This window comes from Phoca vitulina, unplaced genomic scaffold (genome assembly GCF_004348235.1).
Source record: "Phoca vitulina isolate PV1807 unplaced genomic scaffold, GSC_HSeal_1.0 scaffold19, whole genome shotgun sequence".
In the NCBI taxonomy this organism is placed as follows: Eukaryota; Metazoa; Chordata; class Mammalia; order Carnivora; family Phocidae; genus Phoca; species Phoca vitulina.
The window spans coordinates 6364570-6436658 of record NW_022589722.1 but is presented as its reverse complement, the minus strand read 5'-3'; the positions used below and the strand labels follow the sequence as shown (position 1 = coordinate 6436658).

At 36.6% G+C, this 72089-nt stretch overlaps 1 protein-coding gene across 2 annotated transcripts; it reads left to right on the top strand.

The window, feature by feature from the left end:
- The first annotated feature begins 16618 nt into the window (after positions 1-16618).
- Positions 16619-58650, top strand: DCN (decorin). 2 transcript variants are annotated; one of them, XM_032416700.1, is made up of 8 exons: positions 16619-17005; positions 21125-21371; positions 34950-35062; positions 42723-42936; positions 43743-43856; positions 48671-48764; positions 51897-52035; positions 57896-58650. In XM_032416700.1, exons 2-8 carry the CDS (start codon positions 21158-21160, stop codon positions 58088-58090), a joined length of 1083 nt encoding a protein of 360 aa, XP_032272591.1. In that variant the 5' UTR covers positions 16619-17005; positions 21125-21157; the 3' UTR covers positions 58091-58650. The 2 variants fall into 2 exon arrangements, with proteins under 2 accessions (XP_032272591.1, XP_032272593.1); XM_032416702.1 differs by lacking the exon at positions 16619-17005 and adding an exon at positions 19995-20337.
- Positions 58651-72089: the final 13439 nt, after the last annotated feature.

Sequence of the window (72089 nt, the reverse complement as noted above, 5' to 3'; positions counted from 1 at the left end):
TTTATTCATTCATTCAACAAACATTTATTTAGCATCTATAGAGTACCCACTGTACTAGGTACTAAAGATAATAGTGCACTATTCTTATCCTCAAGAAATATACTAGATACACTGCACTGAAGGGGGGGAAGACATATAATAAACAAGCACAATAAAATGTTATAGTTGATTTGAGAAAAGTCTGTCCTAAGTACATGAAGTTGTGAATGGCAAAAATTAATAACTACTTCTAAGAATCAGAACAATGACAAAGATCAAGTTAGACTTGAAAGAAAAGTTATATTTAAAATGAATATTGAAACTTAAGTAAATTTCACTAATTCAAAGCAAAAGCAATGAACACTGTGATGCGTTTGGGGACCTTCTAGGCTGTTCACTATGGATGGAGCTCAGATAGGGCATGGAAGGACACATTAAAAGATGAGTCTGGAGACCTAAGCAAGAACCCGCCATTAATCTTGTATTTCAGGTAGTGAGATTTGTTTCTGTATTGTCCAATAGGATAGCCACTTGTCACATGTGGCTATTTAAATTTTATTTCAAGTAATTAAAATTAAATATAATTAAAAATTAAATTCCACCATCACGTTAACTACATATCAAGTGCTCAATAGCCACTATGTCTAGGGGCTACTATTTTGGACAGTACAGATATAATCCTTTCTATCATTGCAGCAAGTTCTATTGGATAGCACTAGATCATTTAGACTAGGAATCCCAAATTTTAATGCCTATAGAGGCCAGACATATAATAAAAAATAAATGAAAATCTGGCACTATATATGTAAAATGCCTATGGGACATCCCAGAGGGAATGCTCAGTAGAAAGAAGAATAGAAAATTATAGAGCAGGGCGCCTGGGTGGCTCAGTTGGTTAAGCGACTGCCTTCGGCTCAGGTCATGATCCTGGAGTCCCTGGATCGAGTCCCACATCGGGCTCCCTGCCGAGCAGGGAGCCTGCTTCTCCCTCTGACCCTCCCCCCTCTCATGTGCTCTCTCTCTCTCTCTCTCTCTCAAATAAATAAATAAAATCTTTAAAAAAAAAAAAAGAAAATTATAGAGCAGAGAACAAATGTCAAGACTGTAGTGCAATGTTTTTGTAAATAAAGTTTTATTGGCACACAGTCATGCACATTCATTTACATAATGTCTATGGCTGCTTTTCCTCTACAATGACAGAACTGAATAGTTACAACAGAGATTTGTGGCCCAGGAATCAAAAATATTTAATACCTGGCTTTTTTTTTTTTTTAGATAAAGCTTGTTGACTCCTGCTCTAGGACAAGAGATTAGTTTACTATACAGTAAACACACATCCCTCAACCAAATGTATGGGTTAAGCCCATTCATTTATTTATTTAACCAATTAAAAAATAATATTTATTAAGAAGTATCTATGTGCCAGGATCAAACTAACAAATGATATATAGAAATTCTTCAGTAGAAGTAACAGCATTTTTTAAAAGTATGTAGATATAATTGTGATAAGGGAAAAGACTTAATATTAAAGACTTCTTTTTTTTCTCAAGGCATCACAAGGAAGAAAATCTTACCAAGGCAAATATGTGAGTCCTGCCAGTTTTAACGGTCTTCAAACAATTTTGTTTAGGTTCATGCAAAATTTTACTGGAACGTTAGGTGATATTGGCTTTTCTGTCATTTCTCCCAGAGTAAGTCAACGTAAATACACGATCCAGATATGTGAAAAGGCTTCCAGACTGACATCTGAAAACCAAAAGAACTTCAAGCCGAAGCAGGCCATTGGTGATGTGGCTTGAAGAGAAGACTCTTCTTGGCATACCTACAACTCCAATAAAGTAGGACACTGTTCACTTAGGCAATCATTCAGTCACCCATCCACTTATTTAGCAAATGTTTTTGAAGTACCTATTATTTGCCAAGTACTGTTTTGGCCTTGCAGATAAAAAAGAAAAATGCACAAAAAAAAAAAAAAAAAAAAAAAAAAGATTCTAGGCACCAGTATAGATATTGACCTAGTTGAGGAAATTATGTCTCATGGAGTTCTAAGGGAATATAATGGTAAAGTTTAAATAGCTGGTGGAAAATTGAAAAGTTCCATTAACTTCTGTTTCTTCACCAAATCCCATTAAGATGTGAATAAAAAGAGTCTTAAAAATATATATCAAAAAGGACAGTGAAAAGAAAAAAGACTATGGCAACAGAATTTTGGAAGCTAGAAAGAAGGACAAAGCTCACTGACTTAAAAGAAGTAAGACATTTCCAGTTTCAGCAACAAGGTGTAAAAAGCTTGGAAGCTACTCCCACTACAATAAGAAAAAGCTGAACAAAGTGAGTATCAGTGACCTTTCTCGGACCCATAAGAAAATGGAGGTTTCAGGGCAAAACACTATACTGAAATCTGGCTAAACAGGTGAATTCAGTCACAGATGGAATTTGCTTAAGTGGAGCAGAAGCCGCTTTAGCCATAAACTGGTAGAGACACTTAACTGGTACTTTTGAGCAATCACTGAAGGCTAAATGTAGAGTACCATGAAAATGAGAAACTGCTTGGTCTTCAGTCTTAGGGCTTTCACTTTCTGGGGTCTTACACTTTCAGGGATTTTACCTCTAGAAACTCCACCAGGTTCTGAAGCTGAAGATATGAGGAAGATCTTCTCAAGGCTCTGGAATGGGGAAAAGATGAGTAATCATTATGTAATATACCCAGAATGTTCCCTGTAACAAAGATCTACCATTCCAAGGAAAAGACTTTACCAGAGCCTTATCCCAGATGAGGGAAGGGGGGTTCCTGCCTCTCCAGATCCTCCAACCTTCCTGTCTTACCAAACTAGTTCAAGGATGGGAGTGAAGCTATACCAGTGGACAGATAGTGGTGAAGGTCACAGCCCAGACATACAGGCATACTAAAAGACTAAGATTTAATTGTAAGATTATAGAATGTTCTCCCTCTCCTATTCCTTTTCATCATAATAAGCTCCATTATAATAATAGTAGATTACAGCGAAAAGAGCTTCATGGTACCCACTCTGTCTGAGGAAGGGTACTTAGGAAACTCCAAAAGTAAGTGGAGAGATTAACCAAGGGCACTAGAAGATTTTGGAACTTTCGTCACTTAAAGCCACAACAAATATAAATACAGTCCAATTCCTAAATATATTAATGTAAATCCTCATGCCATCGGCCTATTTACCTCAGTTCCCCTCACCTGATACAACATGCCTAGCTTTCAACAAAAAATTACAAGGCATGCCAAAAGGCAAGGAAAAATAGTCTGAAGAGACAAAGTAAGCCTTTGAATCATACTCAGGTATAACATAGATGTTGGCATAATCACAGGGGATTTTTTAAATCTTTGATAATACGTTACCTGCTCTAATGGAAGAAATAGACAACATGCAAGAACAGTTGGGTAACATAGCAGAGAGATGGAAACCCAGAGGAAGAATACAAAAGAAATGCTAGAAATCCCAAATTCATAACAGACAAAAACAATGCCTGTGACAGGCTCATCAGTAAACTAGATACTAGGTATGTCTGAGGAAAGAATCAGTGAGCTTGAAGATAGATCGGTAGAAACTTCACAAACTGAAATTTGAAGTAGAAGAGAGAATGGAGGGGGGAGCCCCAGGACATCCCCAAACTGTAGAATAATGTTAAAATATGTAACATACACATAATTATAAGAAGTAATAATTGCTAAAAGTCTTCCAAAATTTATAATAGATACCAAATCACAGATCCAGGAGTGTCAGAGAACACTAGGTGGGATGAATACCAGAACACAATATCTAGGCATATTACATTTAGAACCCCCCCCCAAAAAAAAAGAAAGAAAAAAGAAAAAGAAGGAGAAAGAGACACACACACACAAAGTCTTGAAAAAATCCAGAGGGGAACAAATGCACCTTACCTATAGAGGGACAAGGATATAGTAGACTTCTTTTTTGTAAGAAATCTATAAGGAAAAATAGGTGGGATGAATTTAAAGTGTTGAAAGAAAAAAAAAAGTACCAGCCAGGAATTCTAAATCCAGAAAAATTATCCTTCAAAGGGGAAGAGAAATAATAACTCCCTTTGACAAAAACTGAAGAAATTCATTGCCAGAATAACTATATGCCAAAACAACAAAACAAAACAAAAAAAGTTAAAAGATTCTTTTAAACAGAAGGAAAGTGATATAAGCCACAAACTTGGATCTACTGAAAGAAAGGAAGAGTGTTAGGAGGAAAAAAACGAAGATAAAAATATCTTATTTTTCTTATTCTCATTTGATATAAAAGATAACATTATATAAACCCATAATAGCAACAATCTTCTGTGTGCCGACTGCATACGGGTAAGTGAAATGATGGGCAGCAATGTCATAAGGAAAGGAAGAAGGGGCTGAGAATGCTCTGTTATAAGATACCGGCACTACAAACGAAGCATTATAGTATTGCTTGAATGTAAATTAGATTAGTTAAAAATGTATACTGGAAAATCTAAGGCAACCATTAAATTTCTAAAAACTAATTTACATGCTAAGACAGGAGATAAAAGGGAATCATATAAGATGCTCACTTAAAAGCCAGACAAAGCAGAAAAGAGGAAAAAAGAATGAACAAGTTCAACAAATAGAATAAAGTTACAAAAATGTAAGATATTAACCCAACTTTATCAGGAATGGGTCTCAATGTGAATGGTCAAACACCAGTTAACATTCAGAGACTGTCAGGATGGATAAAAAAACAAGATCCAACTTCATGTTGCTCCATGAAACCAACTTTAGAAACCAACTTTAAAAACAAAATTTCAGTTTGGTTAAAAGGGATAGAGCAATATATATTATGCTAACATTAATCAAAATAAAACTAAAGAAGTTGTATTAATTTCAAACAAAGCATACTTCAGAACAAGGAAAATTATATTGGATGAACAGGCATTATATAACGATAAAGGAATCAATTTTAATTTCTCTTAAATGCATATGTACCTAACAATAGTGTGTCAAAAAACATTAGGTAAAATCTGATACAATCGAAGGTAGATATGAACAAATTCACTCCTATAGTTGATGCCTTCAACACCTCTCTTTCAGTAACTAACAGATCAAGCAGAAAATTGGAATATATTTAACCTGAATATCACTATCAATCAACTTGATCTAACTGATATTTATGGAATACTCCAACCAATGACAGCAGAAGACTCATCCTTCTCAAGCTTACACAGAACATTCACCAGGATTGATCACATTCAGGGACATAAAATATGCCTTAATAAATTTAATAGATAAAAAAATATACAAAGTATGTTCTCAGACTCAGTGGAATTAAGATATACATCAAACAGAGATAGCTGGAAAATTCCCAAATATTTGAAATTAGACAACATACTTTCAAATAACTTTTGGGTTAAAGAAGACAAATGTTTGGGTCAAAGAAGAGAAATTTTCATTTGAAGTAAATGGAAATGAGAAAACAAGTTATCAAAATTTGTGGAATACCATATAAAGCAGTGGTAAGAAGTAATTTATAGCAATAAGTGCACATATCACAAAAGAAGAAAGACCTAAAGCCAACTTCGTCTTAGGAAACTAGACAAAATTTTAAAAAATTAATCTTATGAACAACCAAAATTTTTTAAAAATTACATGATACATTTAATTTTTATATTCTTATAATTATCTTACTTTACAGCAATTTGTAAATATGAGAAATTGGAGTACAGTGTATTATAAATTCAATGTATTCCCCCCCCAATTCATATAATGAAATCTAATCCTCAAGGAGTGTATTTAGAGGTAGGGACTTTGAGAGGTCGTTAGGTCATGAAGGTCAAGCTTTCATGAGTGGGATTCATGCTCTCACAAAAGAGGCCCGAGAGAAGGTCCCTCGCACCTCTTGCCATGTGAGGTTATCGAAAAATAAATGTCTGTTATGTATAAGCCACCCAGTCTGTGATATTTTGTTGTAATAGCCTGAACAGACCAAGACACTGTGTTTTCTTCATAAATGTACTATGAAATGACTGTTGAAAACTCTTGGATTTTTATGGACCTTTTTCTTAGGGATAGGATGATGTGAACGGAAAATGTCATTGTTGTTCTGGTTGCAGAGGAAATTTGAGAAAGAATCAGCCACCTCTTTCCTCAACCCTCAAGTGCTAGCATGTTTGAAAACCCCTAGCCTAGACGGCAATTCATCACACTTTATAACAAAATTCTATAATATAGCCCACCTGGCATTTCTATCCTCTCAACAATATACAAAGAGTCATGTATAAGTCTGTTAGCCAATTTCGTGACTTTTATATACCATCGATCCATTGTAATTTGTTTATGGACTTGTGTCAAATGTCCAATGTTTTAGTTTCAATGATTTAACAGCAATTACTGAGCAACTGCATACCCATTCTGCCAGATGTCCAGGATGATGAAGTTGAAAAGACATGGCCCCTACATTCAACCAACCCATAGTTGAGTGAGATAAACAATTACAAAGGCCTTTTAAAAATAAGGGGAGATACTGTGAACTTTATTTATATGAAAACATGATAGGACTGGAGGCCCCTGAGGAAGCTGTTGTGGACCGTTGCCCAGATCTCTTCAGCACTGAGGCACTCGCTCCTCTGGCTGCCAGAATTCTTGACAAGTGACAGTTCCCAGCCTGGCCCCATTGCTGAAGGGAGCTTCACCTTGCATAAGGTTAAGCCCCTTCCGGGGGGCGACTCACACACTCTATCTGGCTGATGTGAGGGTACCGAACTGCCGAACTCGAGTTAAGTCTAAGTCCCCTGAGCTCTGGAAGTTCCCACTTGACCGGCTGTGGTTGCGACTGCGGCACCGCTCCACTTCTCCTTCTGTCTCATCCTGCTTTCCTCATACCTTCAGAAAGGAGTTGTTTCTGAGAGCTTTCTCCAATCAACCTCCTACAAGAAAGCTTTGTCTCAAGATCCACTTTCTGGTGAACCTGACCTGAGACATCTCTGACTATATGCACACGTAAGAGTCCCAAGTGTCAAGGAAAATCCTTGGAAATAGGATAAGGCATTAAATAAGGGAGTCTGTTAGGGAAGACCTAATGTGGGATTTATAGGGCATTAGAAGACCCATGAGACTTGGACTAGACACTTGCTTCAGGTAACTTCACCCAGTAAGAGCAGAGGGGCTGATCAGCCCAGTTAGAGTAGTTTTAACACATGGGAAATAAGATTAGTGTAGCCTCGCACTGCTGTTATGGGGAGTCTCTGTGACATTTCGGAAAGAGGTTTGAATGACCTCAGAAATGGGAAGAACTAGGGATATGCTTCCGACCCGCCAACAAACTAAAGTGGCCTTAGGTAGGAAGTCCCCAAATATGTGTATGTCTGACATTTTATGGATTAATCATTACTAAAAATACTGGATTAAGGATTATTAAATATTTTCCAAGAAGTAAAACCTCTGCCATTGATAATAGATGATGTGAATATAAGTGATACATCAATGGATAGTTTTATTAGAATAGTTATGTATTGATTTAAGCATGTAACAGAAAATTTACCATACAATGATGTGGTTTTGCAGACTTTGTTATTGTTTAGGACAATAACCATTAAGTAAATAATGAATAATGAATAAGTAAAATACATAATCATTGAGTAAAACAGAGATGATAAAAAATATGATGCTGGTAATCTGTCTGAATTTTGAAAGTCACTGACTTATATGGGAAATGACAGTGGTGATGGAAAGATGCAGTGTAGAAAAGCCTTGGGATGTGGAAATGGAAGTGGAGAGGCACATAAGAAAGTTGAGACAGCTGCAGTTTTGCAATGCTACGTGTGGGGACCTGGGGGTCATTTGTGGGGCTTTGGAGAACAAATAGGGGTTGGTGATGTATCAACTCTGCAATATGGCAGGGAAGCTGGAAAGGCTGAGATCTTCCAAATTACCACTCTGAAACGATACTTAGCATAGGTGGAACATTGGCTTGACAATCTGCCAATCTAAGGGGACTTGGTGGGGGAAGACAGGTTCTTCTAGCTGTTTAAGGGCGGGTAACATGGAGGAATGAATGTGCGTGCCTTGAGTTTGTGGAACCTTAGGTCCTAAGGGCTAATGTTCAATAACTATTTACCTTGCCCCACCACATGCCCTGACTGTTTTAAGCAGAAGAGATCAAGCAGGGAACAAAAGGGATGCATATTCCTGCTCTGATGGAGCTTTCATTCTGGTACCCACATTCAGGATGTCTTAATATAAATTCAGTTTGCAGTGAACTGAATTATGACTCTTAAATTATGAATGAAAGAAACTTCACTTCTCCCAAGGTAACTTTTGTCCAAACTGAATTTTTTCTTCCTAAAAATCTCTACGCGCGGCTTAAATTATTTCTATTGTTTGGAATTAAACATTTAAGTGGCTTATTTTTTAATTTCAACGTACTCAGTATTTTTTAAGAAATTTTAAAAGCACTTTACAGAAATAGATGCTATTCTATCAGGAAGATATTGTTTTTAGTACTTTCATAAAAATAGCTAGTTAGTGTAGAAAATATTTCTAGTAAGACCCAGGTTTATTTGACTATCCCAAGTTAGTTTAAATGTATTGTATAATCATAAAACATAGCCTTATGTTCCTTGTTTCACAGGACTGCTGTGACAAGACACAGATACCTTACTGAAGCTCAGTTATCAGGACTGAGCAAAGAACTGAAAATAAATGCCTACTGATAAGGAGTCAGTACCATCATTCCAAATGCATTAGCTGGTCTTCAGATTATATTCTCAATGTTTGTAAACAAACATTTGGTGATATTAAAGCTTCCTTGGTGAATTACTTTCTACAAAAAAATCTGTATGTTTTAATTGTTATGTTTTGTTTGGTAATGATTTTAATTAAAAAATGTTAGGTGTCTTTAAATTTCATCTTTGACATAAATATAGCAAACTTCCAGGCCCAATGACTAGGATTTATTGATTGAGGCTAGGGTTATTCTCCAAGAAGAAACACTTCCCTTGAAGCAATATGGTTCTGGCTTCTTCATTGCCTGTGATGATTTCCTCCTATTTCACTATCTTCCCATTTAAATATGTATTTTTTAAACTAGCAAAAAAAAAAAAAAGGCTTTTTTTTTCTAAATCAAAAATTTGTTACATGATTCTACTTAAATGAAGTATCTAGAATAGGCAAATTTATGGAGATGGTAGAATAGGGTTTACTGAAGACAAATGGAAGAAAGAAATGCGGAGTTATTGTTTGGTTGGGTACAGAGTTTCTGTTTGGGATGATGAAAATGTTCTGGAAATGGACATTAATGATGGTTGCATTATAAATATATTTAATGCCCTTAAATTGAACATTTAAAATAGAAAATGATAAAATTTACATTATGTATGCTCTTAACCACACACACACACACACACACACACACACACAAACACACATGGCCTTTGAAACCACCAAATTTGCAATGGCATCATTAAATATTTCTTAATGTAACATTGGTGTCACCATATTTTAATTGCCAGATGACAACCATCAGGATTTGCAACTACATGAAAGCAAAAATAATCTCAATATTTCCTGGAATCTCTCAGTAGCTTTTCTTAATGTGGTTTTACTCTCCTCAGACAGGCACATAATGTTCTTATCATTCAGAAGGTTAACAAATCACCTACTTAAAGAGCTGCTTTGATAGCACACACTTCTATGGTTCTTGGCCTATGGGAAGAATCACTCTGTTTCTAGTTGGATTGTGAATTGTTTCCGACCATGAGTAATGCTAGGGAAGCTACTGAAACTGGCCCCCAGGAATGAAGATGTTTCATGAGAAGCCAACCTTTTGATGAAGAAAGCTCCAAAGAGGTTTAAACCTGAAACACTAAATGTGATCATGCCTCAATTTTCTTTTTTATCCCTATAGACTCATAATTATAAAGTAAGTTTGCACATTGGTGATTTAATGCTTTTATAAATGATATGCTTAGACATCATTCTACAAAAAATGGGCACATAAATTATTTCTGAACAGTAATATTTCCTCAAGTATTTGAAGTGGATTTATTCAAAATACAGGATTGTTTCCAAATATAAGAGCTCTCATATGATTTACATGGGAAAGCATGTTTCGCTTTGTTGTCATGTTAATATATGTCCGCGTCAAAAAATTCATCTCATGAATTATTAAAGAATTAACCTCAACAAGGCAAATTACAAGGAATGAATTATTGCTATTAAAGGGACAACTTGAATCAAATCAGATAGTTCTCAAGGAGCTATATCTCAGAAAAAGTTCCTAAATGAAGTCATTATTTTACAGGACAGACATTAGAACAAAACTTTTCATTCGTTGGCCTACTTAAATTCTAGAGGGCTGTATTCTGTGGTGGAGCATTCACTTTTCCTAGGATACAGGGTGAACTGAAAGGAGAATATTTACAGAACAAATAGGTGCCATGCAGTAAATACACATTGCACAGACATGACCTGCATTTGAGTGTTCCAAACTAAACAGGACATAACTTTCAGGCTAGAGTATTAAGAAAAAACAACATGGAGAAGAAAACAATCTCTTAAAATCCTCAGTCCATTCTGACATTTTCATTCCTTGACATAGACTTACATAGCCTATCCTCTATGGCTCTGTGCTACACCCTTTACCGATACAGGCTCATTGTATCCTCCTGTGCTATACTTTTATCCTAAGGTGCTATCATGAATGGGGACACTGCCTAAGGTCACAAAGATAATCAGGGTCAGAATCAAGAGTCAAACCTGAGCATTCTGGCCCCAGGGTCTGTGTGCTCAACTATTATACTAGACTACCTCCCTGAAAAACTAATGAAATGAGCTTTGTTAAGGGAAATTACAAAGACAGGGGCTCCTTTGCTTCTACAGTTCAGGCATTGCATTATTACATTATTCCATCTCATCTTGTGCTTGAACTCAACTTTTGTCTTCACATAGGATGTCCTCCTTTGTTTGAAAAGAAAGTACAGCATTGCCCAAGGAGTTTACTTCAGTGGTGTATGGTAGCAGGCCTTCAGCAGCACTAGTCAGCTAGTAAGTCAACAGGCAGGAGCTGGACCAGGAGGTGGTCTTCTAGGAAATGTCTGGCTTTTATCTCTCTTTTGTCGTTTGCACTCACTTCCAGTATGTGCATCTCCTGAGCTGGTCTCATCTGTAAAATGACAACAACTCTGCCATTACTCAGTGGGAGAACAGCCTTCATTCAACATCGAGTTTACCCCATGTGAGAATTCAGAGGGAAAGATGCTACACTAATCCTTCCTTTTTTTTTTTAATCCCATAATTCAGATTGCATGATTTCTCCCTCATTACTTGCACTAGAGTCACCATCAAGGCTACAAATCATTTTAGTGCCCTAAAAGCTGAATTCACATAAAATGGTTAATTTCTTGGGATTTTTGCATCCATCAAGAGCTTTAGTTAGCTTAATGCTTTTTGTTTGTTGCTCTTTTGCATTTAAAGAATGTTCTCCCTTGAGATAAAGATGAAAGCAAAGAATTTTACTCTCCCTGCCTTTGCTCACGTGACAAAGCAGCTGGTCAGGATGGCAGAGAATGGTGAGTGGAGTACTTGGCTTCTTCAAGCCTCAGCTCTGTGCTTTTATGATCCACTATGAGGGGGGCACCTGACTGGCTCAGTGCGTAGAATGTGTGACTCTTGGTCTCCGGGTGGTGCATTCCAGCTCCAGGCTGGGTGAAGAGATCACTTAAAAATAAAATCTTAAAAAAGAATTGATTATGAGAATTGATTATGATAGTGCCTAAATGATAGGGTTATCATGAGTCTTAATTGAGATAAGGCCTTTGAAGAACACTGGCCCAGGATGGGTGCTCCAAACATTTATCTTTAATATATCACATCCCCTTCCTGAGCAGTCGGCCTATTTTCACCATGTTCATCTTCTTGTTACTAAGATATTAATACATCAAGACTAGAGTAATGCCTTCTTTTCTAGTTTCCTTGATCCTACTTTCACCACCCTGCATGAACTTGCTAGATTTTATTTGCTAAAATAAAACTTTTATCATGCTATTACCTCATTCAAATACCTTGATAACATCCAGCTACCAGCACATCAATTGGCAGCTATTAACCACCAAATGTGTTTGGTGAACAAATAAATAAACACACGAATGCCCTATGGGAAACTTTTCACAAACTCTGTCCTCCTTTCTTACCTTATCTCCTGCTAGTTATTACCACAAACAGGGAACATTCATTTATTGTGTGACTTCGACATGTCAGATACCATGGCAGTTGTTGAATATTCAAGGATCGTAAAAGGGCTCATGGCTTCTTTGAAAGAAAACATCCACTTAAGCCACATTGATTTATTTATTGTCTTTTGCCTTCCCATTGCCAAGATTTTGATAGCTCTGCTCCGCCAGACTAAAAAGCTGTCTCTCTTCTTTCACATTCTTTTTATCCCTCAGGATTCAGCCGCTCACATTGTAACTTGTTCTCCATAAACACTTACCTAACTTTCCATGTGTAAAATGATCTCTCCCCCATCCCTCCTCTGCCTTTCTAAGACAATTATTTTTAATTATACCATACTTTACTTTGGCTAGGAATTATAATTATATAATGCATTATAAATTTCCTGGTATGAAAACTCTAAAATGCTATTATATATATTATATAACATATATATATATATGTTATATGACACATATGACATAAATATATATAAACATATATAATATGTATATGTATGTGTGTGTGTGTATATATATATATGTGTGTATATATATATATATATGGTTTATGCCCTATCTCCTTACTGGTCTGAGTTCTTTAAGGTCATGCCTTTCACACTGTACTTTTTATTTCTTAGTATCTTATATTAGCCTAATATTAATATTTCTCACATAGTGGTTCCTCGGTCAGTATTTGCTGGTTGATTGATTGTTTGATAAGTTACTGGAAATTTCCTTGTATTTAACAGAGAGGTATGTTCTTTGCCCACACTACTAGATATTCAATACATGTTGCCTTGTTGTCCCAGTACAAACTGATCAATTCATGAAAAGAGTAAAAATCTCTTGACTGCCATTGATAAAAGAGATGCTCCTGAGCATTCAAGAAAAGGGTCAGAGAATTAAGGAATCAAATACGTCCCTGTGGTGAAAGAGAGGTTTCTTTTCCCTATCTTAATTCATAACTTACCCTGTCCTCAGATCTTACCCTTACCCCAGAGTAGAGATTCCTCACCTGGAGTCTGGCTACTTATAAAGTCCATGACTGCATCTGAGCAGGACTTGGAACCCAGTAAAATGTTATGCATAAGGAAAGGCAGAGAGTATAATTTAACAAGTACAAAGGAAAGGTTTAAACTCAAACTTATCCAACTGCAATGTCCTTGCTTTTCCAACTATATCATGGCTTATGTGAGTTCTTGCATCTTGGGCTAGGAAAAAGATACAGTCTGGTTACTGGACTGGAGTGTCCAAGGGAAGGTTTGCAACAACACCGCCGAAGGTGTGACCATAACAGAAGCAACAACCAACACTTACGTGTTACTTGATATGTGTCAGGCACAATTCTAAGTGCTGTACATTTTAACCTATTTGAAACCTCTCCACAAATCTATGAAGTAGGTAGTACTATGCTTATCCCTTTATAGATTAAAAACCTAAGGGACAGAGAGGTTAAGTTATTTATACAAGGCACAAGCCCATGGAACACAATGGTGATGGGTGAGGGGAGAGGAGCTTGTTGGAAAGAAAGATGGCCAAGGGAATAGTTTTCTATGACCAGATTGTGTTTCAAGCCACCCTGTGTTCAAGGCTGCCCTGAATTCCACCCGAACCTTCTTTCTTGGCTAAAAGAGAAAATCTGTCCAGGGTGGCAAAATAAAGAGCCAGACAACCCATTCCAGCCCCTGACCTGACTTTGAAGAGTCAGTCTAAGAATAAACCAGTCACATCAGGTTTGTGATGATAATCACTTGCTTCCAAACCTCTTAGAAAATAAAAGGGTGCCCGAAGGAGACCTTTCTAAACTCTGGCATTCCTCACATCTTTAATATACAGGTACAATTTAAATCACTTGTATTTGATGTTAGTGAGAAAGAGTGACTAGCCTTGAAATGAACTTTGACAACATGTAGAATATAGTTACCCTGCTAACTACTGGGTTGTCAGTAGAAATCATAGTTTAAATGGTTTTAACAGCAGATGTGGTATGTGTTCTGAATTTGAATATTTCAAATATCTATAAGGTAGCCAAGGTTTCGGTGAACCTACCCCCAAACATTCCAAGCCAGGATAAATTTCAGAAGCCTCTGCACAACCACTGCTTCTAACCTCAAAAGTGTTCCATTTCACACTAGATTGCAAGAGACCTGGATTCTGATGATAGCCCCAGGCATCTTTGTGACTTAATTGCAGATGACTTGGTTGTGTCTTAGTGTCTTCTACCTAAAAGTGGGAGTGACAATGTATACAACTTAACCATCCGATTAAAGGGATTTTAAGTAAGATGATGTTTGGTAAAATCCTTGGGGTTTTGGAAGCGAAGTTCTTACTAAAATTTTTAAAAAATGGAAATGTTTGTTCTTGGACAAATATGACATGTAAAAAGAATTGTAACTTGGTCACAGTTTTTAAACTAGTCTGCAAAGACATGTTATCCAAGAATTTGCTAGTTAATTTTCTTTATTAAGAATTCAGTCTTTCTTAAAATCTAGTACAATAATGGAAGACTAGATTATGTACAAGAAGATCTGGGTATTAGTTTCTGTTGTGCTCCTTACCAGCTCTGTGAACTTGGGCAGATCATCGGACTTCCATTTACTCATCTGTAAAATGGAAATAGTAAAAATGATTTCCCTTGCTCAACTCAAAGGACTGTTATGACATACATCAGAAAACAATAAAAGCTAACATTTATGGAGAGCTTAATTTATCGGGCCATGCTCTGAGTTATGCGCTTTATATATACTGCTTCATTTCATCTTCTCTCCAATATTTTAAACTAGGTAATAATTTTTACCTATCATACAGATATGGGAACTGAGACTCAGAGAGATTATGTTGTCTTACTATCAGAGGAAAAAAAACCCAGATGTGAACGGCAACCAAAATGGCTCTGCCTTATAAAAGTAAGATGATCTACCTATCAAGATAATGTGTCTTCTTTTCTTCTTCCATTTTCTCCTTCATACCCTTATCCCCCCACCCCTTTCTCTCTCTTCAATGACAATTATTGCCATTATTCATCATATACACTATGGTAGGGTTGGGTTTTGATAAAGAGCAAACCAGGGCTGGGCAAAACAATAATCATGGTGGAATTATAGCCAATGTTCTGACTGTCTTTATGTGGTCATTTACAAGCGTTTCTTGAGAATTTACTATATACCATGACTATGCTGGGTGCAGGGACTCTACAAATGAAAATGATGTGCTTCCTCCCTTGGGGTGACACACGTCCGTAAACAGCTATCACATGAAGAAGAGGCGATTGCATGTCGTGTGAAAGAAATGGATGCAAGAGGAATTCAAGAGAAAAACGTAATTAATTCCACATAAGGGAATCGTGGATTTTGCACCAACATCCAGGGAAAATAATACTTGGCTTTTCTTCTAAATGATCGGAATAACTGGGCATGTGGTTATTCAACGTCAAAGAGAGGAGGCGTGGGGTAAGATGTTATAAAATTAGGGAGGCGGGTCTTGGGAAATAAGGCAAATTATCATGTGACAGCACCCCTCCCCTCCTTTAGATACCCACTCAAGAATTTAATTCCTTCAAGTTTCATCAAGGCAGAAGTATATACTGTAGAATTGTGTACTTGGATGGCTAGGGGAGGGAAAGGGAAGGTGGAGGATGGGAGGGCTATCCTCTGTCCTCTCATGTTTCACAGATGTTGATTTCAAGTTTCCACCTGGTAACAGCCTAGGGGCCAGGGCATAAAGATACAAGTCAAAACATAGAGACACACAGGGAGAGAATTAAACAGCATCCAGCAAGGGAATTACAAAAACACAAAAATGCTTTCCAGTAGCTAAATAAATATTTTTCCTTGTGTTTACACTTTCTTTTTTCTATTTACTGAAATTTGAAAGGAGCCATAGACTCTGTTGCCTTTTCAAAGTTCTGGATTATATAAAAGAATAGACCATGAAAATCAAAATTTTCATATGCAGGCTAAATTAAAATGTGACCAATTTCTAGTATCTATGTGTTTTATTTAGAAAAATAAGAAGAAACCAATGGCTGGTAAACAACAAGAAAGATTATAAACAATGAGTAATGAAATAATAATAATAATAATAATAATAATAATAGCAACAGTGACATTCTTTTCATATAAAACCATGACTTTCTTCCAGGACACTTCAGAAATACATTCAAAATACTAGAAAAACTCCACAGCAGAGTACTTGAATTTGCACAAACAGCTCAGGGCAAGTAAGAATCTGAAAGAGTATTTTCATATAAATCTACTCATGTATTTCTGCAGACCACATTCAAAATAACCGCAAGATTAATTTCGTTCCATTTGCCAGATTTGCACATCATGAAAGCAAGAAAAACTGTCATTTCGGAAGTTACTTATAACCAAGCCTAGAAAGGGTGGATAGTGGAGTGAGGCTGGGGGTGGGGAAGCAAACCCTTTAGTTACAATGTTTTAGGGAAATGAATCGACACAATAAAACAAATTTCAAATCAAGTTGCCCCTCTATACCACATAAGCCCTTTAGAATCTTAAGTAGATGCAAAAGGAATAAAGCAAATGGGGAGAAAAAAGGCCGATAAACTTTCTGGCTGCAATACAAGAGACATATCATTACCATATGATCTAATGTGGGTGTCAGCCGGATTGTGTTCATTGAGGGAAACCTTATTTTTTAACTGTGCTATGGAGTAGAAGCAGGAGGTTTTCAACCTAGTGACAGTCACAGAGCAGCACCTACCCCCTCCTCCTTTCCACACCTGCAAACTCTTTTTGCTTGGGCTGAATATTTAGTGTAATTACATCTCAGCTTTGAGGGCTCCTGTGGCAAATCCCCGGATTAAAAGGTATGGTTTTCAATAATTGTCCTGAACTCTGCTACAGACTAATAAAACTTCGATCAAGCTGAGGGCAAAAGGAATTATTTGGTGAGAGAAAGAAAAGAAAAAAAAAATCGTTCTAAACTTTTGATACTCTTTATGCAGTATTTTAAGCAAGTATTACTTGAAGACAGAAGTTAAATATTTGGTAAAATGGTTGAATGCATTGTTTTAGTTTTTTCTGTTCTTGCAAAGATGTTTATTAAAAAAACTATAACCTAACACCATGACTATCTATATTGATATATTTTGTATTTGTACTAATGAAATGTTTTACCTCTTTAGAAAGCATTTATATTCTAGATCAGCATACTATTTGTAGCTGGGCTATATATATATGTATATTTAAGGATTTAGTTCCCTCCTGAATTCTTGCATATTTTCAGAACTTTTAAAACCTCAGAGATGTGAACTCTGGTGATTAGCTGCAGAAGTCAAATGAATGTATATTTCTACAACCTAGAAAAGAATAGAAATTATCACCAGAGAGGTGAAAATAAACATTGAAAATACTTAATGCTGCTTATTAAAGATAATCTCACAGTTAGCGTCATAATTCCTTACAAAGAAAAAACCCAGTCAGTATTTTCAAAGCAAATGAAATTTTACGGTAAGATACATCACTTGAAAACGAGAGTGTAGGTTATTTTTCTTGCTAATTTCAAAACAGGGTAACACAATGACCACTGGTTAAATGGGCTCCCAGTGACATAAATTCCTGTGGCTTTTTCTTTTCCTATTGCTATTTTGACCGGAAAAAGAACCAAATGCTTCCTATAGCAGTCCTTATTTATGGATAAATGCCATTTTTGTTGTCTATTTTTGAATTATTTCCATTACTATTGAGGTTTTTCATTCACCTAGTGCTGGGGGATTTTTATTTTGCTCTGCAGTTATAGTTTTATTTATCTCTTGAGGGTTAAATTTTGATCTTGAAAGTTATACCAAAGGCATGAATGACATCCTACAAATGTTGAACTGAATGATATAGTTAGTTTAATGGGCTGAAGTAGTTTAAAGAGCCAGAAATTATTATTTTTGATAAAACACTTATAAACTGTGGCAACTAGCTTTAGTGGAATAGTGACATTATACCTAGGAAGGAGTCATACTTTTTGAGAATGCTTAAAACAATTTCCATGAAATTTAGACAGTTTATTGTTTCAGTAATAATCTCCTTGGTTTCTGCAAGGGCATCTGCTCTTTTTTGTTTATTTTTCTTATATACTAAGGAAGGAAGGACAGGATAAGAAATTATTAATATCAACAGCCCCCACTAATTGTTTTAAGATGCTGGGTCTTCAAGTATTATGACACTAATTTAAAAGAAATCATCTCTTGGGGGAATTTGTATAAAGTTTCTGGACATATTATTCTTCTCCAGGACATTCAGGGTTAAAATGCACACACACACACACACACACACACACACACACACACCTATCAAAGTGATATAAAATAAGTAATGGAAGCTATAAACTTCCTGCTTGTGTTCAGCTTTAAACCAAGAAAAATATTGTGCAGAGAATTTGCACCATTTTAACAAGAGTAAACACATATAAATGATAATATTCCTCTGAGCTAGTGTTCAACATTTCCTTTTCTGGGGTTAGTGAAACAACTAGGCATTTTCTGTTCTGGAGAAAAGATCAAAAAGCAACATCTGCGTTAATTCTCATTGCTATTTATTAAATCTGCAATTACTTTGCTTCATTTTTCTTCTAAAATTGTAAGATATTAAGTATGCAAGCCTAGCAAACTGTGGTAAACCGTAAACATTGCATTTTAATGTGAAACAGACAGAAACCACTCCCTTAGATCCAGTCCAAGGGAACACTGCCAAAACAATAGGGTCTCCATTAAAAGGCTCTGCAGTAACTGAGTGGGAACACACTCCCAGAGAAAACCTGATACTGAATTTAAAGGGGCAGTGTGAATAATAATCTTTGTGGTATTTTTTAAATGAGAAGCCACATGCCCGTACTGTGTATACGCTGTCTTACACAGACCTCAGTAATAAATATAAACTTAAGAACACAAGTGTAAGAAATCCAAAAACATTTTTTTCCCTCTCTAGTGCCTTTAGCCAAGAAGTTCCAGAAGTTACATAGATAGATACATTAAGGTTAGGGGATCCAAAGTGGTTTGTTTTTTTTGTCTTTGTTTGTTTTTTGGTTTTGTTGTTGTTGCATATGTTACAATTGACTGATGACTAAAAATCATTTTTTTTACATCTGGTTATGAATGGGCAGCTTCAATATGATTCTTATACGTGTACATTTCAAAGTAGATGTGGGGAACTTAAAGATAACATCTGCTATGTGTTTTGGGAAACCTTAGTTTCCATAGGGTTTTTTTTTTTTTTTAAGATTTTATTTGTTTATTTGACACAGAGAGAGAGATAGCGAGAACAGGAACACAAGCAGGGGGAGTGGGAGAGGGAGCCCGATGCGGGGCTCGATCCCAGAACCCTGGGATCATGACCTGAGCCAAAGGCAGACGCTTAACGACTGAGCCACCCAAGCACCCCTCCATAGGGTTTTAAAACATATCAAGTCAAAAATAGACTGCTTGTTCTCTACATGATCAACTACTTTTTGTTATTCAGATCTATGTAGTTCCCTTCAGCCAGCTGAACCCCAACTCAATGACAGATGTATGTATCTAAAGTGCTTATTGAATGAATGGATAAATACTGTATGGATTTGTCAAAACTGTACTTTTGTTTGTTTACAAAATTGCCCTCTGGGTAAAACCAGATAACGTGTAAGTCCTATAGAAATCAGTAGGATTTTCCATATATGTTTACTGCTTTAATAAAAAATGATCAGTTTGAGAAACTGGCCCATAGATTTATTCTAAAAAATAAATCGTGCTTCCACCAAATTGAGGTTTTCCATTTGTTACCTTTCTCAGGAGAGAAATTTGATATTGAAAAAAAAGATAAGTTTGGGTTTTAAAAAAATAAGACCGACTGGTTGCCTGGAACAAACCGAATAACTTGTATTATTAATAAATTGATGGTCAATTGAGTCATTTATGTGCAAAATGTTGTGCAAGGCCTGGTTACAGAACAAAGAATAATAAGACACGCCCTGAAGGAGTACATCTTCTAGTTGGGGGGACAGACCAAGCACGCAAAACAAATTACAGTATAATGTGATAAGTTCTTTAAAAGAGGTAAGAGCAACGTGCTGTGGGGCACAGAAGAGGGAGGAAGCAGCATCCTGCCTGGATGAGCCAGGGAATCCACAAGGGAAGTCCATTATCATTTTCAGTCTTCACTGCCATCTTACAAGGTAGGTATCTTAAATGGCACTTAGCTTTGAGTGTCAGGGTTGAGGTGGGGACTGGAGGAGAGAGGAAATTGAGAGAAAGCGGGCTTGAAACATCGGTTGGTACCAAATTATGAATGGTCTCACAGGCCACAAAGGAGATGTGGACCTTATTGGCAAGCCTTGAGAAGTCAACAAGGAGTTTTCTGTAGAATAGGGATACAATGAAATCTAATTCTCAGAACACGACTTGAGCAGCAGAGTGGGGGATGACCTGGAGTAAAGGAAATATTCAAGGCCGAGACCAGTTGGAAGCTCTTGTGATAGTTCAGGGAGTGATGAGGAAGGTCTGGACCGAGATAAACACAGTGGGATGGGGAGATGAGATTGGCTTCCAGAGAGATTTCTGACGCAGGAACTGAAGATCTCTCATGTGCATTGACAAAATTTTATTTGACTGTGGCCTGGCTTGTGTTGAATGAGCCCTGAGAATTCCAATATGGTCTATCATCATCACAATTTTGCAAATGATGTGAATATATAATATGCCGTCTCAATTTGGACCCCAAATTCAAGCAAGAAGATTTAAATTACATTCAAATTTCTTTTCCTAAGTAAATAGCTGTGCAAGGTAGTCTGTTACACACCTTTCAAATACATTTCAGTGTTCTGCTTCCTCACAAGAAATGAAAGATGGTTGTTTGTTTGTTTGTTTTTATACTTTACACTCACTCTACTGTGGGGTGTTATATAAGACGTAAGGCAGTAACCAGGTGGTGCGACTCTTCTAAACTTTTCGTTTGTTTCCTAGGTTCCTTGGCTGTGAAAATACATGAGATAAATCATGAAGGCAACCGTCATCTTCCTCCTGCTTGCACAAGTTTCCTGGGCTGGGCCGTTCCAACAGAGAGGCTTATTTGACTTTATGCTGGAAGATGAGGCTTCTGGGATAGGCCCGGAAGAGCATGCTCCTGTGGATTCTGACCTGGAGCCTCTGGGACCTATGTGTCCCTTCCGCTGTCAGTGTCACCTGCGAGTTGTCCAGTGTTCCGATCTGGGTGAGTAGGTGCAGGCTGTCTTACCCACCTTGCTTCACTCACGGGAATGGCTTCCCCCAGAGGTTAGCGTTTTCCTTTTTAATCTCTGCAGTTCCAAATGTGAGAGACAGTGCCACCTATGGAGAAGTAAAGGAAGCTGAATAGCATAGAAGGAAGGAGCTTTTAAGTTAGGAGACCTCTTTCTTTCTTTTTTAAATTGGGGCTCCATCACCTTTGCAATCTTGGACGAGTCACTTTTAAAAAAATCTTTCTGAACTTCATGGTCCCCCTTCTGTAAATTAAAATTTTGAACAAAATTATGTCTTCTGTTCCACGATTCCGAAGGGATGGTTTATTTTAATTCCGTGATTTGCTTTCAAGAAATGTTAGATGTTAAAACCTGGGTGATGTCTCTACTCTTGGCTTAGCCCAGATAACAGAGTTTGAACATTACTAAATTGTAAAGTATGCAGAGTTATGAGAAGAAAAACAAGTAAAGTTTTAGAACAAAAAATTATCTTTCAAGAACCAAAATACTCCCTTAATCTCTGGGTCTTAGTTTTGCCTTTGCCTTTGGCATTTTGTAATCTAGCTGTTTATATTCTTCAGAAAGTTTCAAAAGCAATCTTTACAACAAGATATGGTGTAAATATTCGATATAATCACGGGACGTATATCTTTGGCCTAACACGGTATACAGCTTGATTTATCATGTTTCAAGAAAACTTTGGCCTGGGAATTCCAAGAGCAATACACTCAAAAGATAAATCTCCAGAAAGTCTGAGGCCCCAGAAGATGGGCCAAAGGGGAATGAATGTAGTTGACATGACAGTTGATTTGCATCTCTCTCTCTCTCTCTTCCTCTCTTTTTGGCTCACTTTCTTATAAGGAAAAAAAAAAGAAAAAAATCCTCATAGAATGACTCTGCCATGGTGTATTTCCTAATGGAAGAAACTCCATGGTGTAGTAGGGTACTTCTTTTGGGAGCCCTGTATCTATTCAGAAGAAGCTTTCTAGCAACATTTTGCAGGAAAATGTGTCACTATCTCTACAGTTGGACTAAACTACATGCTGGAACCCAGGAAAACATAAAACATGTTGGATAGTAACAACTCAAAATCAAACATTCAGGATAGCTTTTAAAGTGCTGACATATTGTATAGCCATTTAACACCCAGAAAAAAAGTGCGTAGAAAGGCTTTAAAAAGGCTACAGGATAATTCCACTGGATTCATTCATTCATTCATTCATTCATTCAACAAATATATAGAGATACCACAATAGGTCAGATCTGTTGTAGGCCCTGGCAAGGAAGGAATGAGGAAGACAAATATGGTCCTTGTTCTTGTGGGTCTGATATTATATCGGTGGTGATTATTATTATTATTTTTTTTGAATTGTATATTTGCTACAAGGGGGATTAGATCACTCTCAAATTCTACAGAAACTGTTACAAGCATCTAGAGATTACCTGCACTGCTGGTATAAGCAGGACAGTCATGCAGTTGAAAATATCTGCACATTGGAATCACCATATGATAGATATACCAGGGGTAAACTTTTAAAAAATTTATTAAAATGGCTGAGTTCCTAAGAAATGTGAAGCCAGTTACATCTCACTTTGCCTCTGGAAACAAGGTTAAAAGGGTTCATGATTAATACCCACCACATATGTTGCCAACAATGAAAAGTTGGTATTTTTAAGGAGGAAGGACTTGTCCAGTAGCTTCACAGGCTTTATTTTCCATAAATGTAGTTTGCTCACATGATAAAAAGTTTATAAAACTTGAGTCTGATGAAAGCATTTGAGACAGTTTTCCAGCTGTCTTTTTAAAAAAGACCTAAATCTATTGCTCAAAACTAAACAGAAAAATCCAGTCTCTGGAAATGTCAAGTTCATTGACTTGGGTTTCTCATGATGCGGTTTCGTTGATGTCCTCGTTATTATTTTGTTTCAGTGTATTTTGTGTTGCTTTTGGATGAGGAAGATTTCTATATGTTACCTTTTACCTAAGAGCCCAGAGTATACATCATTCCTTTAAAAGACTGACTGACCTTATATACCAAGGAAGTAGCGAAGATTATAATATTGATTTGTTTGGGGGAACCCTACCGAATGAAGAGAACTGAGTTCCCATGACCAATGGTCTCATCTGAGTTACTTTTAGTTTTTATTGAATTCATATTTAAATATATTGTGAAAGGTTTTGGTCAGGTATTTCTAAAACAGAAAATACGTTTCAAAAAGGAAGAACAATCTGTTTGCCTTTAAAGAAAACACTCTATTCACACTCTCCACTACCATCTAACTTCTCACTTCATGCTCTTGGCCCTGTTTGGAGCCTTGACATCTTCATCTGCAGAAAAATCACAGCTGGCCTTAGAGATCCTCATATTTGTGTGTGGTGCCTGGCTCATAGTGGACTCTCAATGTATATTTTCTATGTGATGATTATATGGAGTAAAAGGTGAAAGATATATAGAAAAAAACAAGGAAGGAGAAATAGGCAACCTTATTTATCATAAAGGCAATGCAGTTTATTTTATTTTTTTAAGTTATTTAGTGATCTGAATATGAAGCTTGAATTATTATAATAGAGAAAAAAATGTAATGCACTTTGGGATGAGAAATGTGGATGCTTATTGTTATCAAAGGGTAATATTTTCTTAAGGATTATTCTTGCCAGAGCTTTTAATAAGCAGAGGGGAGCTAGTGTTGAAGGACAGTAGTCCTTTGTCATTTTATATCTAAACAATATTTAATAGAAGCAAACACTTCTTACTAAAACGTTTGACTATTTTTGCCACTAAGAAGTATTTTTGATGAAGTTAAACAACATCGATTTTTTAAACAGTTCTTTTAAACAGTTCTACATCAAAGCTAAGATGTAAAAACTGAAATTGGAATTCAATAATTAGTTCATAGGAAAATTTGAGGTGTTCAAGAAGATACATGGATGTTTTAGTTCCTCATTCCAATTCATCAAAATAGCATTATGTATGTTTTTCTCTAGCAGGGGGGATTGAGAAAGTAAACATTTTTTCACCTGTCCAAGAAAGTAATGAATACTCCACAGGTATTGGCCAAGTTGTTTGGCTGAATTTGTTGTAATTTAGCTTGTAATTTGAACCAGAATAGAATGAGACTCCATCTTCTTTTTTTTTAATTTATCCTTTTAAGACATAAAGCAATTTACTCTTAAATGTAGCATTTATAAAAAAAAAAAAATGTAAGATGAACAAGTTCAAAAATCTATGGGTTACCTTAAAATAATAAACCTACAATGTAACTCATTCTTGTCAAATCTTTTTAAAATGTCCTAATATTGATCCTGTGAGTGGATGCTGTTTTATGTACTTATTATCTTGAAGGAAAACAATTCCCTTACTTATATGTATACTCTTTGGCTCAAGTGTTACCAGGTAGCCATTCATCTTTGGCTCAAGTGTTACCAGGTAGCCATTCATCTTTGGCTCAAGCGTTACCAGGTAGCATTATTTGGTACTGACTTCCATTTTGTTGCTAAAAGGCAGATCAACCCTGAGGTGAAATATGTATAAGCACTGTTTTTTGACTATTCTTCCAAATTAAAGTAATAGTTATTGATACATTTCTTTTTTTTTAATTGTTTAAAGATTTATTTGAGAGAGAGAGAGAGGGAGTAGGGGGAAGGGCAAAGGGAGAGGGAGAGAGAGAATCCTCAAGCAGCCTCCATGCTGGGTGTGGAGCCCAATGCAGGGCTCAGTCTCAAAACCTTGAGATCATGATGAGCTAAAATCAAGACTCAGATGCTTAACCCACTGAACCACCCAGGAGCCCCTTGATGCATTTCCTATAAGCAAATTTCAAAAGAATTTACAAAGCTTTTAAAATGATTTAATAGCTGCAAGAACTTGGGTTTTGCAGTTCAACACCTCTGAACTCAAGTCCTGCTTTACCATTTACTACCCGTAAATGCCGAAACATTGAAACTTTCATTGGAGAAATGGGAATGTATCACATTTCATTAGGTAAGAATAGAAAATATTGATAAAAGTGTCTACCATACTGTTCTGTTTAGTTTACCATTTCAGACAAAGTTGGCTAGTAACATGAGGCTATTCCTCATAATGTTCTTTTATTTTTCTTCAACACTGAGAATCTCTGAGAAGTACATGGCCTGTCGAGCTCCATACAAAATAGCACCTTCTCTCCCCTCCCTCCTAAAGAGGACCACATCACCTCCAACTATAAATAGACACGAATTAGAAAATGGTACAATTATCAAGCAATTCAGTCTTCTCCAAACACCATTCCTTTGAACAAAATTGGTTTGGTGAAGTGGAGAACAGTGAAACATTTGGCTATTTTATAATCATAAATGATTCACAACCCACATATTTGGCTCTCTAGAGATGATGTTGGAAGATGTAACATTTTATTTTGCCATGTAAAAGCAGTACAAATAACTACTGGTTCCTAAAATGTACTTCATATGGCAAAGGATATTTTAGTTTTAAAAATGTCTTAGCAAAAAAAAAAAAGAAAGAAAGAAAGAAAAAGAAAAACCCACAACCTTTTACACTGCATAGAGTTAGTTTTCTTCTTTTTAATCATTTTGCTTCAACTGGTGAAAATTTTGTCAGTAGCCACCACTTGGGACATACATGAGATAGCTTATTTCTTGTCTGGGGAAACTGGTTTTCCAGAAGCAAATTTTATATGTGAGGTAAATGAACCATTAGACTTCCTCTGTGAAGTCAACTCAGAAGAATAAATGAGGGCTATTTTGTAGAGGGGCAGAGACAATGTGGGAAGCTCAGTTGCTTTTATAGTTTATGTCTGGCTCTGCAGCAGCAGGGATGTGGGGTGACCCTCATTAGGAGTTTCAGATGCATCAAAAGGGTGTGCCTAAGACATGGTATGGGAAGGAGGCTGTGCACAGAGCATGCCCAGTGGGTTGCCTAAATTCGTATTGGATAAGGTGGAGTATGGCAGATCTTTAGATGCAGCAGGAGGGATTCTCATGTGACCCAGATGGCCAAAGTTCCTGACACCAGGGGTTAAAGATGGGGAGGAGGAAGAGAGGAGTCAGAGAAAGCCAAAGGAAGCATCTGTCTTCTTGACCTGACTGAGAACTGCCATATCCCTGGTTTCCTTCTCAGTCCCGGGAGGGAGAGAGAGGCAGCTGTGTGGGATCAAGGCATTTGGTCAGACTGCAGCTGTGAGGCGTCCTCCTCTGCGAGATCATCCTGGCTCCAGAGGACAGGATGGGAATAGGTTTCGAGAATATCAAGTCCCTGGGCAAAAGAAATGCAGGAGACCCTGTAATCTGAACTTTTCTCCTTTAAAGAATAGCAAGAAGATTATATATTTCCTTGAAAATAAGGATAAAGAAGAATCAACCCAGTTTTCAATCCAGTCTTAATAAAAGGAGAAAGCCCTGTAGCAACTACACTACGACACTCAGGGGTCAGTTAGCCCTTGACTTAGTTTGAAGATTGCTTTGAGGCAATTTCTGCAGCTTGTCTGCTTCTGTGCTTTCACTGTAATCTACATTTGCCTTGATTATTCTATATTAATCAAATATATATTATATAATAGTTATTCAGTATATTTTATTTACCTATTTAAACATTTACTTCCTCTACCAGAAGGGAAGCATAGTGATAAGTTATTTTTGTATACCTTCTACTCAATAAAATGCCTTATACTTGGTAGATACTCCAACATCAATAAATGCCTGATGAATAAGTGAACATATGCATGACCTGGTGCTTGGATGAGTGCATAATTCTACAATATTCCTGATTCTATCAAGCTGGAAAAAGGAAGGAACATGGCTGACTGGGAATTAGGAGTCATGGAGCTGTGGTACACAGCGTTTTTGCTTTTGTTTGTTTGTTTGTTTGTTTGTTTGTTTTGTTTTGAGGGTGACTAGACATAGAACCAGGAAGGTTAAACCTTCCTTGAGTTTATTTGAAAAGAGAATCTAATTAAAGGGGGAATCTCCTATGTCTGAAAGCTGATCCAACTGCCACCACAATCAAATTGCCATTTTTAAGAGGGAAATAGGGGAACATGCCTGCCTTGAACAGAAAGATTTTTGATGGAGCTGGGACTCCAACATGTCACGTCACGTGCCAAAAACTGAAGTGTATCACCATTGTCCTAATTATTAAATTGAAGACAGAATTATAAAAAATACTGTTGGAAACCAACAAGAATAAATCTTGGAGTTTGGACCCTTGCCACAGAGCAGGGGGGAAAGAAAGCATGATGTCTTAGGACATCCTGGCCTTTGTCCAACATGATGTTTACCAGATTGCTGACATTTGCTAGCAGAACCATGCTATTCATCACGGGGACAACTTGAAAAAAAAGTACAATTCTCATTAGCCTTTATTTCAGAAATGATTTCCTGGTAACAAGTAGAATTTTATTTACTTTAATAAATAACCCTATTTTAAAGAAGATAAAGTTCCATTTACAGAATTTTGGAGAACAAATAAATAATTCAGATTAGCCTTGGAAATAATTGCATTTTAATGGAAAAATTAGAATTATATTAAAGGATGATCATTGAAAAATAATTAAATTTAGAAAACCACTCTGTTCCTGTTACTGTTGCTGAATAAATATTATCTCAAAACTCGGCGATCTAAAAAGATAATTTTATTTTGCTCATTATTTAAGTACAGGAGATTTGAGCAGATCTCAGAAAGGCTGTTCTCGCTCGGGCTCTCTCAGGCGTCTCAGTCAGGTGTTGGCCGGGGCCATGGCCATGGGGAGTCTAGCTTAGGCTCCACACCCAAGACAGCTCACTCTCATAACTGCACTCGGTGCTGCTATCGCCTGTGAGCTCAGCTGTTCTCTCATCTGGAGTGTTCCATGTGGCCGCTGTAGCAGGGTGGTCTCAGCTTAGACAGGCTTTTTTACATAGCCCATAGCCCCTGGCTGCCCCCAGAGCAAGTGTCCCAGAAGACCTGCGTAGCAGCTGTACAACTTTTTTGACCTGGCCTCCAAAGTCATGCTGTGTGTTTCTTCTGGCCCATTCCATTAAGTCATCAAGACACTATAAGTCCATCCCAGATTCCACAGGAGGGGAATTTGATTCACTTCATCTTTTGATGGGGTTGGGACCAGTTTGTATTTAATAAAAGCATATAGGATGGGAGATACAATTAATGCCATCTTTGGAAGATGCAATTATCTACATACTCACTTAGATTTATGTACATTTCTAATGAGAAACACAGGCATACATTATGTATTATATATAGAAGGTCCACAGATATTACACATCCCCGTGAAGGTCATCATCTAACAGTTGCAAACTACTTAAGAGGTCAAATCAGTTATATGCACATTAATTTCCAAGTTTATTTCATAGTTACTTAAACTTTCTACTTAAGATCGTTACGAAAGGCATTGACTCATATCCTCATGGCTTTCTTTCTATTGTAGAATATCTTTTTTGAAGCGAATTTTACCTGGCTAATATTTCATTTAAAACACTCAACATCTTACTTTCCATATAGTTTGGGAATGACTATAAAATTCATCAGTTTCAATAAGAATGACTTAGTTAAAATCATATATGGTTAATAAGATCATATTTATAGACAGAATTTACTTTTTTTTAATTTAAAAGCTTAAGATAAAAATATACTTAAGGTTGAATAACTGTTTGCTTTCATACTCTTTGAGGATTAGTTTCAGTTCAAATAAACATTTTTTAACTGAAATAAAGTTTTTAATCACCGCAAAAGAATCTTTAGCTCTAGTATTTCTACCCCAGTCTACTTCATGCTCAGCATTTTCAGATGAAGAGATAGAGGCAAGGGAATGCTAAGGTAAAGGTTCCTAGTTATCTCTAGTTAGTGTCGGAGTTGATTTTAACCCAAAGCCACTCTGACTCTAAAGATCATAATGCTGACCAAAACAAATAGCCCAACATAAACAAAGACTGATATTTTACAAATTTGCCAAAAGAGCGTAGCATTTGCCACTACTAAACTAGAGTTAAATGGGCCAGGACAGCTTTTGGGAAGCTTAGTTATTTGTTGGGGAACATGTGCTTGCTAAACCGAGGGGTGACCAGCCAAAGGCAGAGCTTGGTAGACAAGCTCTTTAGAGACCCTGAACTTCATGGGAGCAATGATGAATGCAACAAGACCACAAAGGGTCTGGTAGGAAGAGCCAACCCAGGAATAAGAGCTTTAAATGAAAGATCTGTGTGTGATCCATGGGCAGAGCAGATTCGGGATAATACGCATTATAATTATGTTATACAGGAAAAAAAACAAAACAAAACAACCACTTTGTCACAGATTTACAGACTAAATAATCAGCAAGATAATTGAAGCTGCACTCTTTCATCTCCTTATTGATGATATTTCCAGGTACCAGTAATTGAGGGCCCGCTTTGCACTGTGGTAGATTATTTTGTAGAACAACTTACTGAATTCTCACAAAAATTCTGTGAAAGATGCAAGAAACCCGAGGCCTAGACAGCTGAAGCAACTTGCCTGGGGATGTTAAGGATCAAGAAGAGGAACCAGGATGAAAATTCAAATACAAATCTTATTTAGAAAATTATAGAAACATTTTTAAATATACAAAATCTGCAAAGTAAGAGACTCTGGTGCACACATCCCCGAGCTTCAACAAGGGTCAACTAATGCCAGTATTTTTCTATGTATCTCTACCCATCTTCCCCCTTCCATTTAATTTCAAAGCAAATTCCAGATGTCATGTCATTTTATCCAAAAATATATCAGTATGTTTCTCTGAAAGATTAAAGCACTTAATTAATACAATCATAATCAGATCACATCTAAAATTTAATATTATTTCTTAATATCATCAAATATTCATTCAGTGTGCACATTTTCAATCATCTCACAAGTATTAGAAACGCTTTGTTTTACAGTTTGTGTGAATTAGGATCCAAATGAAGTACATATATTGCAATCATTTAAATAGCTTTTAAGTCTCTTTTAAACTATACATTTGGAAAACTAATATTTTTTTACTTTTCCTTACAGTTTATCTGTTGAAGAAATTGGGATTCTGTTGAATCGATTTCTTTTTTTTAAGTTTTTATTTTAACTCTAGTTTGTTACTATACAAAGTTATATTAGTTTCAGATGAACAATATAGTAATTCAACATTTCCATACATCACCCTGTGCTCATCAAAACAAGTGCACTCCTTAATCCCCATCTCCTGTTTCACCCATTCCCCCAACCTCTTCCCTTCTGGTAACCATCAGTTTATTTTCTGTAATTAAGAGCTTGTTTTTTGGGGGGTGCCTGGGTGGCTCAGTTCGTTAAGCCACTGCCTTTGGCTCAGGTTGTGATCCTGGAGTCGCAGGATCGAGTCCGCATCAGGTTCCCTGCTCAGTGGGGAGTCTGTTTCTCCCTCTGACCCTACCCCTCTTGTGCACTCTCTCTCTCACCCTCTCTCTCAAATAAATAAAATCTTTTTAAAAATTAATTAATTAATTAATTTTGGGGGAACAGCAGGACTGGTTCCTCTTCTTGATCCTTAATTAATTAATTAGTTAATTTCTTAAAAAAAGAGTTTGTTTCTTTATTTGTCTCTCTCTCCTTTTTTTTCCCTTTTACTTGTTTGTTTCTTAAATTCCACATAAGAGTGAAATCATGTATTTGTCTTTCTCTGACTGACTTATTTCACGTAGCATTACACTCTCTAGCTCCATCCATTTCATTTCAAATGGCAAGATTTCATTCTTTTTATGGCTATAATATTTCATTATATCTATATCTATATAGATATAGATATCACATCTTCTTTATCCATTCACTAATCGGTGGACACTTGGGCTGCTTCCATAGCTTGGCTATTGTAAATATTGCTGCTATAAACATGGGGGTGGGTGTATCCCTTTGAATTTGTGTTCTTGTATTCTTTGGGTAAATAACCAGTAGTGTGATTGTTGGATCATAAGGTAGTTCCATTTTTAATTTTTTGAGGAATCTCCAGCCTGTCTTCCACATTGGCTGCGCCAGTTTGTATTCCCACCAACAGGGCAAGAAGGTTCTTTATTCTCCACATTCTCACCAATGCCTGTTGTTTCTTGTGTTGTTGATTTTGACGGTGGTAAGGTGATATCTCATGGTTTTGATTTGCATTTACCTGATGATGAGTGATGTTGAGAATCTTTTCATATATCTGTTGGCAATCTGGATGTCTTCTTTGGAGAAATGTCTGTTTAATATATTCTGCCCATTTTTAAATTAGCATTGTTGAACCCATTTCTTTAGCAGACTTAAGCATGTACCTTGGACTATTTCTTCTAAATTGGGAGTTACATCTAGAGGCTTAATCAGATTCAATATTCATTATTTGCTTGATTGTTTTTGACAGTACTTATCCATAAATGAAGGTTTGTTTCTTCATGCAAGGGTTTATAATTGAAAATATATGTCATACTGAGAAACTGTACCATTGGATCAGTTACCATGTGGGACAGGAAGGATAGTATCCTTCAGACACATGTAGCCAAAAGTTCTTCACAAATATGTCAAAGACACAGAAGAAATTGAGAGAAATTTTCAGATGCAGATAATGGGCATATTTGATGGTAGCATTCATTCCTAAAATGTTTCTGGCCAACCAAGAATCAGAGAGAAAATTGTGATTATTATAGCCACTTGTATTCTAGCACTTCCGAGGTAAAGTAAGAACCATTATGAAAGCAGGATGTGAAGAGATGATTGTAACAAAACATAGCAGAAAGGATCTTGAAGCCATGACCAAGAACTTTTCACCATGGGACAGCAGGACAGACTATGTTTATAAAATGAATCAATCAAAAAGCTACCTTTATGTGTAAAGTGGTAAGATCACAGCTCTCATGAAATACAGTCATTTGTCCCTGCTTTTCCAGAACTTACAGAAAAGAAAGAAAACTAAAGTGAAGGACAATACCTCATGAGTTTATATACAAACAGGAGTTTGGGGGGGGTCACTGTTATCTGGTGTGGTTAGGACGAATATTTTAGAGGAGAGGGGTAAAGGGGTTGTTAGAACACTTTTAGGGGTTGTTAGAATGAAGCTAGAAGGACATGAGTGGATGGAATATTCCATAAAACAGAAATTATAAGAACAAAAACAAATAGTTAAGAATAAGCACGGTATGTTCAAGGAACAGTATAGATCAGCATCTTTAAAAAAATACACACAGTGTTTACATGTATATATGGCATGTTGGATAGTTCTAGAGTGAGGTCTCATACCATCTTGTTCTTGGTTTAGTTTAAACATGAGACACCTTAGATAAGTCATATAATTTCATTTGATTTCTGTTTCTTTACCTATAAAAGGGAGTATTGGACTAGTTTAGAAATTCTTTAATTTCTGGGACAAGTGAAATTGAATATTGAACAAGTCAATGTCTTATAAGGTCCAAACCAAATTCAACAAAATGACAACAACCTGCCATCTGCTTATTATAATTGTTTTTAAGAAGGTATATTTAGAACAGAAGCAGAAGCTAGTTTCAGAAATGTGTGTATTCATGTATGTGAATATGTATGTATGTGTAATTTATATTAAAACTAATTTGATTGCACTCATTTTTTTTCTAATTTTGGTATAGACTGATAAGAACCTCATCATAGAGTCTATCTGATCAGCATTTGGGAGTCATAGACTAGCTGTTACTTAATAGTCCTTCCCTTTGTGACATTCTAAGAACTCATAACTAGGATAATGTCCCTGTTATACTCTGTCTATAGTTGTTGAGAAAGCTAGTTGACACCCCAATGCCCTGGCTAGACCTTAAATGTAACAGTATGTTATTGCATCTGATGTCAGAATAAAGTTTTAATAAAAATTCTAATATGTAAACTCCCTGAAATGGATATAAATTTACTAGTAATGCAGAGAAGATGGTAGGGTTATGATTTTAATCATTAAAATGACTTTCTAAGCACTAAAATGCAAGATCACAAGCTTAAAGATATTTTTATGCCAAATCTTCAGAAAAAATAATGTATACAATTCACCCCAAGAAGTTCCTAAAATTCTAGGAAGACAGCATAATCAAAATTGTTAGCCAAGTAGATATATCATTTTTTCCTCTCCACATCTGAAATTTATCTGCACTTTGGCTTTGAACAAATGTTAAGAGAGTCGCTAGGATTTAAGTTCAGTAATGTAAAAATGTAAGCATAAGTGGAAATTAAAACTTTGACAAAAAGCCCACGGAGTAATAATGAAATGTAGGCAGTTAACTTTTTTTCCAAATGAAAGGAAATGTGTCTTTTCTTGGTTGGAGAACACTAATTATCAAAGATTTGGCAGAAGTCTGCCACTCCTAATTGCATGAAATTATCAAACTGACATTTCTGAAAATGGCAGTGATTGTGACTACATAATGCAGTTAAATATCCTCCTACAAGATAGCTGTTTATCACTAAAAACACTTCAGTCTTGTCATTTCTCTGTGAACTGTTTCTGTAGTAAGTTCTTGGAATATACTTATGTATGTTTAGAATCACATGTATTTCGATATTTAAATTTATAATAATAGTTGATCTCTGAATTGGGTACTAGATATTTTTTTTTCCCCACTATCAACAGAGCCATGTGAGTAAAAAAGTATTTGCGGAGAACTTAGAAGGTAGGTGATCTCAGATACGCTTTCTGCAATTTTCACGGAAGACAGGAAGATAGCACGATAACTACCATGATAATTTAACAGTATATGCATATATGCATATATGCATAAGGTTCAAAATTGGAAAGACATCTTCCCAACATAACACTTATATTACCTGTTGCAATTTTCTCTTTAATTGAAAACTATAGATTGAATTATATTTTCTACGGGGATGCGGGCAATTTCTGTTTTTGTCCTGCTCTATTCCCAGGGCCTGATAAATTGTTGGTGTCTAGGAGGTATTCCATAAGGCTTTGTTGAATGAAAATGAAAGAATTCAAGTTTCAGGTACGATGGAGAGGTTGAAAAACCTTTCTGATTTATCTTATGCAATCTCAAATATAGAAAAGATCACATGAATTTGAGTCAATAGAATAGAAAATTTCTACTTAACATCCTACATCAATATGAAACAAAGCCAATGGAAGAGAGAGAGTCATTTTAAATGTAATCTGTGGCAATGTTGGGTTAGGTCAAACTGGCCTTTGATGATTTGGCTAAAGCTGTTCTCTACTAAATGGTATATTTATGTAGAAAGGTATAGATTTAGAAATCACTTGCACTGAACCCTTATCAAAGGAATTATTTTCTAAAACAAGAACAATGAGGTAAAATCCTAATGTGCCCTGAGAAACTTGAGCCACTCCCTTACAAAATATAAATTTTAGTTTTACACAGAGAAGTAATTACATGGGGAAAATAATGTGGTCAGTGTATAATTTAAAAAATATATATAACATTTGACTTCTTTGGAAAGGATAAAGCAGATATTTTAAACTACAACTGTTATAATTCCTAGAAGAAGAAAAAATATGGTAGTGGTAAAACTTTCATTGCCACATTGATTTTTTGTGAACACATCCTTGTGATCCTCTGGTCCTGTGCCCCTTTTACTGACTGCACATTGCTTTTACTCTCACGCAAGGTCTGGAACAAGTGCCAAAAGATCTTCCCCCTGACACTACACTGCTGGACTTGCAAAACAACAAAATAACCGAAATCAAAGATGGGGACTTCAAGAACCTGAAGAACCTTCATGTAAGAGTTCTTTGTTTGTTTGTTTTTGAGTTGTAACAAGATCTGACTCACAGGATTTTTCAAAACAAAACTTAGGTAAGGCCAAGAGTACTATATGGTAATAAATAAGCACAGAAGCATTTATTAAATTCTTTATTTAGGAGGTAAGAGGGGAGCAAAACATCATACTCATTAATCCCTAAAAAATCAGCCAATTTTCTTACATATACCCCATATATCTTTGGTCTTTGCATCCTAAAAAGTACTTTATATCTTAATCTCCTCTTACGTTTCATGAATAAAAGTCTTTACCTTCCTAGTTAGAGTGTACTTCAATATTGGAACAAAATACAAAATGGGTTACTGATCTTAGTATTATTTTATTTCTTTTGTCTTCTTTCATTAGTTTTCTAAGAGGTGCCAGTGTTATAAAGGCTCAAAGATTGGCATCAAGAGAAAAAGGGATAACCATCCATATTATACTTAGTAAATATAATTCTATCTTCATATCTATATATCTATATCTTGCTTTGTATTTAGGACAATGCATGCTGCATTCTTATCTGTATCTGTGCTTTGATTGTGATTTTTACTTACCTCTATGATGATGTCACACATCCAATCTAGCAGACAGGATTCCAGCAGAAAATTGGTGACACTCTCAAAAGCGTTCACAGAGAAGGCTTTACTGAAGGGATGATTTACAGAGGGATATAGGAACCAACAAAGCATTATGAAACACCCAAGCCCACCTTGAAAGAGGCAGGGAGCTATAGTCCTACCTCCTTATTTCCTGTCAGCGTCTCCTCTGACTGAACCTAACTGGGGGCCGGGGATCAAGGTCATCTGGGTGAAGCAGTCCCCAGAGTTTATCTTCCCAGGACATAGAAGAAGATCACATAGAACAAAGAATGAGTAGGACTATAGTTGGGAGAGGGTGTGTTATAAATGGAGGATGACCAACCCCATCAAATAGGGTTTGGCTTTGCTAAGGCAGCCTTCTGTAAGAGTAAATGCATTGTCTTTTCAGGTAGGGCATCAGAGTCCCTATAAACTGTATTCTCTAGTCCAGCTCTCTACTTGTGAGATAAATAGAATGTAGTTTCCCCTCAGAATATCATTGCACATTTAGTATAAATAAGCCGGCCTTCAATGTCAAAAATAAATACCAGAAGTCTCACTGTCTCTGTATTCTACTCTGGTAGACCACTCCTGAAGTATTAAGTCTGGTCCTGGGCAAGACATTTTAAGAAGGGCATTAATCTTTGAGTATCCTCAGAATGATCATCATGAGGATAAAGAATTTGGAAATCATGTCTTATAGGCACAATTGACAGAGATGTGGATGCCCAAATTGAGTGAAAAAGGTCATGACTGATGTATTTGAAGGGCCACGCTGGAAAAGAGAAATTGAATTTACTTACTTCAACTACAAGATGACAGAATTGTCCTCTTGACAATTGAGTGGAAATTTGAGGGAAGCAGAGTTTTGCTCAACATTAAAAATAACAATGTATAGCATTAGAATTTTCAGAAAACGATGGAGAGAATTGCTTAGTTGTGAGTGACTTATATGTAGAGATAAATTTACAGCTTCTTATGATGAATGTCATAGAAATACATTTTTAAGGTTGGGAGCATATTAATTTCACATCCATTTAGTTCTTGCAGCCATTACAGAAAATAATTGAAGGGATATATAGTAAGAATTGGCAATACATATAAATATAAAAATAATTCATCTGGCTGCTATGTATTAGAATAAGAAATATAGATTCAAGGGAAATAATGTAATGTAAAACTGGTGATCATGTGTTACAGAGTTAATATAATCAGGACAAGATTTAGTTATCAACTTTCTGACAGCTAGGATGAGAAAAGCAATAAACACCCTTTAGGAGAAAACGTACCATATTTTAGAAGGTTGCAAAGATTTTTCCTTAAGATTTTAAGATTCTCTATGGAACAATTAATATAAACAAAAGCAGCAAATAAAATTTATTGAAGTGTCCAACAATAGAAGCCCAGTGTGATGTAAGTAGTGAATGCTATGGGCACCAAGAAAGAGACAAGTCCGACATATCCTACATCAGGTTACCAGTTAGTATTTGAGAGAATATGGGACAAAGGGTCTTAGAGGATTAGCAGAATTTTGAAAGGAAGAGAAGAAAAGAGTGTTTTCTCTACAAAGGGAAAGGACAGGCAGAAGAAAATAAGCAGATATAGGAATTGGCTAGAGTGAAAGACACGGGCTAGAAAAAGTGAGGATAAGGCTTGAGCTAGAGATCTCAAATCTTGAACCAATGGGATCCATCTCCACTGATAGGATGCCAGGCCTGAGCCCCAACTCACGTTTTCTCTGCCTTCAGAGTGTTTTCACTGGGAGTAAGCCAATGTTGATACCAACAAGGCTTGCCAATGACTATTTAAACTATGATTGGATATGTTAAAAGATTAATTAAGAAAAGATTATTATTATTTTCAATGAACTAAAATTTAAAACTTCATTTTATTTTTATAAGTTTACCCTAAAGCTATTTTTTTCTTCTGTTTTTTAATTTTATTTTATTATGTTAGTCACCATACATTACATCATTAGTTTTTGATGTAGTGTTCCATGATTCATTGTTTGCGTATAACACCAGTGATCCATTCAATACGTGCCTCTTTAATACCCATCACCAGGCTAACCCATCCCCCACACCCCTCCCCTCTAGAACCCTCAGTTTGTTTCTCAAAGCCCATAGTCTCTCATGGTTCGTCCTCCCCTCGATTTCCCCCCCTTTATTTTTCCCTTCCTACTATTTTCTTCTTCTTTTTTTTTTTTTTTTAACATATAACGTATTATTTGTTTCAGGGGTACAGGTCTGTGATTCATCAGTCTTACACAATTCACAGCGCTCACCATAGCACATACCCTCCCCAGTGTCTATCACCCAGCCACCTCATCCCTCCCACCCCCCTCCACTCCAGCAACCCTCAGTTTGTTTCCTGAGATTAAGTCTCTTATGGCTTGTCTCCCTCTCTGGTTTCATCTTGTTTCATTTTTTCCTCCCTTCCCCTATGCTCCTCTGTCTTGTTTTAAATTCCTCATATCAATGAGATCATATGATACTTGTCTTTCTCTGATTGACTTATTTTGTAAAACTATTTTTTTAAGGAAGGAAAATTCTCTTACTCTAATCCTAACTTTCTGTATGTTTAAATATAATCTGACTAATTTATTTAAACTCTTCATAGCCTTAAATAAGAGATGTCTGGTTTCTGTGACACTCTCATTAAATCTGGCATTTGTAATAATATGTTCTTTCTTTTCCATGTTTCCTTCTCAGTATGTTTTAGGCAACTCCCAACTTGGCAATCTCTTTCTTTCTACTTCAAAGTATACATTGAAGAGAGGAGGAATTTATTAGAGCTTCCAACTGTTCAGAGGATGTTAAACTGCTATTTTTCTCTTACTCTTTCATTCATGATCGTTTCTACCCTTGTTATTATGCAAATAAACATTATAATTTCAGCCAGGAAAGCCACACTTGAATGAAAAAGAAGATGAGAAATGAAACTTTAGCAAAGACTAAAATAGAAAGGATTTAACAGAAAGTTTCCTCTTTTCTCAATAATTTTATCAATTTAGACTGTGTGTCTCATAATGAGTAGTACATGCTGTGCAAGAGTAGTTTTATACTTATATGTAACAGAAAAACACAATTATCCCATGAAATAATGGAAAATTAAGTATTATAATGCCAACATTTAATATCTTTCCTTTGAATTCATGCTTAAAAAATTTAGTCAGGAAGGTTTTTTTGTTAACTAAAAATAAAATATTGTCAAAGATTTAATAATAGCAAACACTTGTTTAGCAATTACTATATACTAGGCTTAATACCTATATACACTCACTTATTTAATTCTTAGAACCATTCTTTTGAGGTAGACACTCTTGATAACCCCTTTATACAGAAGAGGACACTCAGGTATAGAGAGGTTACTTGTTTATAGTTTCTTGTTCATAGTCACGCAGCAAATAAGAGCCAAATCTTGAGATCAAAACTCAGGAGCATTGTGAATTGAGTCCATTAATTGCCGATAAATATGATAGTAACCATACCACCCCTTAAAACAATACCTGATACAGTGTAAACCCTACATAAATGGCTTTGGAGAAAACTGTACATAATATTAAGTCAGGTTTCAACATGTTTTTTTCCAATTTTATTGAAATATAATTGCCATACAGCACTGTGTAAGTTTAAGGTGTACAGCATAATGACTTTGTATATTGCAAAATGATCACCACAATAAGTTTAGTTAACATCCATAATCTCCTCTCTCTATATATATATATGAAAAGAAAAAAATGTATTTTTCCTTGTGAGGAGAGCTTTTAGGGCTGACTCTCTCAGCAGCCTTCAAATATGCTATCCACAGAGTTGGCTATGGTCATCATGTTGTACATTACCTCTCCTGTCCTTATATACCTTATAATGGGAAGTTTGTTCCTTTCGATCACCTTCTTGGATGAAGGTGGTGAAAATGCTTTTATTCCTACTTCCATTCCATTTCCATTGCCAGTTGCTTTTTTCATCACCTCTCCACTGCCTCCCAGGCTAGATCCCTTTTTCTTTAGTTACCAAAGAAGTAGGTAGGGCTGATTTTTGAGGCTGTGCTTCAATTTTATTTTAAGTGGTGCTCAAGGCATTTCCTGCCCCCAAGCAACAAGTTCTCTACTCCTCTGACTTCTCTCACCTCTTGGCAAAGTCATGATAAACCGATTCTGCTTGTCTTTTACCTTTTCTTTTCTTTTTTTCTATTTTTACTTTTATGTGCATTTATTTGGGGCAGAATTTACTCCCAGGCCATAAATTTTTGTTTCTTCAGTTTCTTCTGGGATATCTTTTTCCTCTGTGCAACCTCCTCTTCTGGTTTAAGACCAATCTGCTTTTTCAGCAAGGATCATCTCAGTGCAGTAGGGGGAGCTCCCGGAGGGAGGGCTTCATTGGCCATGAACCCTGTCAATTCAATCCTGCATCTTGGGAGCTTTGTTCACCGGGATGTGCTCAATGGCCAGAGAATCTACATCTAAACTCTTAAGTTCTGCATGACTCTCTGCATTTTTAAGCATGTGCAGTAAGAATTCAGCACTATTTTGGGGCCACCTGTGTCCAGCCTGACTGTTTGGCCCCGGGCACACCTACCAACTGAATGGCTCACGTGGCTTCTGCAAAGTGTCATCCTTCAGACACTTGGTGGCTTTTCTGATATGCATACCCTTGATGGCTTGGGCAGTTTCATGTGTGTTCTTAAAGTGAACACAAAGATTTGAACGGCTTGATTTGCATGATTTTGTAGGATTTTCTGGGTCAAGTGAATAGCGAACCATTTTCAGAGATCCCCTTGGATTGCTTACGGGAAGAGCTTTCTCCTTTTCATCAGCTGATCTCCTGAGGCGTTCTCCCAGGCGTTCACCTTTGACTCTTTCTCTGGTTTAGTTGGCCTTTGGCATTAGCCAGAGGAATTAGTTTTTGTTTTTGTTTTTGTTTGTCCCATCGCAACATCTTATCATGGCCTGTTACAATTCTAAGTGTGCTTTCTTTAATACATATCACTGTGTATGGAACTAACATCAACCATCTTTAAGCAATACTGTCTATACACAAATAACTTTTTTTCACCTGTGGATTTTTTTTAAGGTGGTTTTATTACAGTAGGGGGACAGGACCCAGGGCAGAAAGAGCTGCCTCACTTGTGGGTCTGTTTTCTGTGAAGTTCTAAACCATATAGCTCTTAAGATTTTACCTCGTTATGACTAAAATTTGCATAGTTTATTTATGTTTCAAATGTATTTTAATTTGAAAGCAGGAACGTTTTCCATTGGACTGAAACTTTCAACCAGCAATGCCTTTTGAAAGGCGCTTTGCAAAGAAGTCTGTATACATTATCATGTACCCCCTGTAGGTGCTATTATTATTCCCACTGTACTGAAGGAATAATTGGAGCAAATGTCATACTACCCCCAAAACTTAACAGCAGATACTACTATGGCATGCTCACAGGTAGAGGCATCATCTAGTTATTATCTAGTAAAAAAAAAAAAAAAAAGCAATATTTTATTAACTGAAATCGCTGATTCTTCATAATAGGTTTCATATTTAACATAAAATAAGCAGATTTTTCAGACCATGTTAAATGCATTTAATGATATCAAGCTTTCAGAGTTTTCTTCCGTAGATGACCATAGAAGATCTTCTCTTTCTTCATAATTAAGCGTCTGCCATTTTGGGTGTCTTTCAATGACACAAGTCCTCTCGAACCTCTCCTCTAGTGCTTGCTTTTACTAATTTCCTGGACATTTTGCTCATTAATATTAATTTCCTATGACTTTAACCCTCATGAGATTTTTAATTTTCTGTAATATTCATTGGAATTTCCTGGGATTTTGTTTTAATCAACCCATCATCTTTTAGGATTAGCTGAAAGATTGTTACTTATAAGAAGTTTTAGTTAGTCAAATAATGTGAACTACATGAGCATATACATGGGTCAACTAACCGGCTGTTACCTTCAGAAAGTATTCCTGCATTTCTGACACTGGAAGTTCTCATTTTTTTATTTTTTGTCCCCATGCCTTTTCATATATGCACATAAGTGCACTACAATTGAAAAAGAGGTTTCTTAGACCTTGAACAAATGATCCTGAATTCCTTAGGATTAATTGATAAGAAGGCTTAGAATAATAATAAGTATGGTTCTACAGACATACATATCATTGGAAGAGAATGAGGTGTCCAAAAATAAGTTAGCAATAGCTATATGTATACCAGTAATGAATGAGAAGTAATTTTCTATATTAGAAGAATGCAGAAACAAAAATTTAAGAATTACTAAAAATATTAGCATATTTAGCTACATAAAACCTTTGTATGTAAAAAGGACAAAAACAGAGGAAAAATGTATTTAAGGCTCTGCATTTCATATTAACTAAATCTTTATTTTCTGTAAACCAACTATTAAAATATATTAAAATGTAATAAAATGAGAAGTATTGTGATCAGGTAATCCTTTCTCTCCAAAAAATAACAGTAAATAGTAGCAGAATGAAAGGAAATTAATTTAACCTTTCAAGTGACAAAGAAATGCAAAGAAATTACAATGAGTTACAACATGTTGTACTAATTTGACAAACTTTTTGAAAAAAAATATATCTCAACTTATAAGGCTGCAAGAAAGCAAGAAAATTTTACTCTCTTGCATTGCTGATGGTAGTATAAATTGGTGCCACCATTTTGTAGTGGAATCCATGGCAGCAGTCAATGAGGATGGATTTTAGGCTGAGGGATGGATGCCCGTGGCACTGGATTCTTTTCAAGTATTTCGGGTCACTCTGGTAATTTCAATCTTTAGGAATATTTACTGTTTAAAAATTAAGTGTCTATCTATGTATTTATATTATAATCTATAATCTATAGCTCATCACCTTTATTCCTGATGTTCCTGATGTTCAGATCCTCATACACTTCTTAAGTGAAAGAATCATATTTGCCTAATTTTTTCTGGTTTCTTGCAATATATATAATATTTGATTTTTTCTGATTTCTTGCAATATATATATATAGAGAGAGAGAGAGAGAGAGAATGTGTGCTTTGGAATTAAGGTGTTGTTTTTGTTCACTATCTACAGACGTTGATTCTTGTCAACAACAAAATTAGCAAAATCAGCCCTGCAGCATTCACACCTCTGTTGAAATTGGAACGACTGTATCTGTCCAAGAATCATCTGAAGGAATTGCCAGAAAAAATGCCCAAAACTCTTCAGGAGCTGCGTGCCCATGAGAATGAGATCACCAAAGTGCGAAAATCTGTGTTCAACGGACTGAACCAGATGATCGTCGTAGGTACAGATATTCTTATAACTCTAAGGCCAGGATTGAAGGTCCACCTTAGAAGATTCCAAGTAAGCGATAGCCGCAGGAAGGTAAATTAGCTAGAGCTTACATGTCTTTAGCCTATAGGAGTTAACAGTAGCAAGATTGGCAGAAATGAGATTTTGAATCGTGCCTTATAATGTTTTTATTTCTCGTCCTCGAGGATCTGAGAATGTGGAGAAAACTCTAGGGCCAAAGTCACCCTACTGCATGCCCAAGATGCGGGATGGAATTAAGTAGTGATTAATTAGAGCTATGTAGGGATACCTTTCCATCATGGGAATTGTTTCTGTTCTGAACATCTATAAATCATTTGCTTTAAACAATGTGTTCTAAGGTTTTGTGTGGTAAAAAATGGTGATTTTATAATTGGCTTACAAGATGCTAATTTCAAATTATTTAACATTTTAATTCATCTCACGAAAGTAAAAGCCCCATAATAAGTGTGACTTATTAACACTTGTTTTTTGTTGATTTCTGTGCAAACCTATGTACGCACTTTAAATAATCTTCTTGTTATTGTTTTTGCCACTATTGCTTTTTCCATAAATCTTTGTGTTTTCTTATTGCATTTGTTTGTTGTTTGTTTTAAAAAGAGAAAATTTTACCTCAGTTTGCTATCCCTTTGAAGAGTGTGTCCTTTAATTTCTCTTTTGTTTCTCAGTCAAGTTGTTATCGACCCAAATGTCTCTTAAAATCCTTGTTGAAGCAGACACTACTCTGATTTGCAATACCTAATATTGTCCGCTAAAGCTTTGCACTTATTGCATTTGTAGAACTGGGCACCAACCCACTGAAGAGCTCAGGAATTGAAAATGGAGCCTTCCAGGGAATGAAGAAGCTCTCCTATATCCGCATTGCTGACACCAATATAACCACCATCCCTCAAGGTGATAGAAAACTCTCCAAAGCAGTTTGAACACCTAACTCTTAAAACTTTAACATTTAAAAAAAATTGTTTTGGAAATTTAAATGGTGACTGAAGTAGCCAACGTTATTTCTGGTAAATTGTTTACCCTCGGAAGTATTTCTGTTGAGCCTGGATGACCCCTGAGCCATCCAGGCCCATGGTAGAGATGGCTAGACCCTTCTACCTATAAAGTCTCTTCTAAGATACAACTTAACACACAATGATTTCATATTAAAGAATTGGGATTAAAAAAAAGAATTGTGATAGCACAAAGGAAAAAGTACAGTTATTTAAAAAATAGAATGCCTTAGTGGCATTAAAAAAAGGTACATGAAGTACTTTGAAATTGAGCCAATTTTTACTTTGAGTCTCCAATCTTTTAGTGAATTCCTTTCCATCTTAGGACATCTCAGGCATTATTATCTGAATAAGAGCATCCACAGTGGCCATGCTCTTGTATGATAGTGGCGGTCGTATGTTGTAAAGAGTATGGATTTTGGTCGGTATGCTTGAGTTCAGTTTGTCACTAATTGGCTCTAAGGCCTTGGACAAGTTATTCAATATTTATACCTCAATTTCTTTATTTGTAAAATGGCAATAACACTGATACACAACTCACTAGTTTGTCTTAAAATTAAATAACTAATTAAAGAAGTATCTGGTATGCAAATAAGTAATGGATTAATATTACCATTTATTATTTCTTAAAACTATTTTGACACTCATTTGCTTAGGCGAAGTGCCAAACCCTGGAGACAGGACAGTGAATAGGGTATACTCCCTGCCTTCAAGGAGCTTATTGCCCCGAGCAAAGCCAAGCAGGTAAAGAGCAGTCCTCACAGAGCCTTGGGCTAAGGGTTACCTGGGAGAGGCACGGAAGCCAGTCTTTGTGAATCGGAAAAGAAATCAAATCCCCAAAGAAGCAATTCCTCTAATTCTCACATTTTCCCTGCCCCAGGGTTTTAGTCTCACAAAAGCCCTTCTATATTCTCAAATTTTCCCCTCTATTTGGCCCTTTCTCAGCTTAGATATCTTGTTCTTGGACTGGGTACAAAATGTAGGTTCTTGCCCACAGAAAACAATTACCCTTCATTGTGCTTTCACAGAAACTTCAGCTCCCAAAAAGATATATTCCATAGAATGGTTTCTTACCACCCCTTGCCCTCTCCACAGTCTTTTTGCTACAGAAGATGTTTTTATGCCCATAATAGCAACTGCTGGTATAGATAAGATTGATAGATAGATGATAGATAGATGATAGATGATAGATAGATAAATAGACAGATAGATAGAGATTGATCTACAGTTTATAAAGCACCTTCATGTTGGTTCTCCAACTTGTTGCATTGTAACAAGTGGGGCTTTTTTTTGTTTTTGTTTTATCCCCAGGGCAGATGTATATATGTATATATTTATATTTTTAATATATTTTATATTTTAATATTTTAAAATTTAAATTATATTTAATTACATTTTTATATATTACGTATACACATACATCTTGCCCAAAGCTATAGAGCTGTAGGAGGTGAAGTAAAAAAGCTGGAATTTAAAGTCCAGGTCTTTTCCACTACTTCATGCTGCCAGATGACTTGTGTTGAACATAATCTTTGATTTTGCTCTCCTTCTTAATGCATCCTCCAAAATATGCCTTGGGAACACATTTCATCACTTAGTGACCTGTATTCCTTATGTCTCCTCCCTACTGTAGGTGCTCTTTTCTCACCGTCTCTAGTTTACTTTGATGTATTAAACACTTACTATAAAAATTAGAGTAATCAAGTTTTGTTAAGCACTTATTAATACCAGGTATTGTGCCAAATGTTTTTTATGGATTCTGCTCTATGAATCTCAAACCATTCCTCTATAGTAATATTGTCATACCTGTTTAATAAACGAGGAAAACGAAGCTTAAAGACACGAAGTACATTGTGCCCAAGGCCCTGGGGCTAGGAGGTGGCCAAGCCGGAGCTGTGCCGTGCTGACGCGAGTTCATTTGCGTGACCAGCGTACCCTGCTGCCAACTGAAGTCTTCCCTCCTATGCACATTTATGCCAATAAAATAGATAAGTCTGCCTTTCCTAGGCTTGACCCATATGCCTGAACGTCACCATCCTCCGGGAGTCTTAGTGGCCACACACTATCTACCATCAATGATGGAAACACGAGGCAGTGGAGTGAAGTGGAGAGTTATGAATTCTTCATGTGGACCATGTGGGTGAAAGGTCTGACTCAGCCACTTAGTTGTTCTGTGACTTTAGGCTAATTATTGCACATCTCCAAAATCTCAGTTTTGCTCTCTATGAAATGGAGGTCTTAATGACATCTATCTTCTAAGGTATTTGTGAGGATTAATAGACACAAATAAGATGGGTAATGTGCATACATAGTATCTGGCCCAAAGTAAGCTCTCAATATATTTACCTTAGAAATGGAAAGGGAAAAGAAAAAAAAAGTAACTAGAGTACAGGTTCTTAGCTAAATGCTACAGTGGCAAAAGTTAATGGTATTCTTGATAAATTTGCCTCTCTCTATCCTATTGCAAAGTTTTCTTCCACCCTCAATCTTTCTCTTGACTATATTTTCCTTTTGGCAAACTGATACTGCAGAAGGGAAGACACTTAGAACCTGGGTAAGATTATGGATGTGACGATAATTGTTGTTCTAGAGACACTACATTTTTAAAAACATCTTTACATGGTGATAGGAAAGAAAAGATGTATATTCAATTTGCTTTGTTATATATTCACTTGCTAATTACATATAGGAGGAGTATTTTAAAAATTCACATTTATTTATTCTAAGGAGATTTGAGTGGTTGAAATCCCTTATTCCAAGAGTGACTGTGGTCTCCTGGTATTTAGTCATAAGAACGACTCAGTTGTGATTTTGTCACCGGACCCCAAGACCAGGTTCTTGGGCCTCCAGGTCATAGAAATGAACACTGAACTCAAGAGAAAGAAAGCCGGTGGAGTTTATTAGAGATAGATTGCCTACAAGGGAGCTGACAGCAAAGAGGAACGTTGCTCTCTGAAGGGGTATTGTGCAAGGAATGGAAGAGGCAATTTTCCAGAGGGTCAGGGACTAGAAGTAGGGAAGCATTCTTCAATCCCACCGTCATTAACTTGTGGTCATTACTTCTCAGTGGACACAAGACAATCACAGAATGCCCTTCTCCATGGTTGACATTCTTTTAGGGCTCCTGGAAAATAGAAATATTTGTGCAAGCAGGCTTTAAATTGTTACTTCTAATCTTGCCCAGACACCCATTACTCCTAACGACTATTATCTCGTTTGTTCGCTTTCCCAGAAGGAGGTATTTGCCTCTAAGCGTATGGAAACATTTAACCTTTGCCTCAGACCAGTGGCTCTACAGGAGTGAAGTCCCTCTTGCTTCTCCTATATTGTCTCAATTTCAGTTCCTTCAGTTAAGAGCATGCTATTTTAACTCCCTTTGACCATCTGGGAGCATATTACATTCCCTACTTGGCAGCTAGATAACCTCTAAAGTTTGGAACTTTGAGTCTGTGTTTCTTCGTCTATGAAAGGGAGGTTCACAAAAAATAATTTGTAAACTAAAAAAATTAAATGAGCTAAGTTAGAAAAAGTGCCAGTGTCAGTGTTCGCTACATGACAGACTTTCAGTGAATAGCTTAGCATCTCCCGCACAAAACATAGTGCCATTGAGAAACAAATAATAAGTTCAAATCAAATATGGACTAAACTTTTACATGAAAGAGACAGTATTGACAGAATTCAGTGGTGTGCCATGAACATTTTCATACCAAACATAACCTGCAGTTTTCCACCTTTGTTCCTTATGGACAAATAACCAACACTCTCTGCTAAGCAGATGTTAGTTCGACATGTAACCAATTTGCTCTTTTCTTTGTAGTTGCGGCTGTTCTTGTAAGTGGAACAATATGCTCTTTAAAAAGCTGTATAAAAACATCATATATCCTCAGATGGCAGGAGGAAATGAAAATAAAATACTTAAACTTTTATATTAATATTATTACATTTTTAGAAATCATAGCCCTTCGAGAAGTACTATCCAGAGGTTTCACGGATACTTTGGATCTAAAATTATTTCCCCAGGTGGTCTACACGTGGCCGATCACTTCATTCTAGGCCTCTGCATTCCTCTTGTGTAAAGAAACAGTCTTGATTTAAAAGGTCCAAGTAAGCTCTAGCTCTTTCTACACATCCATGTTGTGGAGGCATTTGAGTTTTGTTTCATTTGTTTGTTTGTTTTTTAATGTGGGAAAGCTGATTAAGACTAAGGCCCACGCGTTTATCAAGTGTTAGTTACTAATGAGACTCATTACTGAAATACCTCGTTAAATTTGTATATAGGTTTAACTTATACATAATGTCTTTATTATAGTTCAAATGCTTATTTCATTTTATGGTTGTGGTCTTTTATCAGTAACAGTATTAGTTTAGTAACAATGGTGTAGGAAATTAATGAGATTCAGGGTTTGACTTCAGTTCTATAATCGTATCCTAACAATTACTAGGACAAAAATCTACTACGTGATAAACACAGTCCATGTTTCTGTTAAAATCCATCTAGGAGAATAAAAAGTGCTTGTCCTACTTCCAGAAGCATCTATTATTATGAAAGGGATAAAGAAAAAGATAAAAAGCAAAACTGATGGAAAAGATAAAAAGCAAATCCTTTGAAACTATGTCTTTCAGCAAATTGGTGGCCTAGGTGCTCGTTAAGTCTGTGTACATCCTGTAATTACATTTCTCTGCTAATTTAACGTTCTTTTTTTTTCTCTATTCCAGGTCTTCCTCCTTCCCTTACTGAATTACATCTTGAAAACAACAAAATCACCAAAGTTGATGCATCTAGCCTGAAAGGACTGAATAATTTGGCTAAGTAATAATATTCTTTCATGACCTTTTACCAGTAAAAGTGCCTGCAAGCTCCCAATTAGAAACACAGTGGGTGGTTGCTGACTGTTTTTGTTGTTGGTCCTAACAACCTCAAACCTCAACAGGCCCAATTATTTCTTTAAAATACAATGAAATAGCGTACTTACCATAACCATGAAAATTATCTACCATATTGTTTTTAGATTAAGACGTATCTTCTGTGCAAGGTATCCGATTAAATCAGTATGTTCATTCAATATGTTCTAACTTAGTAGCATTTAACAGAAGGTTAAGTAAATTATAACACAGTGTTCAGAATTTGAAAATGCTTTAAAATGGAAGTTACCAAGACATGGACATATTGGGCATCCCACCCTATAGTATTGGAATAATTATGATGAGATTCTCTCGCTTCTGTTCTTTGAAGAGTTTAAAATGTCTCTGGACATTTAGTGTAGTCTAACAAAAGAAGTTATTTATTTATTTATTTTTTAACAGAAGATTAACTTTTTTTTCCTGGTAGATAATCATTCATTCCTTTCCTGCTTTCTAGCCTAACTTTAATCTTTCTACATTAACAATCTGGTTAAGTAATAAAAAGAGGGGAATGCTTGCAAACTATTGGCTTTATCTTCGAGAAACACTCGGCTCTTGAACGGTATTACTGAATGTTCTTACAAAGGAGCACGGTGTTATGCCAAATTGATTCACTCCACTTTTATCTTTATAAATTTTATGGTAGATAAATAAATATAAAATATATCATTTATCCTTGAGAATGAGCTAAGACCAGATGACGTATAACACAGCTTTTCTCATTTCTGTGGAGATTTCCCATGAGCCGGTGGACAGTGAGGGCTGAAGGTAAGCGTGTCCATACGACTCTAGCTATAGCATCTTACCCTGGTGGCTCAAATGATACGAAATCACGAAATCATTCAAAGATATTTGAATTACAGTCTCTAATACAGCAAATATATTTCAAAATAGCATTATGCATCCCTGACCTTTCTTTGTGATTTTGTCCCTCTAGCTGCAGAACAACGTAGGAAGATAAGTTACATTGCGTATTGCATAGAACTGTCTTTAGGACAGCTAGTAGTTGTAGTAATAAGAGTAGAGGTGAACAATAATCTAATTCCAAATATGGTAAATCATTAATAATATTTGTGCCTTTTTAGAAGAAAAATTCATTTTGTACTGAAAGTGGTATGGAGAGTTTTTTAAAAATTCCATTCATTAAATTGGAACAGACTGACCCAAGTGGCCAAGCAAACTTTTCCGATTCTTGAATTTATCAAACAAATTTCCTTTTGGAATCAAGTCCAGAAAAACCTGTCTATGAAATCATCACATCCTCATGTGGTTTACTCTTCACTGATGTTGGAACATGAGAGGTATTTTGGTGGTGAACATCAAAACCGTGAAAAGAAGAAAAAAATGATCTTGGAACATTGTTGCAGGGCAAATATTCCAATTAGTTATTAGGAAAAAGTGGGAAGAAAATAGTATATGCCTCTCTCCAAAAATATGAGATGGTTTTCAGGCAAACTTCCCTTCTGTTACACATGTATACATCTATGATCATCTCCCTTACTAGGTGGATTTTATTCTTTGAGGAAAGAATCATGGTTTTTGAGCTGTGTGTCCTCTGCCTTCATAAGCCTAGGATAGTATCTCGAATGTACTAGGTCCTCAAAAACATTTATTGATTGAATATATAAATAAATCATCAGAAAAGTGAAGTTTCTTTGAATCAATTATTAGGAATATCATATTCTAAAACTGAATTAGCCCAAAATTGGATATGGGACTTGAAGTGTTGTAAGGAATAGGAGACATGTTTCTATAATAGAAAAGAAAAGACCAGAAACAAAAGAGATAAATGTCTAAGACTGAGGGGAAAACAAAATGTTCTTAGCTAAGGTGCCAGGTTAATAATCCATAGCTAAGATAAACCAACAGTTTTATTAATAGCCTAAAATCAATATACCGTGATCTCAGTTATTTGAAATACAAAGCCATGATTAAAATGGAAAGACTTTGGTTACATAAACCAAAATCTAAATCCCAAAAGGGCTCAAAGATGAGAACTACCTGAAGGCAGGCAAAAACCATCCTATAGAAAGTTCCTAAGCCTATTCCACTACATTTGAAGTAGCCCAGTAGACTCCTCCTCTTTCTCTTGGAGCTAGAATTCTGGCTCTCTTTCATGACCTTGTTGTCTCATCCCTGGGATCCTCTCTCTGCTCTTTGGGATTGGCAGCACCCTAGTTTTGATGGAGAGTCATACATCGCCAGAATGCCAAATACATTAACCTTATCTCCAAGTCGACTTCTGCCTTTTGAATCCCATTTACTAGGAAGAGACCTCACAGCTGCAGAAGTTTGACCTTTTATGCATTTAATTTAAAAAATGCAACCCAAACCTTTGAGTGGCATTGTATAAGAAATGTCAAAGGGGCTAAGAAAGAGACACTTAGGTCAGAGATCAAGGCCAGAAGCTGGGAATGTTGGCACCAGGCAAATTCAGATAGTAACAGATGGTCAGTGATAAACTCAAACGAAAGCAAGATGCTAATTCTGTTAACCTTCCTGGCAGGGACGTTTATTGATTCATTAGATCCTTTTGCCTTTTATTTCCAATGAATACATTTATATAATAAATATATGATTATTTGATTTCCAAAGTGACCAAGATGATAATAGTATTCCTTTTAGTTTTCTCTGGCATGAATTCATTATATTCATTATACAGAGAAATCAGTTCAACAGCTGTTCATTGATCGTAACAAGCTCTGTGTTAATAGTGGGTATACCACGAAACAGTCACTTTTCTCTAGGAGAGACACACAGGTACATAGTCCCTTGAGTTTTTTAAGAGGGTGACAACAGGAACATTTATTAGGGGATGCCTGTCAGAGGAATTTCAAAGAGAGTGACTGTAAACTGGGAACTTAAGAACAAATGGGCTTTATCCAAGTTCAGAAAGGTTGGAAAAAGCATTCTAGGCAAAGGGAGCAGTAAGTGCAAAAACAAAGAAAGTCCTTTTCCGTTGACTGGATAAATCACACAAATGCCTGTGAAGAGGGCAGCCTTGAGCAGTGCACGCATTCATTTCTGCTTTCCTTTGCAGGTTGGGACTGAGTTTTAACAGCATCTCTGCTATTGACAATGGCACGCTAGCCAACACTCCTCATCTGAGGGAGCTTCACTTGGACAACAATAAGCTTATCAAAGTACCTGGTGGGCTGGCGGAGCATAAGTACATCCAGGTAATGCAATACCACTGACTAGTGTGAGGAGTATCTAGGGAGTGAACACTCCCTACCGGGATGTCAGGAGACAGGAAGGGAAGCTTTGCTTACAAATCTTTTTGCAGAAAGATATTTTTAATATTCATTCTGGTTTCATGAAAAACAGGTTTATTTTTTAAAAAAGATTCATTTATTATTTATTTGTCAGAGAGAGAGAGCACAAGCAGGGGGAATGGGAGAGGGAGAAGCAGACTTCCCGCTGAGCAGGGACCCTGATGCAGGACTCGATTCCAGGACCCTGGGATCATGACCTGAGCTGAAGGCAGATGCTTAACGACTGAGCCACCCAGGCATCCTGAAAAATATAGGTTTAAATGATATTTTTTTAAATAGGACTATTACCTTTAATTTATTATAGTGCTGACTTCCAGAATATAATATTTTTAATGAAGCAGGCAAGGTAGTTTGAAAGTCATTGATCACTGTAACAAACATACTGGTTGAAAAAGATGATATAATCTGTTAAGCATAGATATGGAATAAAATAGCAATTGTAACTTTTAGCTTCAACTGATGTCAGGTAGGTCAAAAGGGAATGTTAAGCTAGCAATGTGCCTGAGTTAACTCTTTATAGATTATGGGGTTATAGTACATTCATAAGGACAAGAAGATATGGTCCAGTGGTCTACTGTGGTAACAGAGCTTTCTAGTCTGTAATCTATAAATGTAAGGCATGCTCATTAGTTTAAATAGTAACAATATTTTCATGTATAATAGAATAAGACTTCCATTGTTACTTTGAGGAAATAGAACAAATATGTTATTCAAAGTTTATATTTGAAAAAATTAATAACGTGGCTATTCACAGATTTTATGTATTTGCTTATTTTATCTAATTTTTTGGTTTCTTTAAAGGTTATATTTAAATTGTTTCTTTCAGAAATTTACATAGGTACTTAGTTCAATCATGATGATTCAGAAATTATATGTTGGAGAGCCTGGGTGGCACAGTCAGTCGAGTATCAGACTCTTGGTCTCAGCTCAGGTCATGATCTCAGGGTTGTGAGATGGAGCCCCACATTGGGATCTGTGCTCAGCGTGGAGTCTGCTTAAGATTCTCTCTCCTTCTCCCTCTGCCCCTCCCCACTGTGCTTGCGCTCTCTCTCTCAAATAAATAAATCTTTAAAAAAAAAATTATACTTTGACATTGATGTTCTATTATACATAAATCCTTTTTATAAAGTTGCCATTTTGGTAATGTTTCCACTTCTTCACTTGGGGTTCAAGATAGGTTTATCCCTTACTCTGCTGTCAGTTATGTCAATATGTTACTAATCTCTCTTCTTTTTTTTATTGAGTTGTGACAAAAACTCCAAATGAAATTGATATATCATGATTTACATAAGGTTTCTGTTGGTGGTGGGCAATTTTTTTGGGGGGGGCAGTTGTTTTGTTTTCATTTTTATATCCTAGAATAATCAGTTTTACCTTCTTGATTGCTGTTTTTCAAATGTCAGTCTGGATGTATTACTGAGTTAATAAAATAAGTTTAATGAGTTAATTAAGAACATTTATGATATAGGCTAGGCTAGGCTAGGCTAGGTTAGAATGAATGGAAAATAAAATATCAATGTAATGGTAAGTATTTCATAAAAACTTTGTTTAAATGCACAGATTTACATATGCTAAATACATGTATTGTGTTTCTTATGGTGGGTCACAGAGAAAAAATTATAAAACATGCTATTTTGAAATCTTTGTTAATATTAACAAATCTCATGGGCATTCACACAAGGGCCTCACTCTTGGTTTTTCATCTCTAATTGGCTATCCATGCATCCATTTCACCTCCCTTCTTATAGGCTCTTAGGGATTTCACCTACTTTACTGTCTTTTTTGTAAGTATATAATTCAGTTATTTTTAGCAAAATTATATAGTTCTTCAACTATCACTACAATCCAGTTGTTTTTTTTTTAAAGATTTTATTTATTTGAGAGAGAGCGTGAGCATGAGCAGGGGGTGGGCAGAGGGAGAAGCAGGCTCCCCACTGAGCAGGGAGCCTAAAGTGGGAGTTAATCCCAGCCCTGAGATCGTTAACCTGAGCCAAAGACAGACCCTTAACTGACTGAGCCACCCAGGCACCCCCACCACAATCCAGTTCTAACACTTCTCACCTCTTACTTTTTCTAGTCATTTTTCAATCTCATCTTCTGCCACAGGAAATCATTCATCTACTTTCCACCTCCATGGATTTGCCTTTCCTGGACATTTCATATAAATGGAATCACTTATTGTAATGATCTTAGGTATCATAGCATGAGTCATAGCATGTATCTGTAGTTCATTCATTTTTATCAGTGAATACCATTCCATTGTATGGATATACCACATTTTGTTTGCTAGCACTGCACCTTTTGATTCCTGTTGCTTTTGATTGTGTTTTAAAGTTGGGAGTGAAGGTCTTTCAACTTTGTTCTTATTTTTTTAATCTTTTTTTTTTTAGATTATTTATTTATTTATTTGAGAGAAAGACAGTGAGTGAGTGAGTGAGTGAGTGAGCATGGGTGGGGGAAGCAGACTCTGCTGTGAGCAGGGAGCCTGATGCGGGGCTTGATCCCAGGACCCCAAGATTATCACCTGAGCCAAAGGCAGACGCTTAACTGACTGAGCCACCCAGGCCCCCCAGCTTTGCTCTTATTTTTCAAAATTGTTTTGGCTATTCTTATTTCTTTGCATTTTCATATAAATTTTAGAATCAGCTTGTTCATTTTTGCAAAAATAGCCTGCTAGGGCTCTAATAAGGATTGTGGTGAATCTATAGATCAATTAGGGGAGAACTGTCATCTTAATAATATTGAGTGTTCCAATTCATAAGCATGGAATATCTCCATTTCATATTATTTAATTTCTCACAGCAATGTTTTTTCATTTTTAGTGTACACATCTTACAATTCTTTTATTAAGTGTATCCTTATTTTCTTTACTCTTTTTGATGCTGCTGTGAATGAATTATTAACCTTGATTTCATTTTTGAATTGTTTTTTGCTAGTATATGCAAACACAATTGATTTTTGTGTATCAATTTTCTATCCTGGTACTGTGCTGAAATCGTATTTAGTTGCAGAAGTTTTTCTGCACTTCTTTGGATATTCTATATTTGGGATCATGTCATTTGTGAATAAAGTCAGTTTTAATTATTACTTTCTTGTCTGAATTATTTTCATTTATTTTTCTTGCTTCATTGCACTGGCTAGAATCTCCAGTGCAATACTGAATAGAAGTGATGAAATTAGACATCTTTGCCTTGTTTACTATTTTAAAAGAGAGGTGGACATTCAGTCTTTTACCTTTCAGCATGATGTTAACTACAGGTCTTTTGTAGATGCTCTTTATCAAGTTGAGAAAGTTCTCTTCTATTCTTAAGCTTACTGAAAATTTTTATCATGAATGTGTATTCAAATGCTTTTTGTGTGTCTGTTGAGATTATCATGTGGTTTTGCCTTTTATTTCTTTAACATAGTATATTAAGTTAATTAATTTCCAGTTAAATGGGTTTTACATCCCAGAGATAAATCATGCTCGGTCTTGGCCATGGTGTATAGTCTTTTTTTATGTTAGGAGATACAGTTTCCTAATATTTTATTAAAGTTCTTTGTCTATGTTTATATGAAATATTTGAGGGCGCCTGGGTGGCTCAGTCTGCCTTCGGCTCAGGTCATGATCCCAGGGTCCTGGGATCGAGTCGTGCATCGGGCTCCCTGCTCTGTGGGGAGCCTGCTTCTCCCTCTCTCTCAAATAAATAAATAAAATCTTAAAAAAAAAAGAAATATTTGATTATAGGTTGTGTGTGTGTATGATGATTTTTGTCTTGCTTTAATATTAGAAAATACTGACTTCATAAAATGAATTGGGAATATAGTTTTCTTTTTTACACAGACTAATACTTGCTTTATGTCTTGATATTGTTTTCTGTTGCCTTCAGTATTAGTCATAAACTCTAACCAAACATATCTCCCCTTTCTTGCTAATCATTGCTAGGAATTAGAGAATGGCAAATGAAAAGAAATTTTCAGTTTGCGAATTATAAAAAAAAAAGTACTCGCAGGTATTGTTTGTCTTTAATATTCCTCATTTCTGTTTTTATGTGATATCTATTGTTCTCCTTCCAAACCCTTTCTTAAACAAGGCCCCTTTCACCTGCATGTAAGTGTGAGTGTTCTGGTAAATGGAACAATATTTTAAGTTAATTATTATGAGGGAGAACCTCATAGGTTTTATAATGTACTGTAGAAATTGTTGCCTTCTTATTATATTTTAACTTTGGTTGTATAAGTCACTTCTTGCTCTTCAGAATTCACATGTACATAATGGAAGTAAAAACCCATTTCTAAAGTCCTTTTCATAACTCTGATATTTAATTTCCCTGAGAAAAGTCTATTAAGTTACCATTATCTTAAATGTAATCATAAAATACATTTCAGAAAAATTCTATTGAACAGTAGAAGTATATTCATAAGTAGAATTTGTAACACACAGTACATTGTTATTAAAACTTTCTAGGTCTATTCATTTCCAAATGCTCAGTGTTTCTTAGGGTTTGTGATTATTTTGATTCTAATACTGCCTGTACACTTTTTCTTCACTATATATTACTTCCTCATTTTGTATAATTTCATTAAAAGATACATCATTTTATCTTTGCCCTGAAAACATAATATTCCATGTAGACACAATTTATGAAATAGATGAATCTATTCTTGTATTCATTCAACATATATTATTGAACACCTACTCTGTTCTAGTAGACACTAAAGATATAGTCATAAACAAAACAGAACAAGTTTCTTTCCTCATGGAGCTTTTATTCTAGGGGAGAAAAACAGACAAAACAAATAAATACATAATAAGCTATATAGTGACAATTACTATGAAGATTTAAAGAAATGAATTGGGGCAGAGAATGGCAGCATTGGATAGTCTTTGGTAAGAAAATGTTACAAGAATTACATGAGGGAGTAAGCCCCATAGACATCTTGGAGAAGATCAGTTCACATGGAAGAAACAATGTGTGCCAACCTAAGGAAGGACTGTGATTTTTGTAATAGAGGAAAAGCAAGTAGGCCAGAGTGGTTAGATTGAATAGTAAGGGGAGATAAGGTCAGAGAAGAAGGATGTCAGATCCTGTTAGGTTTGTGAGCCAATCTGAGAACTTTGGACTTCATTCTGCATGAGACAGGAAGCCCCTGGAGTGTTGAGGCAAAGAATATATAACTTGGCTTACTTTTTAAAATAATTGCTCTATGAAGAAAGAAAAAAAGAAAAAGAAAGAAAGAAAGAAAGGAAGGAAGAAAGAAAGAAGAAAGAAAAAAGAAGAAAGAAATAAGAAAGAAAGAAAAGGAAAGAAAGAAAGAAAAAGAAAGAAAGAGAGGAAGAAGAAAGAAAAAAAAGAAAGAAGGAAGGAGGGAAGGAAGGAAGAAAGAAAAAGAGAAGGAAGAGGGAAGGAAGGGAGGGAGGGAGGAAGGAAGGAAGGAAGGGAGGAAGGAAGGAAGGAAGGAAGGAAGGAAGGAAGGAAGGAAGGAAGGAAGGAAGGAAGGAAGAGTGATTTTAGAGCAAAAGAGGAAGTAGGAATGATGACTTCAATCCTCCAGAAGGAGATAATGGCAGTTTTGGACAATGTTGTAGGAGTCAGTATGGGGAGAAGGACTGGGTTACACGTACATTTTGAAGATTGAGCTAGCAGCATTTGTTGATGGTTGGGTGAAGTGTGTAAGAGAAAGGGTCAAGGATAAAGAATAAAGGGAAAAGAATAAAGTATTTACATGAATGGCTTAGTCTATTTAGAGGAAAATAATCATTCTCCATTATTTCATTTTGTAGGTTGTCTACCTTCATAACAACAATATCTCTGCAGTTGGGTCTAACGACTTCTGCCCACCTGGATACAACACCAAAAAGGCCTCTTATTCAGGTGTGAGCCTTTTCAGCAACCCAGTCCAGTACTGGGAGATCCAGCCATCCACCTTCCGATGTGTCTATGTGCGCTCTGCCATCCAGCTTGGAAATTATAAATAATTCCCAAGAAAACCCTCGTTTTTATAACCTGGCAAAATCCCATTAATATCATTGCTCAAGAAAAAAAAATGAAAGCTAGATACTGGAAACTTAACTGCAATGTGGATCTTTTTCCCACATGATTTATAATACATAAAGCCAAATATGCAGTTTAAATAATTGCCTACAATAAAAAAATATTTTGCCTGCCATTTTCAGAATTCTTTTTTGAAGCTTTCTGTTGATGTTAACTGGACTATTGCAGATATTCTTATTTCCCTAAACGTAAAATTTGGAGTAAATATATATATATATATATATATATATATGTCAACAATTTAGTAAAGCTTTCCTTGTTTAATTTTTAGAAGGAATCAAATAAAAAAAGTATCCATCTTCTGTAGCTCCATAGGGTGTTAGATCCTTTGACATAAAGTCAAACTTCAAGTTCTATCTAGCTCTGTGTTAATCCTCTATTATTGGTAAAGCCTCATTTGAATATGTAAATTCAATACAGGCTATGTAAGATTTTTGCTAATGTCATCATTTTGAAAAAAATAAATGTACAAATACATTCAAAATTACCATTGTATAAAAGTGTAATTGTAAATCTTCCCTAAACCCCATTTTCTGAAGAGAGCAGACATTGTGTTCTAGACAAAAATGGCACATCTTTTCAAGTTCTTAGATATTTCTTTTGCTCCTGTTTTTTGACATTTGTGTATTATAACTTACATTATCTATAATCAGTGCTAAGCTGATAAAGCCCAAAGCTGATTCTTTTTCTGATTGGTCTAGAAAGCTGGTATTTTCAGTTACTAGGATACTAAATCAGTTTTAAAACATCATGTGTATAATCAGGCTGCTCACCTGAATATTTCTATAATTACTGGATGTATTAGAAATAGTTCTTGCATTTAGTTAAACCTTCAAATTTAGAATTTTTTTCTTCAGGAATTATAGAGAGCCATCAAAGCAGACCATTCAACAAGCCTGGGGAATGGGCTGATTTACAAAAAGTGGAGATTTACTAAAAACTACATTTATGCTATCAACATCTAATAAACAAACATGTGAGGATAGTTTGTTTTGTCTACAACGTTGGATGTTTTATGGTTGCAAATACTGATAACCAAATCCAAACTGTTATTTTTTTTAAGATTTTATTTATTTGTTTGAGAGAGAGAGAGCACACACACAAGTACGCGCATAGGGGGAGGGTTAGAGAGGGAGAGAGAGGGACAAGCAGACTCCTCGCTGAGTGAGGAGCCCAACGTGGGGCCCAATCTCAAGAGCCTGAGATCATGACCTGAGGTGAAAATCAAGAGTTGGATTCACAACCGACTGAGCCACCCAGGCACCCCCAAATCCAAACTGGTTTAAACCATAACGGAAAACCCAAACAGTCCTGCTATTAGATGAGCCTTTAGGTTCAGTTTGATCAGAGTTCCAGTCAAGTTTCTCTGCAGTTCTTTCAACTTTGCCTTCCTTTATTACGTTTTCAAGCTGGCCTCCCTTATGGTTGAAATATGAATCTCCTTCATTATTTACTACTCAGAACACAAAGGCATATCAACACAAAATTTCCAGAAGTCATGAGATTCTCTCTGATTATTACATAGCAACTTCATAGCTTTATAGAGTAAATGAGTAAAGGCTATTGTTATTCCCAATTTGTAAAAAAGTAGACTGAAGTTAGGAGAAATTAAGTAACTTTCCTGTAGTCAAATACCTGGTAAATACCTGGTAACCAAACTTTCTCTTTTAATCTTTGTGTAAGTCAGCATCTGGCAGAAAACAGAATGTACATCTGAGAGTTCAAATGAAGATAATTTAATGAAGGGACTATTATAGAGTGTGTGCAGAGTCTACTGCACCAAACAATGGATGACAAGGCACCAAGAGATGCCAATGGTGGAAAACCGTTGCCGCCCAAATGGCTACGGGGGCAGGGGAAGAATTGAGTTTCTGGAGCCAAGTGAGAGGACAACTTTGGAGGATTTCTGAGCCCAGGCAGCTATGTTCCAGGAAGGATGCCACATCTGCCAGAGGTTAGGTATGTCCCCTTCTCTCTTTCTACATCAGATCCTCCCACCGATGAAGCCTAAAGGGAAGACAACCATCAAGAAAGCTAGAGAGAGGAAGGCTCTTCTTGGGGCAGGACAGAGACGGAAGAAAAATGGATCTGGTCAGGGCACTTGGAGAATAACTAATAAGCCCAGGCACTATAATTACATCTGTAAGATTATTAAACGAATTTCAGCAACCACAGATAAACATGACGTTCACATCCTATGTCATCCCAGGCACCTTTTCTGAAATCCAATCATTTTAGACTTTTCTGCATTAATCAGAGGTGCTAACAAACAAAACAATGTTTGATAAAACTTCATCAAATGATTAACTGAATCTGGTTTTCCATTAGGAAACATGGGGCTATTTTTATAATGGCTTTGACTGAAGCAGCATTTTACTTATTTAAAGAAATGGTTAGTGTTAAAAATCAAAGTGTAAACAAAAAACTTACACCGTCAATATTAATGGGCAATTATGCATTATACATAAATTTGCCAGAAAATAAAAATAATGTTTGGATAATCATGAGAATCAGAACAGAGAGCTCTAAGCTCTTGTAGTCAAGGTCATATTCTCCTTTATAACAATTACTGCCTGAAATATACAGTGCTTTGTGTGAGCTATTTAATCACATGCTGGACTTCCATGAAGTGATCATATTAGTGATATTTATTCACAGTCTGGCATCAGGCAATAAATAAGTGGGAGAGGCTATTTCTTGATTCAGCATATTTCATTCATTCTTTCATTCATTCATTCATTCATTCAATAAACTAGCACTGAATATATTATAAATATGAGACAAGTTCTGGTACAAATATAACAACAGCAATAGATATTATTTCTGGAGTTTATTCAGTGCATACAAAGCTTCTGTGCTAGGCTCTTTTTGGTCCACATCTGCTTATCACAAAAATCCCGTGAGAATGTACTGTTCTTATTTCACAGATAATGAAACTCAGATATAATACATGCAGAGCCAGAGTTACAATTCTGATGTGTGCTAGTCGAGTTAGGGTCAGCCTTTGCTTTCATTATAGTTTACAACTATACAACTCAAAGCATGTCAGGGCCAAAGGCGGTAGTCTGAAAAACTGAGAAGGGCATCTATTTATGGTTCTTAGCGGTTCCGCTGCATTGTGGTAACAGGTCAGTGTCCTGAGATGCAGGTGCCATAAACATAATTGCTGTCATTTATTCAATACTATGTCTTAACTGTACATACAGTGTCTCATTTAATACTTACAATAGCCCTGTGGGCTATGTATGGTTATTTAATATCTTTTTTTACAGATGAGCAAATGAAGCCTCAGAGAAGTCAAGTAGTTTTTCCATGGACACACAGCTTGTAAATAAGAAAGGCGAACTTTCCATCCTTTCGAAGTGTTGTCTGCTGCTACTTTAGAAAAGAATGTATTTGTGTCCCACAATGAAGAATTACTGAACATCCATAGCATCTTTCATCTTCTTTGCCATATGGTGCAGGGCTATAAAATAATGGATCATCCCACCATTGTGATTTGTTACAGTTCAAAAAGAATAAATTTGTTCATAAAAAAAAATGAAACTACACTGTTCAACTTTAAAAATGTCCTGTATCAGCACTGTCTAATATGGTACCCATTAGCATACGCAGGTAGGAGCACTAGAAATGTGATGGAACTGAAGAACTAAATTTTAAATTTTATTTAATTTTAATTAATTTAAAGTTAATAGCCATACATCATTAATGACATCATATTGGATGTGATGTTCTAAATACTCCAAATGACTTTTAATTTTTTAAAGATTTTATTTATTGGACAGAGAGAGAGAGAGCACAAGCATGGGTGCAAGGGCAGAGGGAGAGGGAGAAGCAGGCTCCCCACTGAGCAGGGAGCCCGACTTGGGACTCGATCCCAGGACCCTGAGATCACAACCTGAGCTGAAGGCAGACGCTTAACCCAACTGAGCCACCCAGGCACCCCTCCCAATGAGTTTAAATATGATTTTCATGGTGTGGAGTGTATTTCTATTCATGCAAAAATATTTACTAGGCCTGTGTTTAACTAAGGATATAAAAATGAATAAGATGCCATTCTTGACTTTAAGGTGATCATAGTTTAACAAAGACCAGTCATTAAGCAAATAATAAAAATACAGAGGGATAAATTTTATCATTAGAAATACAGGCATATCGGGGGCGCCTGGGTGGCTCAGTTGTTAAGCGTCTGCCTTCGGCTCAGGTCATGATCCCAGGGTCCTGGGATCGAGCCCCGCATCGGGCTCCTTGCTCTGCGGGAAGCCTGCTTCTCCCTCTTGCACTCCCCCTGCTTGTGTTCCCTCTCTTGCTGTGTCTCTCTCTGTCAAATAAATAAATAAAATCTTTAAAAAAAAAAAAAAAAAGAAAAGCCATAATCTTATTTTACTGTGCTTTGCTTTGTTGCACTTTGCAGATGTTGTGTTTTTTAAAAATGGAAGGTTTGAGGCAACCCTGCATTGAGCCAGTGTATTGACACCATTTTTCCAACAACATTCTCTCACTTTGTGTCTCTGTCACATTTTGGTAATTCTTGCACTATTTCAAGCTTTTTCCATTATTATTATATTTGTGATGGTGATCTGTTATCAGTGATTACGACTTACTGGAAGCTCAGATGATGGTTACCATTTTTTATCAATGAAGCATTTTTAATTAAGATACGTAAATTTTTTAGACACAATGCTATTGCACACTTAATAGACTACAGTATAGTGTACATATAACTTTTATATGCACTGGGGAACTAAAAAATTCATTTGACTCACTTTATCAGGATATTCGCTTGATTGAGGTGGTCTGGAACTGAGCCCACAATATCTTCAAAGTATGCTTCTAAATGCAAGTTACAGGAGTGGCTCATAGGAGGGATGATCAGCTCTGCCAAGGGCAGCCGAATGAGCAGAGAAGACCACGAAAGACTTCACTGAGGAAGTAATTTTTGTGGTGGGTTTTGATGAATGTGTAAGAGTTCAACAGGAGCATTTGGAAGAAGGGGCTAAAGGCAAGAGAGTAAGTTCAAAGACCCAGAGGTGTGCCTAGGCATGTCTTCTCTGATAGGCTGACATAAAAAGGAGGGCTTCCTCGACTTCTTTACCTTCTTCTGAAACAGACGCAGTAGTCTACCTTTAATACACACAGGGCTAGAGAGGATATGAGAGGAAGCCACTCTTTCCCTTTTTCCACAGTCTTGCTGGCCCACAAAACATCGCTCTCCCAGAATGGTCAATAGGAGGGAGGAAATGGCTTTATTTTTCTTCTCTCTTACATCTCCCAAGGGATCCCACTCTCGTTACTACTGTGAAATGGTAGTTTCCCTTGGTGTTCAAGGTCCGCGGCTTCACTAGATATTTTCTTAAGAGCTGGACCTTGAAAACTACCCTCTCTTCTCTAGTCCTCCCTCCTGCACGTGGTAGCCTTCCTGTTGTAGGAGAAAATCTGGCAGTTACCCTGTAGCTTAACTTACAGCCAGGTGAGGGATGGATCAAGAGAAGGAACAGAGAAGACCATTTGGACTTTGATCTGTGAAACGGATCTTCCAACACACCTTTGCCAGCAGTATAGCTGCTTCTAATTTTGTCGGGACTCACAAGGGTGAGGCCTGACCCTTCAGCACGCCTCTCTCAGGTAGCAAAGCAACTTCTTTCTTACATATGTTTCCTTTGAAATAAAGATAGATATGGCTTATTTCCTTGACTTCAACAGTTGCTATTTGCATAACTTAGCAATGTTACTTAGCCTTTCAGTAGCTCATTTCCTTACCTGTGAAATGGAAATAATATTAGTCCCTACCTTACAGGTTGGTGTGTGAATGAAGTGGGTTAACGTACTGTGTAACTCTTAGACCAGAGCCCGGCACATGGAAGGGGTTCACATAACGTTGGCTGCCATGTCATATAGTTTGGGCTGCAATCATCTCAAGAGCAATTAGTTCTCAGGTCTAAGATGGGGTCTGAAATTAGGCATTTCAGACAAACTCCCAGGAAGGCTGCTGCTTCTTGGTCCGTACTTTGAGGAACAAAACAACAGAGTTCTCTCATCTCGTATGGGACCATGGCTGACTCTTGTCCGCCTGCCCCCACCCCTGGCTGGCTCCAGTGAGAAACCCCCACTGTGTGAGGTTCCTAGGGCTGCTGTAACACACGACCTCAAAGGGAGTGGCTTAAAATCTCAGAAATTTACCCTCTCATTATTCTGGTGTTGGCCGTGCTCCCTCAGAAGCCTCTAGGGAAGAATCCTTCCTTGCTTCTTCTACCTTCAGAGTGGCTTCAGATGTTCCTTTGTTTGTGGTAGCAAAACGCAAATCTCTGCCACCATCTCCACAAGGCTTTCTTCTCCTGTGTGTCTGTGTCTCTTCTTGTAAGGACACCAGTTATATTGGATTAGGCCCCATCCCAGTTCAGTATGACCTCATCTTAACTTGATTACATCTTCAAAGACCCGATTTCCAAATAAGGTCTCTCACACTCACAGGTATTAGAGATTAGACTTTGAACATATCTGGGGGGTGGGGGAAGGGACACAATTCAACCATTAATACTCACTTTCTTTTTATCTTTATAAAACTACTTATTTTTTTTTCTTATTTTTGTTATCAATTGTGTTTGATTGTGTATGGATTATATAAGAGTTTGGAAAGTGTAAATTTGCCTCTGACCCTCTGTGGTTGGGTAAGCACCCTTCATGCATTCATACTAGTTTTCAGTCATCTTACTATATTCAAGCCACCCAAGTTTTCCAGAACACAGTATTTATGTTCTTTTTAATGCATTCTTCTTCAATGACCTTGATCTGGCAGTGAAAATTACCGTGTCATTCTCATCACATAAATCAGGCATAGATTGGGTCTTTTCTTTCTTTCTGGTTCACTTATTTTATTGAATCATCATCACTATTTCTCTTTTCTTTTTTTCCCTTCCTCCTACCCCATAATACTATTCCAGGAACTCCTTCGTTCTGCAGTTTAATCACAGCTACGGATGCAAGATCCCATTGCTTTATCGTTCATACAAACAAAGAAATGCCTAATCCCTCAAGTAAACTGGACATGTTATTTACACCAGTTTCCCATTCATCCAGAGTTCCAGGGAGGCCTTCTGGAAGACTGCCCCTAACACACGCAGCTCTTGACCAGATGCCATCGCCCATCAGACTCTGTTCTCCTGCCGCAGAGGTATTTATTAGAGGTGGCAGAGTCGATATCACAGCCGTTTCATTCTTCACTTTGCTGCTCATTTTGCAAGTCCCACATTTATTGCTGCAGAATCTTTTCAGTGGATCTGCTTACATACCCCAGCACACCATCTGTCACAGTTACTTCGAGTCACAGGTCTGCGACAGACTGCCAATTTCACACAACAGAGCGGAACAGTGGAAAACGAAGAAAAATCGAGAGAGGGAAAACTCTACCCTTAATACAATCAAATACACACAGAAACATCGTGGAGTGTAAAACACCCTTCATATGAATTTAAATAATTTTGAAGTAAGAGACAGTCCATGTGTTCCCCTCAAGGTGGGATAATCAGAGAAGGACTGGGGGAGACGCCTCCTGACAGTAGGACTCACAGCGATGTGTCAGCCCTCGGTGATCTGGAGACTTCCTCCCCAGGCCATTTATTTCAATATGGACTGTGAAGGCTAAGCGACTGCATGCACGTTGCCATGAACAAGCATAGGGACACAAATCACTTTAAAGCTTCCGTAAAATATCAAAATAATCCAAGCCTCCTGGCCCAGGCCCGCTATGTTTTCTGGCACAGACGACTTTGTTTATTCAACACATGTTTCTTAGAGCCCCGCTGTGTGCCTGATGCTGCCCTAGTGGCCAAGGTGGAGCAAGGAAGGATGTGTCACCTCCACCATGCGGGAGCCGACACGTGGTGCAGGGCGTGACAAAGGAAACGGGGTGGGGCATGTGGGGGGCGGGGCCCGCTCTTTCACGTAAGATGGTCAGAGAAAGACCTTCAGGGAGGTGACAGGTGAGCAGGGATATGAAACACAGAAGGAAGAAAGCCAAAAAAAAAAAGGGGGGGGGGCTTAAATTGGAAGTTTGCATGGCAGGTTCTAGTAACAGCAGGGAGGTCAAATGTGAACACAGGAAAGGGAGAAAGGAGAAGGCAAAGTCAGAGAGGGAATAGGAGCCCACACCGTGTAGAACTTTTAGGCAATTTTAAAGACTACCAATTCCTTTGAGCAAGACAGGAAGCTATTGAAGGGTTCTCAGCAGAAAGATGACTTGATTCAACTGTCTCTCAGGGGCTATCTTCGACTGCATAAACCATAGAGGGACAAGGAGGGACGCAGGAAGGATATTTAGGATGCTGTTGCAATAATCCAGCACGATGGGATGCTGGTTCGTAGCAGCATTATGACCTGGATAGTAGCAGAGAAGTCGCTGAGAAGGGTCCCACTATGGAAGTGTCTTACAGATACAGAGGACAAGGAGGGCTGAGAAACTAAATGGGGAGAAAGAAAGAATAGAGACAGAAATGACTCCAAGAATTTTGGCCTGAGCGTCTGAGAGGATGAAATCACCTTTGCCTAAGATGGGAAAGACTGTGAGGAGGTGGAGGTGGGGGGGGTGGATCAAAAGTTTTTTCTGGATCTGTTCATTTTGAGATTCTCATTCAGTTTCCACATGGAGGTAGCAAGGAGGCTTTGGATTTAGGAGTCTGGAGCTCAGGGGAGAGGGTTGGGCTGTAGACATAAATTTGGGAGATGCCAGAATATAGATTGTCCTTTATCAGTGAAGAAGTGACTTGACTTTATCCAAACTAAGCAATCACACTGTACATGTTAGCAGCACATTTTACAGGGCCAATTCTGGCCTTTTGCAATGTTCCTGTGGTTTCTAAGATAAATAAACATATTATATGTTTCCCTCTGGATGCCTTTGCTAAGATCATGTCAGCATTTCCAAAACAGTCCTTGCTTAAACAACACCAAGAAAGAAAAACCTCTTGAGGAGAAAGGATTTTATTGTTTTTAAAAAAGATTCCTGTGTTTTCTCTTACGAGTTTAAAATTGTATAAAACAGTTTCATTTCTGTTTCCCTCAAGAGCTCATATTAACAAAAGTGCTGCTTGGTGCCTGTCTTGAATGTGGGCTGATAACTTGCTGGTGGTTTGACAGTTATGAATAAACAGAGCTGTACGATAAAGCAAGCATATTCCTGAATCTACAGAAGGTCTCAGTGGGCCTCAGGCACTGTACCAGCAGATTTAACTAGAAAACCATGGAAACATGTATAAATTCCGCAGCTGAGGTGATTATTTTATAGAATGCTAGCATAGACAATCCTGTAATCACTTATATTGATTGCTAGTTTATCAAGAATCTACACGGTCATTTGATCTGGAATTGATTTATGATAAATATAAAATATTTCTCTTGAAATAATTTACCTTTTCCCCTCTTTTCACAAAACCAGTTACTATATGTGTGTGGGGGTGGGCGGGTGTATCCTCTTGCAATGTTATCATGCTCATAAGAGAAAAAAAAATTTTAATTAATATGATCATTCATTCATTTATTCCTTTAATTCACACATTTATTGAGGCCTTAGGATATGACAAGAACTATGATCGGTCTGGAGAAAATAAAAACAAAAAATGTACATATTTTTTTCCTGTAATAAATAACTGTGGGATGTGAAAGTGAGACATTCTTTCAATAAACTTTAAAAATGAATACAAAGATAATATCTGAGAAGATTTTGAGAGGAAATGAAAGTCAAGAGTATTGTGCACCCCTTCATGATTAAAAATTATAATGTTAAACAAATTTCCTGTGGCTGTCATTGATTTCAAAAAAAAACCATCTGGAACACTGTAAGAAATACCAGGCCACCTACAAATCACAAAGCTGCCACTGAGGTCTAGGCAATGATAAACAAAGCTTATGAGACCAGATGTTTTTGGATGCCGTATTTTGATTAAGATCCTTCTCATACCATCTGGATTGATAGATGGATTTTTTCCTAGGGTATTTTTCCTAGCTTTGGCAACTCTCATTGATAGATACAGTTGCGATCTGTTTACATAAGATGAGTGACAATGGAGCTAGAAATTTTCTGAGAGGCAATGTCAGGGCAGAAAACTCTAATGATTTATGAACAGGTGGTATGGTTTAGCCCAGGTCTGAAAGTTGCTGTCACATTTACAAAGCCTACATTTTCTCCAGATACCAGTGTCCACTTTTAAACTGTCTGAGACAGGATGCCTCAAGCCCTAGTTGGCAAAAGTTGGAAATCAGGTAATAATGTGAAAGGTCTTTTCGTGGGTTGCTAGAACTTTCTGACTTTGGTTCTTCTTGACTCTTGCAAATAGCACACTGATTCAGAGTTTTTTGGGGGGTTTTGTTTTCATTGGAGAAAATGTTAATTTTATTTTCTTCTAGTTTTAATCAAATATAATTGACACATAACCTTATATACATTTAAGGTGTACAACATAAGGATTCGGTGTTCACAAATATATATATGTAGCAAACTGATTACCTCAATGAGTTTGGTTAACCTCCAACAGGTTATAGTCATTCTCTGGGTTTTCCTTTGTTGCTATAATGATAACAATAGCAATGCTACTTTGTATTGATCCAGCAGCTTTTGGTTGACAAGTGTGTCCACTGGTATAATCTCATTGTTTCACAACCAATAGCTCAATTGGTTTATATTCTGATAAGAAAAAGAGACAAGAAAAAAAAAGAAAGAAAGAAAAAAAGAAGAGACAAGGAATAAGTAATTTAAAAGGGTTTTGATAGACAGATGAGATAAACATAGGCCTGATCGATGATCTAGGGGCCAAGGAGCTGAGCTGCTAACAGAGTTGAGGCAGAAAAGGTCACTTTTCCAGCTCCATATCATTACTGGTATTGCCTCTACTTCTTGACTCCCTTACTTCCTCATTTCTCCACCCCCTTATCCATTCCATCCCTGTCATGGGCTGAATGTTTGTGACACCCCAAAATTCGTATGTTGAAACCCTATACCTTAGTATCATGGTTTTAGGAGGCGAGGCTTTGGGAAGGTAATTAGCATTAGGGGAGTTCAAGAGGGTGGAGCCTTCGTGAATGGGATTAGTGCCCTGATAAGTCTCAGGAGATTTGGTTTGCTCTGCTCTCTGCCATGTGAGAATACAGCAGGAAGTCAGCCATCAGCCACCCAGGAGAGGGCCCCCAGGACAGCCTGACTATACTGGCACCCTGATTTTGTACTTCCTGCCTCCAGAACTGGGAGACATAAATTTCTGTGTTTGATAAGCCACCCAGTCTGTGCTGTTTTGTTATTAAGCAGCCTGAGTTGACAAAGATTATTCCCGCCGTATGTGGAGGTTCACATCTTTGCTACACCAGTGGGTCAGAACAGGGCAATTCTAGTTCAGAGGTGGAGATGCCCAAGGGGCTGTGAAGCTAGTGAGATTCAGGTCTCAGAGCTGAGGGAGGTACAAGCAGCCTGTGCGGAAGCCTGAACTGTTGCTTCAGAATCTGATTCCACTTCTGAGGCAATAAAGAGCAACCATAAAGAGCAAAAGCCTCAAACAGCCTAAGTGTCCATCCACTAATGAATGGATGCAGAAAAGGTGGTAGATATTGACATTAAAATATTATTCAGCCATGAAAAAGAATGAAATCTTGCCATTTGCAATGATGTGAGTGGAGCTAGAGAGTATTATGCTAAGTGAAATAAGTCAGTCAGAGAAAGACAAATACCATCTGATCTCACTCATATGTAAAACAAACTGATGGATACCAGAGGGGAGAGGGATGGGGGCATGGGAGAAATAGGTGATAGGGATTAAGGAGAGCACTTGTGATGAGCACCAGATGCTGTATGGAAATGTTGAATCACTATATTGTACATCTGAAATTAATATTACACTGTATGTTAACTGGAATTTAAATAAAAACTTTAAAAAAAAGAGTAAAAGCCCATGTTCAAATTGCCTGGGATAGCCTTTGTTTTTGTGATTACAAGCTGTGTGACATTAAGCATTTCAGTTTATCAATTTAAGCTTAAAATGGGGAATGATAATAAAGGTGCCTACCACATAAGTTGCTTAGGACAATTAACTGGGATACTGTATGTAAATAATGAAAGAGAATGCTCTCACCCCAAGATTAGGAAAAAGCAAGAATGATTAATCTTTCCACTTCTCTGAAACATTATACAGAAAACCCTAGTTAGTGCAGTAGATAAGAAAAATAAGTGAAAAGCATGACAATTAGAAAGAAAATGTAAAACTATCTTCAAGACAACATGAACATGTCCATAGAAAATTCTAAGACACCAGTGGAAAGGTACCTACTAACATTAATAAGTGAATTTAGCAAGGTCGCAGAATGGAAGGTTAATGTACAGGAATTAGGTTTGTTTTTATTTACTAGCAGCAAAAAAAAAAAAAAAACAACTGTAAAATAATTTTTTAAAAAATTTCTGTTTACCTTAGAATCATACAATACGTTTTGAAAAACTTGTGACTGAACTTAACAGACATGTAAGACATATGCATAAAAAACTATAAAATACTTCTAATAGAAATTAAAGACCTTCACAATGGAGATACATACTATGTTCACCACTTGAAGATTCAATATTGTTAGGATAATTGACGTATAGATTCATCACAATCCCAACTGTAATTTTAAAAAAGGCTTTATCTAGATATCAATAAACCGATTCTAAAGCTTACATGGAAATGCAAACAACCTAATAGATACAAAGCTTTTTTCTTAAAGAAAAAAAATTTGAGGACTTCAGTTTTTGAAATTTTCCATGAAGCTACAGTGAGGTTAAAAGACAAAAAGACAGATGTAAAGATCAACTGAACAGAAGACAGAGCTGAGAAATGAGCCCGCACACATACAGTCAAATGATTTTCAGCAATGGTAAAAAGGCAATTCAACTGGGAAAGAAAGAAACATATACATATATGTTATATATAAAACCTAAAACTATAAAATTTCTAGAAGAAAACATGGGAGAAATTCTTTATGAACTTGAGGTAAGCAAAGATTTCTTAGATACAAAAAGTGTGAACCATAATAGAAAAAGTGGATAAATTGGGCTTCATCAAAATTAAAATATTTACTCCTCAGAAGACATTTTAAGGAAAAAAGAAGCTACAGACTGAGAGAAAATGTTTACAGTATATATATTTAACAAAGTGCTTTTACACGATACCTAGCTAGCTAGCGATAAACTTTAGAAATGCAGTAAGACCAAACAAACTTAAAGAATTGAAAAAAAAATGCAGATACTTCACAAGAGAAAATAAAAAAAAATGCATGTCAAGATCAACACCTATAGTCATCAAGGAGATGCTAATGAAAACCACCTGATGACTGTAGTTAATAATATTGTATTGAATCCTGGAAATTTGCGAAGAGAGTAGATTTCAGGTGTCTTTATCACAAAGGAAAGAAAATGGTACCTATGTGAGAAGATATGCTAACTAACTTGAGTATAGTAATCATCTCCCTATGTATGTGTATATTAAATCACCATGTTGTACACCTTTAATATATACAATTTTATTTTAAAAACAGAAAACTAAGCAAACAAAACTCAAGATACTACTACGTACCTATGGCAATGGCTAAAATTAAAAAGACTCCTAATACCAACCCCTGACAATGGTGTGGAACAACCAGAGCTCTCATACATTGTTGGTGACAAGGGGTGATTAGCTTACCACAAAAATGCAGGTTCTTTGTTGGCCAGAGTGAGGAAACCAGCACTATTTATCTAGAGTCAGTTTCTGGGAGAACAAAAGATTTTAAATTTCTAAACTTATGCCCTAATTACTACATTTTTTGCACTAATTTCAGGATTGAAATTCAAAGAAGTTACATGTAAAAACTGGGTAGAAAATAGTATGTCGTGTCCAACCCAGTAAATTCACAAGTGGAGAGGCAATTCACTTT

Excerpts from the sequence above, each read along its gene's own strand:
- DCN (XM_032416700.1), top strand. The coding sequence starts at position 21,158 with ATGAAGGCAACCGTCATCTTCCTCCTGCTTGCACAAGTTTCCTGGGCT. Across the intron at positions 21,372-34,949 it reads TGTCCAGTGTTCCGATCTGG|GTCTGGAACAAGTGCCAAAA; the intron begins GTGAGTAGGTGC and ends CTCTCACGCAAG. Across the intron at positions 52,036-57,895 it reads CGGAGCATAAGTACATCCAG|GTTGTCTACCTTCATAACAA; the intron begins GTAATGCAATAC and ends TTCATTTTGTAG.